The sequence below is a fragment of the Lepidochelys kempii genome, chromosome 1, assembly GCF_965140285.1.
Source record: "Lepidochelys kempii isolate rLepKem1 chromosome 1, rLepKem1.hap1, whole genome shotgun sequence".
NCBI classification, from domain to species: domain Eukaryota; kingdom Metazoa; phylum Chordata; order Testudines; family Cheloniidae; genus Lepidochelys; species Lepidochelys kempii.
In genome coordinates this window covers 71,906,417-71,978,505 of record NC_136380.1, presented here as the reverse complement: position 1 = coordinate 71,978,505, position 72,089 = coordinate 71,906,417, and the positions used below count along the sequence as shown (strand labels likewise).

The 72,089-nt window shown below is 41.1% G+C and overlaps 1 pseudogene; it reads right to left on the bottom strand.

Moving 5' to 3' along the window:
• Positions 1–18,581: 18,581 nt before the first annotated feature.
• On the bottom strand, positions 18,582–22,301 carry LOC140913641 (E3 SUMO-protein ligase ZBED1-like; annotated as a pseudogene).
• Positions 22,302–72,089: the final 49,788 nt, after the last annotated feature.

Sequence of the window (72,089 nt, the reverse complement as noted above, 5' to 3'; positions counted from 1 at the left end):
AACAAAAGGAAGATTTTTTTTTCACACAGTGCAGTCAATCTGTGGAATTCCTTGCCAGAGAATGTTATGAAGGCCAAGACTATAACAAGGTTCAAAAAAGAACTAGATACATTCATGGAGGATATGCCCATCAATTGCTATTAGCCAGATGGGCAGGGATGGTGTCCCTAGCCTCTGTTTGCCAGAAGCTGGGAATGGGCAACAGGGGATGGCTCACTTGAAGATTACCTGTTGTGTACATTCCCTCTGGAGAACCTGGCATTGGCCACTGTCAGAAGACAGGATGCTAGGCTAGATGGACTTTGTTCTCACCCAGTATGGCCATTCTTATGTTATTATTATTGAAGATTGCATCTGGGCAAAGTTATCAGTTCAATGAGAAATAGAAAAAGATGAAGCAACCATGAGAAATCTGAAAATCACAGGAAGGTGACTTTTGGGGCTACCTTAATCCTTCCTGTCCAAGTAATAGTAAAGTTCATAGAATCATAGAAGATTAGGGTTGGAAGAGACCTCAGGAGATCACCTAGACCAACCCTCTGCCCAAAGCAGGGCCAAACCCAACTAATCATCCCAGCCAGGGCTTTGTCAAGCCAGGCCATAAAAACCTCTAAGGATGGAGATTCCACCACCTCCCTAGGTAACCCATTCCAGTGCTTCACCACACTCCTAGTGAAATAGTTTTTCCTAATATCCAACCTAGAACTCCACTCTGCAACTTGAGACAATTGTTCCTTGTTCTGTCATCTGCCACCACTCAGAACAGCCTAGCTCCATAGAATCATAGAATATCAGGGTTGGAAGGGACCTCAGGAGGTCATCTAGTCCAACCCCCTGCTCAAAGCAGGACCAATCCCCAGTTTTTGCCCCAGATCCCTAAATGGCCCCCTCAAGGATTGAACTCACAACCCTGGGTTTAGCAGGCCAATGCTCAAACCACTGAGCTATCCCTCCCGGCCATCTTCTTTCAAACCCCCCTTCAGGTAGTTGAAGGCTGCTATCAAATCCCTCCAGCCCACTCTTCTTTTCTGCAGACTAAATAAGCCTAGTTCTGTCAGCCTCTTTGCATAAGTCATGTGCCCCAGCCCCCTAAACATTTTCACTGTCCTTCTCTGGACTCTCTCCAATTTGTCCACATCCCTTCTGTAGTGGGAGGCCCAAAACTAGATACAATACTCCAGTTGTGGCCTCGCCAGTGCCCAACAGAATGGAATAATCACTTCCCTTGATCTGCTGGCAATGCTCCTACTAATGCAGCCCAATATACCATTAGCCTTCTTGGCAATAAGAACACACTGTTCTCTCATATCTAGCTTCTCATCCACTGTAATACCCAGGTCCTTTTCTGCAGAACTGCCACTTAGGCAGTCGGTTCCCAACCTGTAGCAGTGCATGGTATTCTTCCCTAAGTTCAGGACTCTGCGCTTGTCGTTATTGAACCTCATCAGATTTCTTTTGGACCCTATCCCTACCTTCCAGCATATGTACCTCTACCCCCAGTTTAGTATCATCTGCAAATTTGCTGAGGGTGCAATCCATGCCATCATCCAGATCTTTAATGAAGATGCTGAACAATACCAGCCCCAGGACTGACCCCAGAGTTACTCCACTTGATACTGGCTGCCAACTAGACATCAAGCCGCTGATGATTCCCAGTTGAGCCTGACAATCTAGCCAGCTTTCTATCCACAGTATAGTCCATTCGTCCAATCCATACTTTTTTAGCTTGCTGGCAAGAATACTGTTGGAAACCGTATCAAAAGATTTGCTAAAGTTAAGGTATATCATGTTCACCGCTTTCCCCATTTCCATAGAGCCAGTTATCTCATCATAGATGGCAATCGGGTTGGTCAGGTATGTCTTGCCCTTGGTGATTCCATGTTGACTATTCCTGATCACCTTGTCCTAGTCTCATGTGTTTTTCAATATATTTTATTCATAGTTAAATAAAATAAATCAAAATAAATAAAATAATAAAGCAAATATATATAGTGACAAAGGTCTGTCCTTACCTCCGTGGGTCCCACATTTCCTGGCGAATTTTGCTAGCCTCAGAGGCTCACTGTGACCCTCCACGTAACCCTTCTCTCTTTAGAGACAAGGGTCACAGTCTACTGAGCCATTTTCATCATATGCCAGCGAGGGAGGTGAGAAGAAGCTATCCTTCCTTGCACAGTCTCTGTTGTCTCCCAGTCTCAGTGATTAATCAGGGGGCAAAGCGGGGAGAGCCCGGGCCCACCCTCTACTCCGGGCTCCAGCCCATGGACCCTAATAGTACCAGCTATGATAGCTGACCTTTTAGAAACATGACATGTTCAATTCCCTGGGCTACTTCCCCCACAGCAGCCCTCACTTCCTCAAGCTCCACTTCACCCTTACCTCATGGCCTCCTTCCTTGTGCCTGATATGGTGTGTACTACTCAGCCTCTCCAACAGCACAACTTCCTCCTACAGCTCCTGACATGTGCGCCCACCTCACTAACTGGGAGGCTTTTAACTAATTTCAGTCAGCCCCTGATTGGCTCCAATTAACCTAGCATTCTCCGTGCCTTCTGGAAAGTTCTTAATTGGCCCCAGGTGTCTTAATTGACCTAGAGCAGCTGCCATTTCACTTATCCTGGTACCAGGGATTTGTTTAGCCTGGAGCTAATATATCTATCTCCCTCTACTCTTCTATAGCCATCTGGCCTTGCCCTATCACTATATATATATATAGGCCAGGCAACATAAAAGTTGTTCGTCTTTATTTTGTTACTTCATATCATTAGCTAAAAGTGCACACCTCTAAAATTGTACATTGTACTTTACTGTTGGCATGGATATGCATTTGTCTATTTTGATCTTCAAGACAATCAGGCTTCCCACTGAATGTCCCATTCTGACTATTACAGTAACTGACTTTGTCACCCATGACAGCAGCTATGGTCTGTATATAACATGTGATACCACTCACTCCCTCCATCCTGACAGGTTTCAGAGGGGTAGTTTATTTTAGAGTAGCCTTCATCATTTCTCTCATGGAAAAATATATATCAATATCTTATATCGTATATCAATCAAGAGAGGTGACAGTAAAAGCCCTGTATCATAACTGTGCTGTAAAATAAGACTTTCTAATTTTTATTCATTGACTATGACTTTAATTTGACTATTACTGTAATTTGCACCTAGTTTTTAAGATTGTTCCTTGTTTAAAATGTACAATACTTGTTCAAATCAACCATCTGACCATAGGATGTATTGATCTATTCACTACTGGGATTTTACCTCAGATATCAGTTTCTGTTATTTGGCCAAATACAATGATTATACATGCAGACAAACTCTACTGCATACTAGGGGACTTCACTGTTCACCAGCATCTGTGATGTGATATGTTTGTTACCACCGCTGCATAGATAGATCTGGATTAAGTTAATTCTATCTAGCCAATTTTCTTCCTTTCTCCTGACAACAATAAACTCTATAAATATTAATTAATTAAGTTCCCAGAATGATTCTAGAAATATAACAGAACTTTATGTCCTTCTGTGTACCTCCGATGTCAGTTTATTATTATTTAAATAAAATGAAGGTAGAGACAGTCCCAAGCCACAATCTCATCTCCTGTTTTTATGGTATCCATAATCTAAAACCAGATCAGAATCTCAATTTGCAAATAGGCTCCAAATGTATGATGGTCCAACTCAAACAATTATCAACCTAGAAGTGTATGAAGTTAGGATCCAAATCTGGCAACCCATCTCTTATACATAGCAACACAAAGGTGGAATTCACAAGGTCAGCTTTTTGTTTAAATTATGCTCCCTTGTGGAACCAAATGATTTCTTGTAGATCACAACACAAATTTTGTATCTGAACTTTATCAGCTACAGCTAGTGCTAATGGTGTTAGGCTACCTCCCAGTAAGTCACAATGTGCACAGTTCTTCTTTCTAATAAGGCAACCTGCTCCATTTGATTGTACTAGTGTATGCAAATATTGTTACCCTAGAGGGTATCTGCTGGATTAGCTATAGAATTACCAGCAGAGGCAGTATGAAGAGAAGAGAAATGCAGATTTTTTTCTCTAATGCTTAGAGCTTGAGGGAACATGTAGATGCCTTTTGATGTTTAAATCTTAGTGTTATGTTTATCAAACATGGACAATCTATTCATATGAGAATTTGAAACAACTGATTATTTATTTGAAGCTGTTCATCATTAACATGCAATGTTAATGACTAATAAGAAGGTTCACTTTTAAAAGTATATACGTTTTATACGTTTAGCAGCTTTTGGGATTTCTGAAAACAATATTATACTAATAAATGCTGTAATTCTCTTCCAGTTCATGTAGGAGGTGACATTTCAATAGACTAAAATCAAAGCACTTGTTTAAAGTTAAGTATTGTTCTTAGTCTTAGATCAAATACAAACTGCAGTGCATTAACATATGGCTTCATTTAAAATTTGAAAACTGAACACTGCACAAAATTAGAATAGTATTTCAGCCAAGATCATTTTATGTCAATCCAAAATGCAAGCAGAAGGATATATCTGGCTACATTTGTTACCCATTCTAAAACTGTGAAGTTAAAAAATTAGAGATGGAGCCACACTGTTTAAAAAATTGGCTGTTTTAAGGTTCATTTTATAACCAAGTTCTGCAAGTCATTTGGAAGTGCTGATATTGTTTTTTTTTTTTTTAATCACCAAAGCACTGGATTAACACTGAAATCAAATGGTTCCCTTCCTAAGCAAATCAAGCAAGGTCTGGACTGCAAATGGAAAACGTGGGAGCCAAAAGTGTCTGCTGGGGTGGGGATGGAAAAGGAATCAAAGAAAGAGAGACCTGGGGACAGAAAGTGAAGGAGAGAAGAGGACAGGAGAACAGATGCAAGAATATGGAAAAGTGGGGAAGAGCCTTAGAAAAGAGAATAACAGGTGACTGGTAGGAGAGTCCTGTTGCAGCTGAGGTAGGGTTTCTCGTGCAGAGAGGTGCTTAACTTAGGTTTGATTAGGTCTTAATTTTTAATCAAACTGAATTGTCGTTTCATATATTCACACCACTTGTTGAGGTAAAAAGAGGACATTAGTTACTTGGCTGATTGATGGCACTTTGATTCATGTGATGCTGAGCAACTGAGGATTTTAGTCTACTCACACAAAATAAGATCTCAGAGGCATGGAAATGTTAAGGGAAATGCCACTTAACGATTTTCGAGTCTACAGTAAGAGTGTGTGTGGGGGTTGTGATGGGTTCGGTGACAGAGACTCCCTTGGGACTGTCACCTGATATGCTGAACTTACCTTTGAGTCTGTTTTCCCTGTCAGCTTGGGACTTCCAGAACCCTGCCTTGTTGAGCCAGACATGCTACCCTGATGCAACACAGACCCAGGGTCTGGGTCATGCCCCCAAAGCTGCAGGCTTTAAGTGAAAACAGCTCTGCAGGTTACCTGACTCCAGAACCCAGACATCCTGTTCCCAATGGGATCCAAACCCCAAATAAATCCATTTTACTCTGTATAAAGCTTATACAGGGTACACTCTTAAATTGTCCACCCTCTATAACACTGGTAGAGAGATATGCACAGCTGTTTGCTCCCCCAGGTATTAAGCACTTACTTTGGGTTTACTAATAAACAAAAGTGATTTTATTAAGTATAAAAGGTAGGAAAGTAAGTCACCAAGCAAAATAAAGCAAAAACAGACAAGTCTAAGCCAAATACATTAAGAAACTGATTACATGTAATATCTCACCCTCAGAGATGTTCCCATAAGCTTCTTTCACAGACTATACTTCTTCGTAGTCTGGGCCCAATCCTTTCCCCTGGTACAGTCCTTGTTAGTTCCAGCAGACATCTTAGGTGTTAAGCAGGGGCTTTCTCATGACTGTCCCTTTTATAGCTTTAGCACAAGGTGAGAATCTTTTGTCTGACCCTCCTTCTAAATGGAAAGTACCAGATTTAAGATGAATTTCATTATCAGGTGACATGCTCACATGTCGCTGTAAGACCCCAGCCTCCTTTCTTCCTGGGCTGGCCCACACATACACAGGAAGGTTGGCAAGTAAACAGAGCCATTTATAGTTCATTGATTTTGAAGCACCCTTAATGGCTTCCACTTAATATGTTTATGTCTGTAATACAAGTTTGTATCTTATTCTCCTAACTCCAGACATATAAATAATACATGCAAACAAATAGGGTGAACGCACTCAGTAGATTATAAACTTTGTAAAGATACCTTACAAGATACCCTTTGCATAAGCATATCCCAGTTACATTATATTCACATTTATAAGCATATTTTCATAAAGCATATGGAGTGCAACATCACAGGGGTGCTATATTAATATTGCAGATTTCAACAGGTTTTTAGCTTCCTTTTAGTGAAAGAATGTTTCTGATTCTAAATGACAGCATGATTTCTTGAACTCTCTTTCTACAAAGTCAGAATACCTAATATTGACATGGTTGTATGCTGTTGCGAGGTTAGAATTCTGTGGCAGCCTGTTTAAAATACAATTTGTCTCCTCTAGTTCAGAAACTGCAATTTGACTTCTAGCAGTGTAGTGTGTTACTGCCTCTATCTGAACCTTCCACTGTATAAATACAGAGCCAGACCCTCAGCTGCTATAAATCAGCACATTCAGTGGAGGTACACTAATTTGCACTTCCTGCAGATCTGGTCCAGGTAAAGTAACAACCTCTCTGGTAGAATACAGTCTTTGAGAGGTCTGAGCCATTCGAAGTCAGGAAGTATTCAACATCAGGAACCACTGTTATCACTGGCAATTTTCTGTTCAGCATAGCAAACTCCTGTTCAACACCAGCTACATCTCATTCTGAAGTATGTGATCTGTGAACATTATTGAAGGCTTCCCTGATTCTTCATTTTGCAGTGCTGTTCAACATTTACAATATCCCATCTTTACAGTAGTTTTTCTCCATCATTTTAATGACACACTAGTAGCCTTCATGAGTTGGTGGTGAGAGTGCTGTCTTCACAAAACACTACATTTGTCCTTTTCCTACTAGAAAATAGAGAACAAATTAGAGAATTGCCTGCTTTTTTTTTTTTGGTAGTGGTGATGGTAATGATGTGACCCCTCTGACGGATGTCTTTTCTCAACTCTGGTGGAAAATCAGACTTGGATACTCTCAGTATGTTTCCAGAAGAGAAGGTATTACACTAATGAAAAACAAAATAAACAAAAGTCAGATAAAATCCACTTTATGTACTGGTACAGAGTCCTCATATGGTCCTGCCCAGGTGGCAGAGTCACGGCTGCATTGATTGATGGAAGTGAAGAGTCTACTCCCCCATCTTGTAGATAGATCCCTGAACTAATGGAGCTGTGTGGAACACTGGATACTTGCCAACAATCTGTGTGGTTCCAGTGTCAAGTGCATGACTGAAGCAATTGGAATCTATTCTGTAATGGACCAAATGACTGCAGTATTTATCCATTTGAATGCCTCAGTGATGAAAAATTGCAAGGGCATAAGTATGGAAGATGATAAGGAAATTGGGATTGGCCAGCATGTAACATTTGACTGTAAGTCTCACATCTTTGATGGTTCTCCACAGCATGCAGGAGTACCCGGATTTTGGATAGAGTACTGCCACTTCTCAAAATAACTGGGGCTGCGGCACAGCTGTTTTCCCCAATAGAGAATAGGGAGTAACTGCTCTGGATCTTTTTATGTCCTTTGTGCTCCTGACCATCATTTTTTCCCCAATAGGCAGCAGCCCTATGGAGTGGATTTTGTTCCACTGAATAAGCTCTATGTGTGCTGGAAATGCAGTATTGTACATGTGGCCTGCTTCCACAGATAAGGAGTGCTTATTTCTGGTGAAACATGGACTAAATTTGCACCATTTTGAGCAATGAAATGTCATCTAGCACAGTGTCATTTTGAAAATGTAAAACTATATAAACAACAACATTGAGCTCCACCTGAGCCATTCAGTTATTATTTCCCCATAGATTATAAAGGGAAATTTATATTTCCAATCACACAGACCATTCTGGTAGGGAACACAAACCTAGTGCATGTGTAAATTGTCTAAAAAAAAAAAGCTATTTTTGAAATTGCATGTATATATCCAAGTGGAGCAATGGATTATATAATGTACGGTTGCATTTAACAAGGAGTTATAATGGAGCTTTTAAGAATTCTGAGGGAGCGTTCATATTTAACTGCTTGGGTGGTACTAAGTCTGAGGGGGAAAAAGGCACTGTGTTTCATGGGAAAATATACTACTGTACCTTCCACTAATGAAGATATTGGAATTTAGTTTTGTAAATATGCAGTAAAATAAACACCTCCCAAAGTAGATAACCTGATTGTGAGGAAAGATGGAGCGGTTTTCTCTCTCCCTTTCATTTTATGTATTATATACCTTGTGGAGACATCAGTAGCAACTCCATAGTAAGGCTGTATTTTGATTTCTACTTAATGGAGAATTATCTTCCTCCCTCAATTTATGTTATACTGAATTATTGTTGTCTGACAATATTCAAATATTATAGACAACAAACATCCTAAACATATATCCTTGATATAACCCATTTCCAGTTGGAAAGTCAACAGGTTTTCACTCATGGAACAGACAGGAGAATTAGGCCCTTAATCTCCTGTTCTAGGGCTAGTTGTCTTTCAGGTACGTTATTTTTTTTACTTTCATTTACAGCTATATGCCATCCCAGTCCTGGTGCTTCATCTTCTTTAAGTGCAACTACCTGTTTATATAGCCAATTCTGTTATCTGAAGATTAACATAGCACTTCCTGTCAGCCAAGTGTTTTAACATGCTTTGAAAACTAAAGCAAAAAGATTGGCAATCCCCTCCGCTCCCTCCCTGTACAGGGAGATTTTGATGGACTAGTAAAAGTCCAAGGACTACTACTGATTGATTATCATACTTGTTGCTGACAGCTGCCAAACTAGTAGATGTTTTTGCAGGCCTGTGACGTAGCTTTAGCCTTAACATGATTAAGCCAGGAAAGCATGGAGTTTGGGCAACCACAGGGATGGGAGCTTCTTGCTCAACCTTTGCCTGACCCTGCATCCCTCCCTGATTGCTCAACCTTTGCCTGACCCTGCATCCCTCCCTGATGAAGTCTCTTTTGATGCTGCAGTCTGTGTTTTTAGGAGAAAAAACAAGCTCATCTATATTTACCTTCTGTCGGGGCCTCAAGGCATGGAGACTCTGTAAGAACACATCTGGCTAATTAGAAATCTGAGGAAACCTCTTGCTTAGCTTTTGAAACTGCTTGCCTAACAAGTTTTTTTTTTTTTTGATTGACATGTCATTGTCTACTAAGAGGGATAAATAAGGTGGGAGGAGAATCTGGGCTAGTTGGATCTCTTCATGGATGCATCTTGGGGTCCCCACTGGTAGACAGAAGACTGGCAGAAGGCTGCCACTGTCCCACTCGAGAGCCACACCAAACTTCAGTAATTATTGAAGATTGGGGGTGTTTTACTAATCTGTTATGGACATGTGTAAGTGTATGAGATGAAATAAAGTATAGCTTTAAGGGAGTGCACTCTTGTATGGTACTGTTTGTGCCAGCCATCTATTGGGAGGATGGCCATGTCTCCATTGATTTATTTCCTGACACCACCTCACACAGAGTGAAGTTATCCCAGGTAACTTCCTCAGTACCCTAATTCCTGGCACTAGTGGTGGTGTGGTAACAAACAAAACCAAAATAAAACACCTTTCTGGCTGCACATTGAGCTGTCTCAATGTTAAAATAATAAGCTCATGCTTAAGCCCTTATTTATTATAATAGATTCTGACATGACACATGATTCTCAGTGTCAATGCATTTTACTTATAAATATTTTAATAAATACCATCTCCCTTCTTAATCATCTTGCTATAATTCATTTTGGTTTGACAACAGAAGTGATTAGTTCTCCCCAGTATTTCACAGTATGTAAATGATGCAATTATCACCTTAAACAGACATCACTCCTTTTTGCATTACAGTTTGCTGTTGTAAAAGGAGAAAATAGTAGACACTTCAGTGACTTTAATGGTTAACCATTTATGTGATGTGACTTCTATTACATGAACAGGAGACCAAAAAGATTTTTTTACAGGTAGCATGTCATCATGAGATAGCCACTGCATATTTCAAGCTGCGCTCCTCAAGCAAGGTGCTGAAGGCACTTGGCATGTTCTTTGTTAGTTCAGTGATTATAGGGGAAATCATTACAGAAGGGTGCATCCAGCTGCTTGCCTGTTTTATCAGTTTGTTTGTGAGAACAAGGACAAAGGCTAGTGTTCAATCTCCTAGTCAGCTTGGCTTAGTGTTTATCAGCTTCTGTCAGATTGTAAAGATTCAGTAGGGTAACTCAGTCTGACTTGAGAAATGGCCTGGTCTTGCAGCAGGATGAATATTTTAACCAAAGGTTTAAATTGCTTCCAAAAGAGCCCCTTAGCAAATATGACAAGGTGCAAATATAAAGGATTAGTCTTTGGTGGGGGGGTGAGGGGGCAAATCTTCAGCTGATGTAAATCAACATAGTTCTGTTGACTTCAGTGGGGTTTTACCCATTTACAGCACCTGAGTATATGTCTCAAATTATTAGTAATTTTATTTGTTTATTGTGTAAAAGGAACCTACACCTTTTTAGCCATGCAGGTTTCTTAGTCAATATTGTGACCATCTATCACATACATTTTAGGATTGCATTTTATATGATGTAATTCGTATTAATCATAGGAATCAATGTGCAGTATGGCATAGTAATCAATCCATATTACATTATCTACCAGCAATATGCAGGCACTTCTAGGCTGGAATGTGGCAGGAACTCATAAGATTTGAAGAGGGGAAGTGAATAATAGCTTACCCACAAGCATCCTAGAGCACCATGAAGCAGTCCACGCATTTCTTTAAAGACATCATGACAGCTGGTTAAGATTTTTGTTTTTTTCTGAATCAATAAAAATACAACTCTAATTGCTATTAAATACTTCTACATATTTAATTCTGCCTCCCCTTTCAAAGAAACATTCACGACCTTCCATATCTCTCAGTCAATATAATAGCAACGGTAATAAATGTATCAGTTATAACTTAGTGAAAATACATTGTTCAAATACAACTATTATACACCAACTGTTATAATTCCATGGTGGTACAAACATCATGGCCATACCATATTTTGCAGACAAAGGCAGTACTTCCAATAGTGGGGCCTGAAGCCAGAGTGGGAGAAAAGGGAGTTATGAAGGAAAAGTCAGGGGTGTAGAAAGTTTGGACAGACCACTCAATTGTTCTCCCCTCTCAGCTTTCATTTTTTTTTAAGAAGAGCCAGATCCACAAAGGCACTTAGGCATCTAACGGTCACTTTAGGCACATAAGTAAAAAAAAAAAATCAGACCTTCAAAACTCAGCTGCCCCCCTAGCCCTGTAAGCACTGACATGTCTTCTGGTGGTCATGCACAAAGCTGCTAAAGTACTGATGACATCTAAGACACTGCAGGACCCTCCAATTAGACAATCTCTAATTTATCTTGCCTGCAGGGCAGCAGCACCAGTGTTTGGAGCACTCAGGCAGGATGGGGAAAACCTAGGTTCAAATACCCACTCTGTCTCATCTGAAGCAGGGACTTGAACCTAGTTCTCTCACCACTCAGGGGAGATCCCAAACCATAGCTCTTAGGGCATTCTGGTACAGGGTGTCTCTCCCAACCTCTCCTGTTGAAAATTTTCAACGTTGTATACATACTTTAAATATTCTTTTCAGTAGGGACTGGAAACTGGGTTTCCCAGGTGAGTGCTCTAGCTACTGGGCTATTGGGGATAAGCGGGCAGGGCATTCCCACCACTACTACTCATTGTGAGAAATGTGCCTACCCATATCACCCCTAACTACTGGGGAGATTTTTTAGTTGTCAATCCCAAGTGAATGAAGAAAATTCCCTCTGGCTCCAAGTTAAGTGCTTAACTCCCTGGGAGGCATGGAGCAAGGTCACACCATTCTCCTGGACATTTCCTATTAGCTTATTTAGGCAGCTCTCCATTCAGCTTCCTGGCTTCTGTGAATCCCATTCTCAAGTGCCATGCATTGTATAGGGAGCCTGGGTGCCAAACTCAGGGTTGTGCATTCCCTTAGGCAGCCAGACACGTAAATATTAATGTTGCAATGATGAGTTTTAGTCTCCTTTGTGGATGTAACCCTAAGGCTATGTCTATACTATGAGCTAGGGGTGTGATTCCCCTGCTCATGTACACATACTTGTGCTACTTGTTACTGAGCTAACACAGATCTAAATAGGAGTGTAGTTACAACAGCATGGGTAGTGGCAGTGGAGGTGTGGCTGAGCCATGCAGAATACAAACCTGCCTGGAACCTGCATGTGTTGACTAAGAAAGAAGTTTAACGTAAGGTGTCAAAATAGATACCCACCCCCACACCTGAACACTAAGATATAATTCAGCCCAAAGATTTGGCTTATATCACAAAGATCAACAGTACAGTTCAAATGGTTTATGGAAGGCCAACCCCAACCCTCCCTTGACTTACAATGCAGACATTAAAGATTGCACTTTCATAGATTTTGTGCAGTTAATGCTAAAATGAATTATCTTGTATACAAGTATCCAAAAATGGGGACCATCAGAAAAGTTTATATAAGTTGAGAGAAATAGCAAAAAATATATTTATCTAGAGTTGTTTTGAAGACTTTACATGATCTGAGAACTAAGTGAAATCTAAAAAATGAAGCCCATAACTATATTACAAAAATAGGAAGTTTATAATATTATTGATATGAAAAAGCTTCTAGTTACTTACTATGAAAGGCATCCCTTTAAAGTAGTTAGTAATTATGATTGATAAATTAATGTGAGAAAACAATAATTTTTCTGACTTCACCAGAACTTGTATAACATTTGATGAGAAAAATTGAATTAAATTAAATAACATTTAAATACTCTTTTAATCATACTGATCTTTAACAAGCAAGTACTATTAAATCCTTCTATTTATTTTTCATCCAACAACTGATTTACAGTTTCACACATTATGAAATATCTGACTGACAGCAATGGAATGTGAGGTTTCTCATCTTGGTTCAAAGCCAAGCCACCATGCTATTGCCACCAAAGTAGTAACTCTGGTAGACAGTGACTCATGGAAAATAAGCTGTAGGTGGCAGTCCAGTTCCAGACTTTACAACACATAATAAGAAAAGACACCAACATAGTAACACTTATCTGGCACTTCTGAAGGCTATCTCTGCTGAAGTTGTTAACTGCGTTCTTGTGGAGACTGGCCGACTATTTTACCCTATACGAGCTGCCTCCATATTTTTTTCAGAACCCAAAGCAGTGGTAACTTAACTGTTTCACTCCAGGTTGGGGGTGTCAGGAATAAATCAATGGGAACACAGTAATTCTGTCTGATAAACTATTAATACAAGTAAGCGTGCTCTTATTTAAAATGATAATTTATTAGATTTAAGCACACAGAGAGATAAAAAATAGGTTTAGAACATCCCAATTCATTACCTAGAATCTGGGATGATATTGAGTAATTTACAGCAGTTCCACTATAGCTGGTTACTTCCTCACCAGGGAGTAAGCTGTCAGGAAAAAGGTCTCTCAGGGTAGCTTCAGAGGACTGCTCCAAAGTACACTCTATTATCTAAAAAGAAAAGGAGTACTTGTGGCACCTTAGAGACTAACCAATTTATTTGAGCATAAGCTTTCGTGAGCTACAGCTCACTTCATCGGATGCATACTGTGGAAAGTGTAGAAGATCTTTTTATACACACAAAGCATGAAAAAATACCTCCTCCCACCCCACTCTCCTGCTGGTAATAGCTTATCTAAAGTGATCACTCTCCTTACAATGTGTATGATAATCAAGGTGTGCCATTTCCAGCACAAATCCAGGGTTTAACAAGAACGTCTGATGGGGGGGTAGGAAAAAAAAAGGGGAAATAGGAAAACCTATGTCCCCTTGTTTTTTCCTACACACACCCCCCCCCCCCCGACGTTATTATTACCAGAAGAATATTATTGGTAGTGTGGTATGGACAAGTGTCAAGGCTGATTCCCCATTCTGGCACTTTGAGTGCAGAAGATGGGGGCCCGCAAGGATTTTAAAAATTAATATTTGCCACTCCAGGCTTGTATTAAACCCCCAAGTTACAGCTTTTCTCTGACCTTGGCTTGGTAAACGCTGCCACCACCCAAGTGAAAAACTGCCTCTTGCAAATCCTGCAAAAAATCACTTGGGAAGTTTTCCCTGAGGCCCCTCAGCTTTTCCACCCCTCCCTTGGGGAAGCCGAAAAGAAAACAAATAAAAGGGAAACCCAGCTGTTGCCACCAGCTAATTGAAAATTGTATGTAGAGACCTTTTAAGACACAAATGCCAATCAGGTTCTTAAAAGAGGTAAATTTTATTAAACAACAAAAAGAAAGAAAATACATCTGGAATTTAGGATTTTGCTAGATTTCAAAAGAGCAATTACAAAAGCACCCAAAATAGCTTTCTTGGGGGTTGAGCTTAAAGGTTACAAGCAAACAAAAGCATCTGGGATTAGCACAGAGGAATCCACAAGCCTTACAAAAACTAAAAGAAATAACCCTGATCGTGTCTATCTAAACATTCACTGTCCCAATGAGTTCTTCTAGGTATGGACGATGAATTTTCATACCTGGTCCAAACTTTACACAGCATTCCAGCTGCCCCTGTCTCTTCAGCCCAGAGAGAACAACAGAGAGACAAAGGGAAAGCATTTTCCCCATTTTTTTAAAAGTTCTAGCCTTCCCATTGGCTCTTTTGGTCAGGTGCCCACTCCCTTTTCTTTACCTGGGGACTTTTTAACCCTTTACAGGTAAAGCAAGCAGCCACCAAGAGGGACTTTATAGCTATCTGGCTGGCTGGGTGTCTATCAAAGGGAGATATCCCCTCATTCATTTATCACAACAAGCTTGTACAGCCTCAGATTATTAAGCTTCAGTCACAAAAGCTGTAGCAAGCTCTAAATCCTTTTAACATTTCAAGAGAATGAAAATGCGACAAAAGTACTGAAGTCTCCATTGAAAGAGCACTTATCTTCTGAGGTACATACAAATCCAGGGTTCTAAAAGTCATAGAAGTTAGAGATTGAAAATACCTGTGATGTCATCTTGTCCTTCCCCAGTCCATTAGGTTTGTTCTCGACACAGTCCACTTCTAGTGCTTTGTGCTGTTTGAGTAGCTGTGTGTTATTTTAAACTAGTGCTCAAATATCATGGTGATTATTACTGTGTAAGAACCTGCCTAGAATAATACGACTGAGAATAGCTTTATCCTGTCGAGCCAGATGCTCATTTTTGATAATGTTTCAATCACCCTTTTTTGCTGTAGTTTTGATTCATATATATTTTTTGTGAAAACTAGAAAAGTTTGTGAAACAAAATGTGGGTATGTTTTAGCCAGAAAATTGCTACAGTTACTGATCAGTGCAACCACTGTTCTGCTTTCTTTTCCAATAGTGGTTTTCCATCACTTAAGCCTAAATTCAAGGGTAATGAGGTGCCGAAACTCCTCCCTTGGGGGAGTTAGTTGCCTACGTCTCAGTTTTATGCTCCACTATGATACACAAAACTCCTGCTGACCCATGAAGGTGTCTAAACTCTCTTGGTACCTAAGTTTTTTATAATTAAATGTTCCCTCAGAACAGATATTTCTGCCTCTGGGCATTCACACTGCTGCCTCATTCTAGGTGTCTGGATGACAATATCCTTCCTAAGCCCCAGAGCAACTCATGAACTGGGGAAGACAGGTAGGTATTCGGACACCTAACTCACGTGCAGGGCCCAGTCTGGTAGATGTGCTTGGGAGAGGAGTGGGAGTTGTTATGGGGGATCTGCCTCCTCTCATATGAGTGCTCTAAACATTGGGTTATAGGACATTCTGATATGGAGCTCCTTCAGCAGAGCTTTTTGAAGTAGTTGCATGGTAAAGTCATTGGGCCAGACACAGAACAGGAATGAACAAGCACAAGCATGAGAAAGACTCTGGAGCCTGGTGTTAGAGCACTCACCCAGGATGTGGAAAAGCCAATGTCTAGTCCATCTACCCCAATGATTCTTAAATTATCCCCAGTGCAACAGCTTCAACCGGAGAGACAGAAACACCCACATCAAAATATTCCACAGATCAATGGTTAGAGTAATCATTGAGAGGTGGTACACCCCTGTTCAAGTCCTTTCTCCTCACCTGGCAGAGGGGCAACTTAAACCAGTGGTCTCCAATATCTCAGGTGAGTATCTTAGTTACTGGGCTGAAAGTTAGGAGGCAGGTCCTCCTCCTCCTTCTTCTCTCTTTCCATTTCTTGGGGAAAAAAAACACCTTAGGCTGCTAACTCCAATAGAAGATTTACAACTGAGAATCACTAACAGATATATTGCCACCTGCAAACAGGACCTAGACACTTATCTCAGTGAGAGTGGTGGGCTTAGTGAACACCCCTCTTGTCAGCATCTCCCATTGACTAGCTTAGGCAGCTCCCTGTTTAGCATGCATGCTTTCCTGAATAGCATTTTAAGGCACCTAACTCTCCTCATTCATGGTATAGTTAGTTGTTTCAGGCTTTGTGAATCACTCTGTTGTTCCTGTGATTTTCTAGGAGCCTAAAAGTTAAGTGTTAAAGTTAAGCACTCAATATCAAAATGCCTAAGTACTTTTGTGAACTTAGGCCTTACACCTTTTATTTTATTGCTGTGAGCTGTTCAGTGGGAAAACTGAAATTTAGTCTATTTAACAAGATATTTTGTAGGCAAGCATTGTAAAGTGAAAAGAAAAGGAGTACTTGTGGCACCTTAGAGACTAACCAGTGCCACAAGTACTCCTTTTCTTTTTGCGAATACAGACTAACACGGCTGTTCCTCTGAAACCTGTCATTGTAAAGTGGACACCCTTTGAGAGCCTAAACATTTTCTACTCTACATTTGATACTATGTTATCTCTGGTCCTAAACAGAAGAGGATATTCAGGTTTCTGAAAGCATCTAAAAGAATAATTATTGCTTAATGTTTAAGAAGCGGCACTATATAGGATCTCATTCTCCCTTGTCCTATGTGTTTGGCAGCCTTACGTTGATTTTGAAGTGAGCAGCATGTCATGCTGTCTGGAGTAGATGACAACTCTGAGTGCCAGTCTCAGAGCAGACTGTTAAAAACAGGGCAGACACCCCAAACTGGTGGTGTTGATAGTACAGATTGCTGAGCTGCTCTATTCTGTTTCCTAAGCACAGAACTTGAAAACATTGCTTTGCCACTATTAATATGATTTTCAATATGGGAAGAACTAAAATAAAATTAACTAAATTGATAAGAAATAGGGTGGTAACAGTAGACCATAACATTAATATGCATAAATTAATAATTGGATACATATTAAAATAGGAAGTAATTGTTTACAGTTTAATTATTTGGTAATTTCGTATGTGTGAAATGTTGGCACACAGCCAAGAAAAATTAATTAGCAGTTTCAGTTCAACATATAACTTGTGTGTTGACAAACAGACAAATGTAAAATAGAGTAAAGTAAAGGTCACCCCAACACTGCAGGGAGAGGTCAGTCGGGCATGTTCAGTCCAAAATGAGGTGAGGGTCTCCAGACCATAATAGTAAAGAGACCACAATACTAAGACTTTATATGTAAGAGCTTTGATTGACCGCCAGATTTAGCAGTTGTGATTGGACTATAAGAATGGACCAATCAGAAAGGGTCTAAATTTGTTTGGCGGATAAGGAAGGACTTAAAGAATAGCTAATCAGAACAGGTCAAAAATCGTATAAAAAACAAAGAGTCAACTTGCAAAATTTAGGAAGGGCAGGAGCAGGAGAAAAAGGCAGCTGGGAGAAGAAGCAAAAGAATCAGAAACAGAGAAGATTGAGGCCAGAACTCTGCATTGGGTTTTTGCAGTGGAGCAAGGAATCACCACAAGCAGTAGCTGTAACAGTAACCACAGGGTGACAGCAGCAGCAACAGTGCTGCTGGGACAGAGCAGAAAAGGACCCTGATAGAACAGATGGAGAGAAGACTATGGAGAGTAAGCATGCTAAGTATAATGTAAAATATAGATAGAAATAGGATTAATGTGTATGTGACTGTATGTTTGGGTTAATAAAGGTGTGTGTTTGGATTGTGAATGTTACATTGTTTTTAGGGCTGTCAAACAATTTAAAAAAAATAATCACGATTAATTGTGTGATTAAAAATTAATCATGATTAATAGCATGATTAAAATTAATCACAATCATGTGATTAATTGCACTGTTAAACAATAATAGAATACCATTTATTTAAATATTTTGAATGTTTTCTACATTTTCAAATATTTTATTTCAATTACAAGACAAAATACAAAGTGTACAGTGCTCACTTTATTTTTATGACGAAAATTTGCACTATAAAATTGAAACATCAATTCACCTCATTGAAATACAGTAGTGCAATCTCTTTATCAAGAAAGCTGAACTTACAACTGTAGAATTATGTAAAAAAGAATAACTGCACTTAACAATAAAACAATGTAAAACTTTAGAGCCTACAAGTCCACTCAGTCCTACTTCTTTTTCAGCCAATCACTCAGACAAACAGTCTTGTTTACGGTTTTAGGAGATAATGCTGCCTGCTTCTTGTTTCCAATGTCACTTGAAATTGAAAACAAGCGTTTGCATGACACTGTTGTAGCTGGCATCAAAAGATATTTACGTGCTAGATGTGCTAAAGATATATATGCTCCTTCATGCTTCAACTGCCATTACAGTTGAAAGAAGAAAGCCAAGGAAAGTGTGGGCCCCTTACTGAATGAGGGAGGCAACCTAGTGACAGAGGATGTGGAAAAAGCTAATGTACTCAATGCTTTTTTTGCCTCTGTTTTCACGAACAAGGTCAGCTCCCAGACTGCTGCGCTGGGCATCACAAAATGGGGAAGAGATGGCCAGCCCTCTGTGGAGATAGAGGTGGTTAGGGACTATTTAGAAAAGCTGGATGTGCACAAGTCCATGGGGCCGGATGAGTTGCATCCGAGAGTGCTGAAGGAATTGGCGGCTGTGATTGCAGAGCCATTGGCCATTATCTTTGAAAACTCGTGGCGAACCGGGGAAGTCCCGGATGACTGGAAAAAGGCTAATGTAGTGCCAATCTTTAAAAAAGGGAAGAAGGAGGATCCTGGGAACTACAGGCCAGTCAGCCTCACCTCAGTCCCTGGAAAAATCATGGAGCAGGTCCTCAAAGAATCAATTCTGAAGCACTTGCATGAGAGGAAAGTGATCAGGAACAGCTAGCATGGATTCAACAAGGGAAGGTCATGCCTGACTAATCTAATCGCCTTTTATGATGAGATTACTGGTTCTGTGGATGAAGGGAAAGCAGTGGATGTATTGTTTCTTGACTTTAGCAAAGCTTTTGACACAGTCTCCCACAGTATTCTTGTCAGCAAGTTAAGGAAGTATGGGCTGGATGAATGCACTATAAGGTGGGTAGAAAGCTGGCTAGATTGTCGGGCTCAACGGGTAGTGTTCAATGACTCCATGTCTAGTTGGCAGCCGGTATCAAGTGGAGTGCCCCAAGGGTCGGTCCTGGGGCCGGTTTTGTTCAATATCTTCATAAATGATCTGGAGGATGGTGTGGATTGCACTCTCAGCAAATTTGCGGATGATACTAAACTGGGAGGAGTGGTAGATATGCTGGAGGGGAGGGATAGGATACAGAAGGACCTAGACAAATTGGAGGATTGGGCCAAAAGAAATCTGATGAGGTTCAATAAGGATAAGTGCAGGGTCCTGCACTTAGGACGGAAGAACCCAATGCACAGCTACAGACTAGGGACCGAATGGCTAGGCAGCAGTTCTGCGGAAAAGGACCTAGGGGTGACAGTGGACGAGAAGCTGGATATGAGTCAGCAGTGTGCCCTTGTTGCCAAGAAGGCCAATGGCATTTTGGGATGTATAAGTAGGGGCATAATGAGCAGATGGAGGGACGTGATCGTTCCCCTCTATTCGACATTGGTGAGGCTTCATCTGGAGTACTGTGTCCAGTTTTGGGCCCCACACTACAAGAAGGATGTGGATAAATTGGAGAGAGTCCAGCGAAGGGCAACAAACATGATTAGGGGTCTGGAACACATGACTTATGAGGAGAGGCTGAGGGAGCTGGGATTGTTTAGCCTGCAGAAGAGAAGAATAAGGGGGGATTTGATAGCTGCTTTCAACTACCTGAAAGGGGGTTCCAAAGAGGATGGCTCTAGACTGTTCTCAATGGTAGCAGATGACAGAACGAGGAGTAATGGTCTCAAGTTGCAGTGGGGGAGGTTTAGATTGGATATTAGGAAAAACTTTTTCACTAAGAGGGTGGTGAAACACTGGAATGTGTTACCTAGGGAGGTGGTAGAATCTCCTTCCTTAGAGGTTTTTAAGGTCAGGCTTGACAAAGCCCTGGCTGGGATGATTTAACTGGGAATTGGTCCTGCTTCGAGCAGGGGGTTGGACTAGATGATCTTCTGGGGTCCCTTCTAACCCTGATATTCTATGATTCTATGATTCTATGATACAGACCACATATATCTATTCTGATGGCGGGTTTTGCTCGATAACAATCCAAAGCAGTAGGGACCGATGCATGTTCATTTTCATCATCTAAGTCAGATGCCACCAGCAGAAGGTTGATTTTCATTTTTTGGTAGTTCAGATTCTGTAGTTTCCGCATTAGAGTGTTGCTCTTTTAAGACTTCTGACAGCATGCTCCACACCTCATCCCTCTCAGATTTCGGAAAGCACTTCAGATTCTTAAATCTTGGGTCTAGTGCTGTAGCTATTTTTAGAAAGCTCAGATTGGGACTTTCTTTGCATTTTGTAAAATCTGTTATGAAAATGTTCCTAAATCGAACAACATATGCTGGATCTTCATCAGAGACTGACATAACATGGAATATATGGTAAAATGCAGGTAAAACCATGAAACAGGAGACATGCAATTCCCTCCCCAAGGAGTTCAGTCACAAACCTTCAGGGCTCAAGCAGTGTTTCTAGCTTTTGCAGTTTTTCAAAATCCTTATCTGTCGGCACTGATAGATAGTGCTTTTGAAGAATAAATGTAGATGTGATAGTGGCTTTATTGAAAAGCAGGCACTGAATCATGGCCAATGTGGAGTTCCATCTGATTGAAATATCATGTACAAGAGGTTCTTGTTTCTGTCCGTTTGCAGCTTGTCGTATTCCTAGCTCTGTCCTGTTAGCTGGACTGTGTTTGAAATGGCCCACAAGTTTTCTACATTTTGCCAGCACGTTTTCAAAACTACCATCATTGAGCGCTACTGTAATGGATCATGGAATATCAGCACTGGAAGGGACCTCAGGAGGTCATCGAGTGCAACCCCCTGCTCAAAGCAGGACCAACCCCCAGTTTTTGCCCCAGATCCCTAAATGCCCCCCTTAAGGATTGAACTTACATCCCTGGGTTTAACAGACCAATGCTCATACCACTGAGCTATCCCTCATTATAAGAAATGTGCGTCATGTATTCAAAAGGCAAGCGACTGGCTGCTGCTACCATATTATGTGCATTGTCAGTACTAACTGTTGTTACCATTTCTTAAATATTCCATTCTTTTGCAACATCCATGAAATGCTCTGCACATGCTTCAGCATAATATCTCTCTTCAGTATGTGTTACTGTTACAGTAGATGACTGCTGTGTCCATGCAAGCATCAGTAAGGTGTGCCATTACGTGAAGATAGCTATGATTGCTCAAGGATGTCCAGTGATTGCCAGTCAAAGCAACAGCCAGTGCATTTTCAGAAGTAGTCTTTTTTTGTAGTCTTCTTGTTGTCATATAGGTCAGTTATTCATTATTAAATGCTTCCTCAGGAGGGCAAGATATATGACTGATTAGAAGATGCAATTTCAATACTATCACTTAGCTCTCTGTCATTTACAATGTTGAGTGGTCTGCAGTCCATAGCTATCCACTTTGCAATAGCATTAGTTAAGGTGTTGTACTTTGATCCATGGGCTTGTAGCGATCCTGAAACTCTGAAGTTGTACTCTGTCGAGGCTGGCTGTATTCATTTGCTTGTGGTGGGTTATCTCTAGCACAAGATCTGGAGGCAAAAGCATGCTTAGAACATAGCTGGTACTCCAGACTTAGAGTGCTTCTTGGGAATTTGAACTCAGCCTTGCAATAGCTACAGATAACAGTCTTTTTAGCCAAAGAACCATCTGGAAGTATTTTAAACATAAATTTCCCATTCAAAAGACCTGAACTGTTGCTGCTTTGCTCCATTAGCTTTTTCTGATATTTAATCACTCCAGATCATAAAAACACAGTACAACTGTGACAATGTCTGGAATAACTCAATAAATTCTTTTATATAACCAAAATATATTTGTCTCCTGTTCAAAAGAGTCCTTGCCATGGATACTGAAAGAGTTTACCTCAGGATCAACATTCAGTAGGGGAATGAATGGTGCAGGAAGCTTTTTTTCTCAGCTGCTGCTGGGTTAGCCTTTTGTATATGATTTTGTACATGTCCTTTAGAGGAGTCTTGGCTTATTAAAGGGTAAGATTTTTTTATCTCAGAAAGTCAGTACTCTGGAGATGAGAGCGGTGTGAGTTGTGCAGGAGAAAGGTGAATATTTGATGTTGCTCCTGTTGGGTTGGGTTTCTGAGCTCACCAGGTTGACCTCCTGTCCAAAGAGAGTTTCTTCTTAGAAATCTGCATTCAGTGTTGGGGGAGGACAGGGGAGGGGGGAAAGTAAGCAATGACTTGTGCAGGAGAAGGGTCTGGGAGGACGTGGGGTGTCAACAGGGAGGAGCAAGCAATATCTTATGCAGAAGGAGGGTGAGGAAGGTGTCTTGCTGCTGCTTCTGGAAGGGTGGTTTCTGGTACTGGGCTCACCAGGCCCACCTCCTTTTACTGAGCTAGGTGGGCTTTCTTCAGCTGAGTGAGACCTTGTTTGCAAGGGAGGGTGGATTTTACCTCAGGGACTCATCATACTGCAGGGGAGGAGAGGCTGTTGCAGGGAGGCTGAGCTCGCCAGGCTTCATGTTCTCTATGGGGTTCCCCTGGACCAAGTGGCTGGCTTGGGGCAATGGGCATGATGCAGGGGGGTTGGTCTCGGGAGTGAGGGGCTGGCAGCCGGGACAGAGCTGAGGACTACCCTGGCCATGCAAGGTGCAGACTGGCTAGGGTGACAATATGTCCCATTTTGGCCAGGACAGTCCCCTTTTTCAGCTTTGTCCCAGGTGTCCCTACTTTTTCACCAAAACTGAGCATTTGTTCTGTCTGTGGGTGACACAGAGAGGGTTGTGGGGCAGGGGTCAGCCCCGGCCACAGCCTCGGCCCCAGCCCCAGCTGTGGGCGGCACAGGACTGGGGGGGGGGGGTAAACCCCAACTTCAGACAGCATGGTGCTCAGCAGGCACAGGGCTCGGCGTGGGGGTGAGCTCCAGGCAGCACAAGGCTCATGAGGGGTCAGTTCCCAAGCTCGCGTGGGGGGGGTTAGCCCCTGGCAGCATGGGGCTCGGAAGTGGGGGGTCAGCCCCAGCCTCAGCTGTGGATGGCTCAGGGCTGGGGTAAAGAGACCCCACTGGGGGCAGTGCAGAGCTCATGGGGAGCAGGGCTCAGCCCCAGCTGCAGGTGTCCTGGGGCTCAGGGGTGGGGGTCAGTACCTGAGCTCGGTGGGAGGGTCAGCCCCAGCTGGCATGAGGCTCGGGGGGGGGGATCAGCCCCAGCCCCAGCTGCAGGCAGCACAGGGCTCAGGGGTGGGGGTGAGCTCCCAAACTCAGGGTGGTGGTGTGAACTCCAGCCCCAGAAGTCACGGGGCTCGGGAAGGGGAGGTCAGCACCACCTGCGGGTGGCACGGGTCTCAGGGTCAGCTCCAGCCCCAGCTGTGGGTGGCACCAGGCTGGGGGGAAAGACCTAGCTGTGGGCAGTGGGGAGCTTGGGGTGGGGGGCTTAGCCCCAGATGCGGGTGGCAGGGCGTGGGATGTGGGTCAGTGCTTCATAGAATAATCCCCTCTATCCTTCCAGGTTAAAGCTTTACTGTCCACTGGGTCACTGGGCTAGATTGCAAGTTACTTTTCCTCATTGCTGCCATCCACTTGTCATTTTCCCAGCCAAATCCAGACCCTTCTAGGACTCTACAGCTGAAGAGCTTCCCAGAAGTTCCTTTCATATCTCTCACTGGTTCCCTTTTCCCTGGTAGTCTCCTGAACCATGAAACATTTCTCCAGCTTGACTGTACCACAAACAGCCTTCCTGCTCCTGGCAAGTATCTCTTACTGACTGAATGGAACCACAGGTTTCTCTTTATGTACTGCGGCCCTGTCACATGGCTCTCATTGACCCGTGGACTCCAAGTTCTATAACCAGGCTACCAGATTAAGCCACCCACAAGTGAAGAGGGGAGAAGTGTGAAGCCACGATCAGGATGGTAATAATGAGAACATGTGGATAACAATGTGTAAAACATAAAAGTTATTTGTTTTTTTTAAAGGTTTTGCCTATTTTTCATTTTTTAATACAAAACTATGTCTAAGTAGGTAAATTATTTATCAGCAATCCCCACTAGCCTGCAACCTAAGATTGACTCTTTTTTTCTCTGTCACTCTTAACACAGACTCTCATTGACTTTAATCCTTGAGTAGAGGCTGATTCAAAAGAGAGTAAATCTCTCAGGATATTATTAGCATTGCTAACAGCGGTAATGGGCAATATTATTAATATTACATTGCTTTTTTGGAGTTCCTGTGTCACATTTTCAACACTAATATTTCTACTACTTCTAAGCTGTGTCCCATAAACATTTTTAAGTTTTGACTTTAATGATTAGATAATCTTACAGCTATATTTTCAGAATTCCTCTTTTGGGAAAAATACAGAATGTGGACATTATTTCGTCATTAGCATCAGCTGGTAAATTTCTAAGTGTACATCAACATCTGAGCATGGAGGTGTGGTGCCCAGATCTTCTAGGCATACCTGCACTAACTCTGCTTGAGCTACCTTGCTAAAAATAGCAATGTAGCTGGGTTAGCATGGGAGGCAGCTTGGGCTAGCCACCCAAGTTTTCACCCAGGGTGCTTTAGTGGAGGTGTATGTGGATGGCTAACCTAAGCCACACCTTATGCTGTCATAGGTACCCTGCTATTTTAGCATGCAACCTCAAGCAGAGCTACAATGGGTGCACCTACAAACTTCTATATGTAGATGTGCCTTAACTGTACTCCTCTTTTACATAATCCATCCCATTTATCAATAATGATCACCACCAGATGAGACTTGTTTATCCTACATTATTTGCTGGGGTTTGTCCCTGTCCCAGCTGGAGTTTGCTCATCAGATAGTTTAAAGGTTTGCTAAGCTCTGCATAAACTTTATCTCTTCAAAGATTTTTTTAACTAAAATTTCATTTTATATATAAAAACCAGGAAGGATGATGAGTCAGCTTGACATGATGGATGAGTTTATACCATGCTGTCACTTAAATCTCAAGGAATAAAATGAAAGATGGATACTATAATTAAGTTTCATAATTAGCAAGCCTATCTGGTGTGCCTACCAGCATAATTTTAAGAAATTTGTGTCTTCCTTAAGTCTAACTTGTAAAATATTTTATTTAATCCTAGAGAGCTGAACAATTATGAGCTATAGGAGTGAATACTGAAGAAAAACAGTCTTGTTCCAGTGTCATTAATGATGCTGTCCTTTCTAAAGGAAACTACAAAAGATTTCATTTCTGAATTGTCAGTCAGACAAAGAAATCATTTTATGAGTCCAGAAGGATGTCAGTACCTTTTCGTTTCCCTTACTTCAAAGTGCCCTACATATACTGATGAACAATTAGGTAATAAATAGGCAAGCTTTCTGTAAAGATGAACCAGGTCAGCTCAAAGAAATGTCAGTACCTGTATAGGCTGTCATCAGAATATATATTTTGTATAACCAGTTGAAAATTTTCATCAAAACTGTTTTTGACAGAAAATTGGGATTTCAACTAAACACAATATTTTGTGATAAATTTTCCATTGAAAATTTAGATTTTGTATTGAAAAACTGCATGCCTGAAAACCCAACATTATCAGCCAAAAAGCACAACTATTTAGGCAAAACATTATATATTTACAATTGGAAATACTGCTACTATGCCTTATGGGAATGGTAGTTTAGTTGCCTCATGTTCCCATTTTCCCCAGTGGGCCAGGTTCCCCAGCCATACTTCATCTCACATTCACAGTGTCCATGGAATACCAAAAATGTACTGCCTTCCCTCACCAAAAATCACTGTGCATCCTGGGAGAACCATAAAGCATGTCACTCCCAGTCCCTACTACTCTGGACGAATTCAGTCAGGATTGGTGTATATTTATTTTCTTGCTCAGGTCTGCATTTGTGTTACCTACAGGTTGTATTTCATTTCACAATTGCAAGGGAGCCCATCTGAAAGTACTGAGTAGACATATGCAGTTGGAACTTCTTGCTTTCTGCAATGTTCCCCATGATCCTGTGGAAGATTTTGTTTATAACAGATTAATCAGTGGCTATTGGCCTTGTCATGTGACAGTTGTATAATTATTTGCAACCCTAACTTATGTCACGTTAAAAGGCCAGGCAACAAAGCAGTGTCTCACTAGTACTCCCGTGTCTCCCCTTTATTATACTCCATGCTGAGACTTTGATTAGATTCAGAAGATGGGCTGGGAATAGGGGAGGAAGGAGTCAGTGAGCAACTGTTCTCCATAGCATGCTCCCCTGTGAATCCCACAGATATCTAATCAGGCATATATCTGAGAAGTAATGCTACTCCAAACTGCATTAACTCCTCCTTGGCTGTCTCTATGGATGCTGCGGCATAGCTGAAGTGGAAGGCTGAATGTTATACATCATCCCTGGATGCAGGTTGCTGTGGAGCTGGCCTCCAAAACTATAGCAGAAAGGGTCTGGGATGTGCTGGTTGTAAAGCTGCATCCTATCTAGATCCTGGGATCCACAGATTTAGTGACTCAAGTCCTATATGCTTCCCATACTTCATAAAGTTTTTCACAATAACTCATTCTGTTGTGCCTTAAATTAGGGCCTGAGCCAAAGCCCATAGAAGTCAATGGACTTCAGTGGGTTTGGGATCAGATCCTAAGATTGCAAACACTTGATGGAAGGGGCCAGGACATCCTATGTGTTTATAACATGCCTTGCACAATGACAGCCCAATCCTGTTGGTCAGCTAACTAATGCCAGAATGTAAATAAATAAACAACAACAACAATAATAATAATTAATAATTAATAATTGGTACTTGGTATGTAGGGTAAAATCCTGAGCCAACTGAAGTCACTGAAAATTTTGCCATTTACTCCAATGGGGGCTAACATTTCACCAGTAACAACTTTAATCATAGACATATAGGACTGGAAGGGACCTCAAGGATCATCTACACACTGAGGCAGGATTACTTATACAGGTGTTTGTCTAACTGTTCTTAAAAGAAAAAAAAATCCAGTAACAGGGATTGCACTGATGAATCATGACTAGACACTTCCATGATATACCACAGTAGCTCAAGAGATGCATTGTGGGAGATTTAGTGCACCCAGGGAGCCCAGCCTGTAATGAGAATGGGGGCATCAGATGCCCATAATACAACTCCCTCAAGGTACTGCATCAGCATTTCCAAACAGAAATTTTATATTTTAAACTGAAGGGGAAAAAATAATTTTTTAGACTTTTTTTTGTATTGTCCAAAACTGTGTTTTCAATTAAAAGTCATAGAGCTCTGTGGAAAATGTGAATGAAAATGAAACACTTTTATTGAAATATTCCATGGGTAAAAAAAAAAAAAAAGCATTTTTGATCAGCTGTATTCAAAGTCTTTTTATGTGTTGTCAGAAAATCTGTAGTCAGGTTGGTTTAGGGCACTTTTTCTTAGTCCCGACAGATATAATCTTTCAGTTTTTACAAATTAAGTAATAAAAAACTACCCACACAGCCCAAAATGTTTTAGATTACCATATTGTTTGTCATAATGAATGTTAATGAAACAAGATTTTTGAATGTGGAACAATTCTACAGTTTCAGAAAAGTACATATAGAGCTTTTTCTAATATGATATTCTAAAGATTTGGAGTTTATATAATGGTTCAATAGATCTGTGTTTTTCCAGCTACACTATTTGGTATGTCTCATAGTATCCTTTTGCAAGCAGGATGAGCATTTTTTTGATACATCAATAGCATGCTTCATTTGGAAGAGGTCAACTATTTGTATGTTGTATCTACTTATTACTCTTAGCATTTAAATTCACATCATAGCTATTCTAGGACTGCACAAATCTTTGGCAATAAACTCTGAAACCATTTTCATGTTAGCTTGTTTCAAGTAAGTTTTTGTTTCTTCACAAAAGGTATAATTGTTTGTCACACTGAAGTAGAAATGGACTAAAACTATTAAGTTGAGGTGAAGGTGTAACTTATCCAGGATCTAGAATTTCAGATCTAGGATTTGATACGGTTTACACAATACGCATTTGATTCAAAAAGAAAAGGAGGACTTGTGGCACCTTTGAGACTAACAAATTTATTTGTTTGATTCAAGCAAACCCTGATTCCTGCAGCATGTGTAAAGTGTATGAAACTCACTAGTTTTGTTCAGGGTTTTTCCTTCACCATGTGCAGTTTGAAAACAAAATATAAAGAAAAAGTCAAAGGGTGCATCTACTCTAGAAAAAAGTTGTATTCTTAGTTCAAATTAATGTAAGATAAGTTAGAGTATAATGTGGCGACAGAGAATGGGTGACAGGGAATGGATCACTTGATTACCTGTTCTGTTCATTCTCTCTGGGGCATCTGGAATTGGCCACTGTGGGAAGACAGGATACTGGGCTAGATAGACCTTTGGCCTGACCCAGTATGGCCATTCTTAAGTTCTTATGATTCTGTGGTACAACAACTGGCGCTGGCTTCAGGCCAGTTCTGAGTAAAATCAGTAGATGATGTTTCTACTGACTTCAGTGGGAGCAGGATTAGATCACTGGTAGCTAGCTACTAATATCTTATTATTAAATTAGGGCTGTCAAGCGATTAAAAAAATAACTGTGATTTATCATGCAATTAAAATATTATCATGATGAATCATGTGATTAATCGCCCTGTTAAACCATAATAGAATATCATTTATTTGATTTTTTTTTGGATGCAGTCTATGTTTTCAAATATATTGATTTCAATTACTACACGGACTACAAAGTATACAGTGCTCACTTTATATTTATTTTTGATTACAAGTATTTACACAGTAAAAAAAAACAAAGAAATATTATTTTTCAATTCACCTAATAAAAGTACTGTAGTGTAATCTCTTTTTCATGAAAGTTGAACTTACAAATATAGAATTATGTACAAAATAATTGCATTAAAAATAAAACAATGTAAAATGTTAGAGCCTGGAAGTCCACTCAGTCCTTCTTCATGTTCAGCCAATCGTTCAGACAAAGAAGTTTGTTTGCATTTGCAGGAGATAATGCTGCCCACTTCTTGTTTACATTGTCACCTGAAAGTAAGAGCAGACATTATCATGGCACTGTTGTAGCTGGCATCGCAAGATATTTATGTGCCAGATGCAATAAAGTTTAATATGTCCCATCATGATTCAACCACCATTCCAGGGGTGATGCTGATGATGGGCTCTGCTCAAAGCAGTGTGGACTGATGCATATTCATTTTCATTATCTGAGTCAGATGCACCAGCAGAAGATTGATTTTCTTTTTTTGGTGGTTCAGGTTCTGTAGTTTCTGCATCAGAGTGTTCCTCTTTTAAGACTTCTGAAAGCATCCTCCAAACCTAGTCCCTCTCAGATTTTGGAAGGCACTTACAGATTCTTAAGCCTAGGGCCGAGTGCAGTAGCTATCTTTAGAAATCTCACATTGGTACCTTCTTTGCATAGTGTCAAATCTGCAGTGAAAGTGTTCTTATAATGAACAACAAGTGCTGGGTCATCATCTGAGACTGCTATAACATGAAATATATGACAGAATGAAAATAAAATGCCTGTTCTCACTTTCTGGTGACATTGTAAATAAGAAGAGGACAGTATTACCTCCTGTAAATTTAAACCAACTTGTTTGTTTTTGAGATTGGCTGCACAAGAAGTAGGACTGAGTGGACTTGTAGTCTCTCAAGTTTTACATTGTTTTGTTTTTGAGTGCAGTTATGTAACAAAAAGAAATCTACATTTGTAAGTTGCACTTTGATGACAAAGAGATTGCACTGCACTTCTTATCTGAGGTGAATTGAAAAATTCTATTTATTTTGTTAATAATTGTTACAGTGCAAATATTTGTAATAAAAAATAATATGCACTTTGATTTTAATTACAACACAGAGTACAATATGTATGACAATGTAGAAAAAAATCCAAAATATTCAATAAATATCAATTGGTATTCTATTGTTTAACAATGAAATTAAACTGCAATTACTCATGATTATTTTTTTAAATCGGGATTAAGTTTTTGAGTTGATCACATGAGTTAACTGCAATTAATTGACAGCCCTAAATTAAATAATGTATGTAATGTGAATTAATTCATATAAACTTAGGATCATTATTATGATTTCATGTATTTTCAGTCCCATTACATCTTATGTTTGTGTTTTATTTTTCTGTTTTCAAACAAACAAACCCCACATCTCTTCCATCCTACATTTGTGTGAACTTTAAGTCATTTTGGGTGTACTCCATTTCCATTTGTCTCATTTGTTATTAATGCAGAAAACAATAGCCTCTGGATTTGTTGCGCAGTTTCAAATTTACCGAATAACTTACTTAGTGCCACCAACAGTTCTGGTTGACTTAACATAGCGGAGTGATAGGGAAAACCAAAATATTTGTGCTGTCACAATGCAGAACACAAGAATAATGTGGAATATAAAGAAAATGTGGTTTAAATGCATGGTTTAAAAAGGAAGTGAAGTGATTGATTGATTGCCTTTTTTAACTCTAGAAGGCAGTTGAACAGTTGGGATTTTCCCAGCAATTCATTAGCATATACATATTATTATTTGCCTATGTATATTATACAGGACAGCCTGATATATAAAGCATTCCACCTAACAGTGCATGGTCTTTACAAGATATGACAAATGACTTTAAAATGTTCTTTCTATTGGTCCTATAGTAATGCACCAGTCTGACAATGTGTTTCACATGGTGTAACTTTTCAATCAGATGCCCTAAGTTTGATATATTAATAGTTTAATATTCACTTGATTTAGGGCTCAGTCTCAGAAGTTGCTCAGTGCTGTCAACTTCCACTAATGTCAGAGGGGGTTGGGGATGCTTAGCACCCTGAAGGACCAGTCCCTTTGGAAGTGTACCTATTGAATATTTAATTACCATGTTTATAGGGAACAACTCATCATCTAGGCATATTAAAGGTATTTATGATGATGTGCCTCAAAGGATCTAGTATCTTCAAATTGCCACTACTACTACTATCTCCTATGGCTAGGCCCAGGCCTGAACGCCTTTGTTATTCCTGTATGTTTCACTCCTGGGAATGAGAAGGAGACAGATATATGGCAACAGGAGAATACTACCAAAGTATGGGTTAAAAAAATAAATAAATGAAGGCTCCCACCCTGCAAACAGAAATGCGCTTAACTTCAATTACATCAGAAGTGTCATTGCAGCCAATGGGGCTGTTTGACCACTTAAAAGTTAAGGATATATATGTTTGCAGGATTTGGTCTTAAAATAATTGCATTCAAATCTTCAGAATCCTTCCACCTTTCTCCTTCTGGATGTTATAGAAAGATGGATATATATGAAGAATTCTTATCATGTATTGAGGACTGTGTTAGAATTGCAATCTATCACTTAAAGAGGATGTCTTGGGGCAGAATTCCTAGGTCAGGGTAGAGGGCTAGGGGGAATCCGTAGTAGTAAAGCATGCAATCAGAGTCAGTTATAGAAAGAGTCAGTTTAGAGCAAGGTATGCTGAGTTATTTCCCTCTGCCTTAGAATGTAGCCTGCCTCCTCTTTCTCTGTTTTTGTGTTCCTGTGTGTAATTGTTCTGAATTCTAAGAAATAAAATCACTTTAGGCTGCGATCTTCCCGAAAGGCTACTTTATGTTTTTATCTAACTTCTCTTTGTGTTTGCCGTGAAACTTGAGTTATCACCAGAGAGGTAAGTTTTACTGCTACAAAGATTTGTGGTGTAAGTGTTCTCCCCCCAAAATGCTTCTTTGAGAAAAATATAAGTACAGCTCACCTGGGCTTGATCTTGCTCCATTTAAAGTGAATGGGAATTTTGCCAGGGGAGGGATTTTCAGAGATACAAACTTGAAATAACAGACTATTTACAGAAAAATAATTATCTCTGGACATCCTTTTTTTCTGGGTTGCAGTTCCTATTTGTATCTGTATCAGAGCTCTCCCTCACAAAACTGATTTTTCTTCAGTGTCAGAAAACTTATTATCTCTAAAGGTCTTTCCAGAACTAAACAAAGAGTGAAACAAAATCAACATTTCCTGATTTTTTTAAAGGAAGTAAGCTTGGATAGATCCACATTGTTCATAAAATACAGGGTGTATGGGGATTACTTTTATAACTTGCCTATTGCTTTCAGTCTGATCTACACACAAGATTGCCGCAATGTAGCTAAAACGGTAATGTTGCACCTCTGCATCTTAGTGTGTGGACCCTATTCCATTAATTTATAGTCGGCCTATATCAGTTTAGCTTGCCTCTGATATTTAACATGTATCTTTTAAAGCTGTTATTTGACAGGGACAAGCTAAACCGATATAAAGCAGCTTTAAATTGAGTCATTGTCCACACACAAAGTTACACCAGTTTAACTAAATTGGTGCAGCATCACACTTTTAGTCAAGCTGGTACAACTTCTCAGTGTCAGCAACCCCTTAGATAATTAAATAAAGTTGCCTCAGGGTTTGCCTTTTTCCTTATAGTAAATAAGATGAAGTAACCGAGTCCATGACAAGAATAGCAAGCTTTAAGGGCAATCAATGTAAAGTTCAATATATGCATATTTAACAATAATTTATATACACGTAATAGCACAGTGTATATAGTGGAGTAGAAATATATCTCCAAAGAAGACAAATCTCAGTTTTGCTGCAACTGAAGTCAATTGCAAAATTCTCATTCACATCCCTGAGATCTGGATGTGTCCTTTCCTGTGCAATTTATCTTCTTATCAGAGCTTTGAAAATCATTTGGGGAGCTTTAAATTTTTGAAGGACAGAAACAAAGGTAGAAGTCCAAAAATAAAAGATTAAAAAGATGATGTCAGCCTGTCAATTGATTAACTGTTCTGCATACCGAAAGAACATAATTCATTTCCACAGTGTAAAGAAGGATCGGGGGAGATAGAGTTGAGGTTTACAAAAGGCTTAATGGAAAGAATAATATGAATACAGATACATGTTTTAAGTGGAAGGAAACTACCAAATTAAAAAAAGTAAGATTGTTAGGGCTAACAAAGTAAGCAGGAAATTATTTATTTTTCCTCTGGACTTTCAAAGTAACAATTAATATACATTAACAGCAGTTTTTGAAGCATCATACTTAGCTTTTGTTAGCTCAGTTCTGATAAAGATGTAGCTTCCAATTATTCTTAATTTAACTAATTGTTGAAGAAAGTGAGGCTTTATGTGAAAGTAACGGTTAATGAAAAAAATTATTCAAATTACTGCAGTAGACCAGAGGTTTATAAAGTCCCAGTCTACTATCTGTCAGTGATACAATGAGCTCTCCATGGAAGGACCTCTGAACCTGCACAGAGTCCCATTGAGATCAGTGGAGCTTCTTGTGAACAAAAGGGTTTGCTTTCCTAGAGCTCCTTGCAAGATTGGAGCTTATCATCCCTAAAAGTCTTTGAAGGACTGAACAATGAGAAAAACACAAACCACACTTCCTGATTTGTTGAGGAAACTAAGCTTGGATGGATCCATTTTGTTCAGCATACACTGCCTGAAATACTTGCCTATTACTTTCAGTATGGTGATGGCTTTCAAGTTCCCTCAGTGCGCTGTGGAATTGAAGTCTTCAATCTCAACTCAGTCTTCAGATATGTATATGTGCATCATTAAAATAAGGGTAGAAGTTAAAGGAAAACTGGTCATTGAACAAATATAACTGGCTATGCCCTCATTTATTATAATTAATAATTATTACCATAGTGTGACTAGAACCTCATTATGCTAGGCATAACACAGAACAAAAGACAGTTCCTGCCCCAACGAGCTTACATTCTAAGTATAAGAGGAGAGACAACAGATGGTTTCAGACATCTGGGTGAGTACAAGAAAAGAATAAGACAGTACTGGTCACCATGACAGATAGTGGTCTCAGCACACCAGCAGCCTAACTGTTCTTATTTTTTTTGTAGACATCACAGAAAAGGAGCTTTAAGGCTGAGATTTGAAGGTGGATAATGAGACTGAGAATGTTTACAAGGAGCTCCTCCCAAGTGTGAGGAGCAGCATGGGAGAAAGCACAAAGGTGTTTGTTTAAAAAATTAACAAGAGGGCGATGGAGGCTAGCATTATGGACAAATCAGAGGCAGGAGCTGACATCTCAGTAGTGAACGAGTTTACGGGGGAAAAGCAGTTTGAAAAATTCTGGGCAACTTGAGTGCAGTGCCCTGGGGTGGAGGGAGAAGGGAACCAGGCTCCAGCAGTAGGAGGATCTGGATGAATGGAACACCAGGACAGAAGTGTCTTTGGTGTGCTTGCAATAGGACCCCAGTTAGGCAACTAGAGTGTGTTGCCCTAGGGTTGCACTGGGAGGATCTTGGGGCGGGAGACACCAGGACACCAGAGACTCTCTGATGTTTACATCAGGACCCCTGCTAGGTAGCTGGAGTGCATTGCTCCAAGGAGGGGGAAGAAGGCAGAGGGGTGTCTGGATTCAGTTCTGGATGCAACCAAATCTATAATTCAGCATCTCGATTTTTATGAGAACCATGAAAGAAGCCTAGATTGAGATAGAAACCAAAATGGCAGAGAGAACATTTGTTCTTGCAACATTTCCACAACTCCTTCCCTCCTTCACTCGAGCAGCCCCCAAATTCCCTTTACCTTCTTATGAAGGGTTCTGTTCAGGCTAGTCCAATTCAGGGTGCCAGAACCCTGGTTGGATTGGCGACTGGTCTACTCCCACTACAAATCCCAGAAGCCCTTAACTCTAGCAGGCAGCTGCAGTAGTAGGGAGCAGAGAAGAGTACTCCCAAATGCAACTCCATCTTTGACTCAAACGTCCCACTTGTCTTGTGTTCAATAAACTTGGTGGCATCCTGACAGTGAACTATTGTCCCCTGCACCAAGCCTGGTAGTGGCCTGGGTGTGGTTTCTTTTAGGAACAAGGTGGCTTCCAGCTGGCAGCTAATTAACCACAGTTCAATCTATTTAGTTACAGCACCTTAAAGAGGAGTTGGGGTACGTGCATCAGAGACAGACAAAGATAGGGGTTTTGCTGATCAGAAACAGAACTGGTGGGGGGATAACAATTGCATTTTGTGGAAACTTCTGAAGTTTTAAAATTTATTTTCATTCCAATTTGGAATGAAAATAAAACCTTTTGAATATTTTTGGGAAAACAGTATTCTGTCAAAATGTCCATTTTGGGATCAAATCCAGAGATTTTTGATTCAGGGAAGGGTGTGTGAAAGTGAATTTTTCATCCCTGATTATTGCGAATCAGGCAGACCAGGGACTTGAAACTCGGTCCCCTACACCCCAGGCTGGTGTCCTAAACACAAGGCTATAAAGTGTGTGTGTGAGAGACCCATAGAAACCTTATGTACCCCAATATGTATTCACTACATGTTTTGGCTTTGATGACGTTTCATTTCAGTGAAAATGTTCCAACAAGCTCTAAACAGAAAAGAAAGCAGGGAGCTTTGGTGAAGAATAACTCTGTCTGCCTATTTATTTTGTCATATACTGACCGTAAAGCTATGTGGCAGGAACACCCTATCTTTTGCCAAATTTTTTGCTATGTTGGTTAAACCAGAACTCCTGCAATAAACCGCAAACCTCAGACTGGGTATTTGTTATGTTAAAATTCGGGGCTGTTGTTAACTGTCTCTGCTGTTTGACCCCCTCTGTAGCCACCACTGACATACACCATCATCCAACTAGTGCTCTGATCTATCAGCACTATGGCCACCTGGCACATTATTTTAAGATGACTTTTTTCCCAACATGTAGCACACAGTGCTATTCTGCAAACACACATTATAAAATTTGGATCTAGTTATATTCAGTAAGCACTATATTATAGTATATGTTCTGTAAGTGGGTTCAGCTCCCTAATATTCTGTCTCTAGATGACACAACAATTCTCCTTTATATATCAATGGAGATTACAGAATATAATCAGAGATGCCACACTTCTATTTCTTAATGGAGCTATGTGTTGGTATTTTTAACAGCCTTGAATAAATGAGGGCTTTTTGCCACTCCCACAAAAAATAAGTGGTTTAAAATTCATTTGTGAAGGGGGGTTTACCATATAAAAGAGCACTAGGTCTGAATAAAATTCATAATATCACCATAATTAATTCTATTCATTAAATCATTCACAAATAACATCTAAAATTTCAAGAAATTGGGTGGATTTTGCAAACAGCTTCACAGTAGTTTTCAAAATAAAAGTTAATTTCAGTGCAAAGATCAAATATTTTGAACAATTCAGCTTACTCATTTCTGTCTTTCACAAATATCTTATTTACTTCCAGATAAAGATGATTGAAGTTTCATTAATATGGATCAACAGTGACATCCAGTGGGAAAGGAAACTAATCCAGTTTCTGATACACTCCCCCAAAATATCATCTGTTCTAGACATTGCATATGGGTATATAGACCATTAGTTGTCTTTTAGTTTTACTTGTTAAAAATCAAGTGGGCATTAGCTAGTGATGTCCTGAACTATATGATATTATTAAAATTAACTCATGTTCATTACTTATTTCATAGATCCTGAACAACATTAAATACTTCAGAACTAGCATTGCCATATGTTATTGGCCTATAGATAATTGCTATTCACTCTCAAAATTAGGCAAAGTGATTTAATACTGCTGAAACCTACATTGCTAATAAACAGATCACTTTATGATAAGATGATATGTCAAGCAGATAAGTTCATGTTTACTGAGCACATGGCAGCAGGAATTCTTGAATGAGTTTGCATTTGATCTGACTTTGAAAATCCCAATTTAGCATTGGTTGACATTTTCCCCCAGATTCTTTAGTACAGTACATTGACATGTATATTCTAAATTGTTGTGGCATGTCTTGCAATAGTCTATTTGAAGTCTCCCACAAAACAGTCTCTTGAAATATTAATGAATAACCTCTAATGTATACATTTTAACGTGTATATGCTCTCAATCTTTAGGAATATGATAAATACATTATTAAAAGTTATGGGACAAGATTTCTTCAAATAAGAGTTTAAAGTTGAGCTCTTTACTCCATATGTAGGTACCATCTGGATTTTCAAAAATGCTAAACACCCAGCAGATCCCAACTGAAGACAATGAACACAATTTTTAATACAGCCATTCAAATAGATACAGTGTCCTGGGTCACTTATCAGAGTAGCAGCCGTGTTAGTCTGTATCCGCAAAAAGAAAAGGAGGACTTGTGGCACCTTATAGACGAACAAATTTATTTGAGCATAAGCTTTCATGGCTACATCTCACTTCATCGGATGCATTCAGTGGAAAATACAATGGGGAGATTTATATACACAGAGAACATGAAACAATGGGTGTTACCATACACACTGTAACGAGATTGATCAGGTAAGGTGAGCTATTACCAGCAGGAGAGCAGAGGAGAAAAAAATCTTTTGTAGTGATAATCAAGGTGGGCCATTTCCAGCAGTTGACAATACCCACCTGTTGAAGTGAAGAAACCGGTTGACAGAGCCAGAAGAGTATCATCACTCTTGTTACAGTGTGTATGGTAACACCTATTATTTCATGTTCTCTGTGTATATAAATCTCCCCACTGTATTTTCCCTGAATGCATCCGATGAAGTGAGCTGTAGCCATGAAAGCTTATGCTCAAATAAATTTGTTCGTCTCCAAGGTGCCACAAGTCCTCCTAGGACACTTAGAGACTTTTGAAAATGTTACCCAACTGTGCAACAGTTAAGATATGCCATCACATTCATTTGAGGTCAGTGAGAACTTGTTGGTGCTGATTAATTGTGAAATTCAGGCAAGGGACTAATTATGGATTTAAGAGCCTATTTTTTTTTTCTTATTTTTGAAAAAATTGGCCCTGTCTCTGTTTAATAGAACTGATGCTGCGTAGCTTTCTTCATATCTGTAATCCTTTGTCACACACATAATCCCATTGACTTCAGTTACAATTACTCAAGTGACTAATAATGGCAGGATCAGCACTACATTACAGACTATTTTGACAGAAAGTGCATAATATTGCTTGCACATGTGTGGTGGGATGGCTGTCCCACACATGCAGAAGGAGGGTTAAAGCAGCCTGGGGGAGACTGCACAGAACCCAGCCAATTAGAAGAGGGAATATTGAGCCAGCCAATAGGGAGAAGACTTAGTGGAGCAGCCAATCAGGGCCAGGCTGGCCCATATAAGAATGGCTGCTGAGCAGAATGGGGGTAGTCTCTTCTTGGAAGCCAAGAGAGGAGGATGGGCTGTCCTGTAGGAGGGTTGAGAGAGATAGAAGCATGAACAAAGCAGTGCTGGGCAGGCTCAGGGGAGCAAGAGAGAGCTTCAGCCTCATGGCTGCCAGACTGAGGCCCTGATACAAGGACAGAGAAGGTGCTAGAGCTGTGTGAAAGTGGCCCAGGGAAACAGATGACAGAGTAGGAGGAGGGACAGTATGTGGCTGCTGGCTATAGGATTTCTGGGATGGGACCCAAAGTAGTGGGTGGGCCTGGGTCCCCCACCCCTTTTTGCCCTCTTCCCCATTTGCCACTGAGGGGAGTGGCCATTGCATGGGCTGAAGTCTGCTACTGAGGTGAGTGTGGAGACTGGAGTTTGCCACAAAGGCAAGTGATTGGACTGAGGACTGTTGGGTCTCCTGGAAGCGGGGAGAGAACTGAGTGGGACACAGCAGAGGGCTGTGTCCAGAAGAGGATGCTGCAGTCTGGGGAGCGATGTGCCTTCTAGAGGTGGAGGCAAGAGTGATGATGTGCAAGACACCACTAGATAAGGGTGCTCTGGTAAAATGAGAGCTAATTCCCAGGACAGACAGAAGGAGGTGCCATGGTGGTGAGTTCAGCCCTGTTACATGTAGTGGAGAATGCAAGCATGCAGTCACCCTGATACAAGGGGAAGCTAGGAGACTGTGGAAACTATTGTGTGGTTCAGAGACTGATAAACAATGGAGGTGGAGAAATGGATTTGGACTACTTGAGAGACTGTGTGGCATAGCTAGCCAACCAGCAGATTTATATGATAGAGGGTCCATAGATGCTACAGAGAGCAAGTAGAGAAGCAAGGCCCCAAGTGTGGGAGGCCAGAAGCCCAAGTAGGACAATGGTATGCATGTAGACAGAAGGGCCACTTTAAGAGGGAGTGCCCATACTAGAAAGCGGGACTGTGGAGGAGAGAATACCCCTACCAGGATGGGGAAAGAGACCCCACTTGGAAAATGAGAAGAAGATGGAGCCCACAGGAGTCCCCCCTGTGAAGCAAACAGGGAGGCTATGGGCATGTTGGACCTGTGAGCAAATGGGACACCTGAAGAGGTAGTGCCCAAATGGGACTTGCAGGGCCCAGGCTAGCCCAAAGAGTGGGGCTGAGCCAGAAAAGGACCAGGGGAGGTCTATGGCCTAGGAAGGACACAAAATGTGCTTCCAGTGCCATAAACACGATCACATAAAGAGGCATTCCCCCCAGAAGAGAAAGTGGGTGGGGATGTCTGAGAAACAGGCTCAGATGGAGACTAACCAGAGCAAAGAGACAGTGACAACTGAGGTCTAGGCAGAAAGCCATCTCCCACATCCAGTAGTGGGAAGTAGCGAGATGGTAGAGCAATTGGGTGGGGGCAGACAGGACCCAGAGAAACAGGGGAACCCTCTTGGGAGCAGGCCAGGCTTCTGTGGGAACCCATACCCTAGAGGAGGGAGGAAGGTTGCTTCTCTTAGTGGAGAGCCTGTGGCAGGAGAGAGACCCTGCAAACCCAGCTGTGAGGGAAGATAGAGAATCTCCCCTGGTGTGTGGTCTTGAGGAGGATATATGGTGGGCAGCTGCCCCACACAGGCAGAAGAATGGATAAAGCAGCCTGGGGTAGGCTGCACAGAACCCAGCCAATTAGAACCCAGCCAATAGGGAGAAGGCTTAGTGGAGCAGCCAATCAGGGCCAGGCTGGCCCATATAAGAATGGCTGCTGAGCAGAATGGGGGTAGTTTCTCCTTGGAAGCCAAGAGAGGAGGACTGGCTGTCCTGTAGGAGGGTTGAGAGAGACAGAACCATGGACAAAGCAGTGCTGGGCAGGGTCCGGGGAGCAAGAGAGAGCTCCAGCCTCATGGCTGCCAGACTGAGGCCATGATACAAGGGCAGAGAAGGTGCTAGAGCTGTGGGGAAGCCAGGCTGCTGAACAGAACAAAGGCAGTCTCTCCCTAGAAGCCAAGGGAGGAGGACTGGCTGCCCTGAAGGAGGGGTGAGAGAGATACAAAGGTGGAGAAGGTGCTAGGGCTGCAGGGAAGTGGCCCACGAAGGAGATAGCAGAGTAGGAGGAGGGACCGTATGTGGCTGCCAGCTATAGGGTCCCTGGGCTGGGACCCAGAGTGGTGGGTGGGCCTGGGTCCCTCCCACCCTCTCTTCATGCCTCTCCCCACTTGCTACCGAGGGGAGAGGCCAGTGCATGGACTGCAGTTTGTCAGTGGGGTAAGTGGCTGTACTGAGGACTGTTCGGGAGAGAACCGAGTGGGACCCTTTGGTTATGTCCAGAAGAGGATGCTGCGGTCCAGGGAGCAATGTGGGTTCTAGAGGAAGAGACAAGAGTGAAGACGGGCGAGACACCACTAGACTAGGGGGCTCTGGCAAAACAAGAGCTAATTCCCAGGATGACCAGCAGGAGGCGCCATGGTGGTGTTTTCTGCCCTGTTACAAGACAGTACCTATTGTCCCTCAAATAATGGATTTTTATATTATAATACCTAAGTATAAATAGGTAAAGTAAATATATAAACAACTGAGCATTTTTAATAATTTTTAAAGCAAACACTGTTTATATAAGCAAGAGTCACTGCATGCTGTTTCTAAATGTCATAAAATGAACTGGTAATACAGGAAGTAATGATGGGGGTTCTGTGTGGACATGTGACTAAATTACTGTAACTGTAAATTAGTATAAGGTTTTGCAAATGTCAGAGAAGGATCTGGGGATACAGGAATTATTGAATGAGGTCAGGGTGGAAATGAGTAAATAAATTAGTGCAAGCTTCTAAAAATGAAATGTAAAAAAAATGCTATTCACCTGCCTCAATGGGTGGGGAAACATAACAGGGCTAGAGGTGAAGGGAGACAGTCCCAGCAGCAAGGGTAAGACAGAAATTCCCAGGGAAGGAGAAGCTGGCACCCATTGGCCAGCTAATTGGCCACCACTCCCCTGCTCCCAGAATTTAACCTACATTGGGGTTCATGTGGAGCCTCTTTTGACTCCATGCCAGCAGCCTTGAACTAGGAATGGGAACTCAGCCTGACAGATGTTGCAGGTCTAGCTGATCACCTGTTTAGGAAGGATTTTTTTCTCCCTGGACCTCTGACAATTGGTGCATGGGAGTTGTTTGCCTTCCTCGCAGCAACTTCAAACCACAGTGGGTTGAACAGGAACACGCTTAATACCTAACTGAAGTACTTGGGTTGAGTAGTTAAGTCATCACAACTTGCAGATGGTATCCAGTGTAATTAAAAGGATAAAGTGAATGGTTTCCACAGATAAAAGACCTGGAATTGGTGTTGGGCCTTGGGCTCATGGGATAGAGTGAGACACTGTGGCCTTTTGCAGCCCCAAGGTCAGACCTTCTGGCCCTTGCAGGCTGAGGTTTTCATCCCACTGTACTGTCTGTTTCCCTTGTGAGAGAGGGAGACTGCTAGGGCATAAACTGAGCTGAGTCCTGGAGGGTGAGCTAAAGAAAGCCGACTCCGCTTTATGAGTTATATGGTAAGGAGCTCTGTAACCCTCACACTGGCAGCAATTAAATGCCTGGTATGGGAGAGTGTGGGCAGGTAGAGCCCCTCCCCCTTCTGAATTTCAATAAAAGTTGCTTAATTCTATGCATGCATCTGTCCTCATTTTGCTATTGTGTCCACATAAAATGATTGAAACTAAAAGATTCATATGCTTTGTATTATCTACATTTGAAAGCAAACAAGACAATTACTGCATGCTAAAACTACTTACAGTTACTACCATTGGATGGGTCTTTGGGAAGAACACATATGAATTGAGCTTGGTCATCTTATTCCAGTTCCCGGTGAAAAGAAACACACTGCACTTGGGACTGGTTTGCATAAATGTTAGCAATCTCTATATAAGCCCCAGGGTGGATAGGATTGGAAACTGAACTCTCACTCTGAGTCATATTATGGGGTGGTTCCTCTAGGCACTCCTACTCATGGTATGTCTGTGCAATATACAGAGGAAAGCAGCCTCCAGGGCTATTAATCCAGCAAATGGACCAGGGCTACATTTATTTTAAAAATATAAACATTAAGAAGCACTCAACTGCTGAGTTTCATCAGTTTTCTTCCATTAATATCATGGAACATGCATTCAAGTAATTTTAACAAATGAAACAATAAAACTAATCTTTATTCTTTTATTCTTATGAAAAGGATTGCATGTGTGTCCACTAGAAAAAAAATGTAGGACATGGGGATAGACCTTTAATTTTTCTAACTTTATGGAAGTGGCCGTATGAGATATGTCCCTGAGTCCTTGAAATATTTATTCACATGAGATGACAGTTATTGGCAAATACTGATTTCTTTTTTCTGGCAACCAACAGATGTTAATTAGTTCATAGACTAGTTCCTTCTCCCATTGAACTCAATGGCAAAACTTTCATTGACTTTAATAGATGTAGGAATGGGCCTGGAAGAAGTAAAGGATTATGTAAGTGCTAAGTGTTAATATTTTAAAAAGAGGGAATGCTGCCACTTCTTAAAAAAAAAAAAAAACCACCAAAAAACAACAACAACAACAACCCAGTATAATACCTTAATGGGAAAACTCACTGTCTCCATTTCATAGGTATGAAGGTGTCTTTTCTAGTTTAAGATATTCTTATGGGAATAGCTAATGGAATATATATGTATACAGTATTTTAATGTTGAACCTTTCATAACAAAACCCAGAACTACGAGGGAGAAGAAGCTTGTTAGCCTCTGAAGTCTCTACTGACATATCCAAGCCCCTTTCATAAGAACGGCCCTACTCGGTCACTCCAAAGGTCCATTTAGCCTAGTATTCTCTCTTCCAACTACGGCCAGTGTCAGGTGTCCCAGAGGGAATGAACAGAACAGATAATCATCAAGTGATCCATCGCCTGTCGCTCATTCCCAGCTTCTGGCAAACAGAGGCTAGGGACACTATTCCTGACCATCCTGGCTAAGACCCATTGATGGACATATCCTCCATGAATTTATCTAGTTCTTTTTGGAACCCTGTTATGGTCTTGACCTTCACAACATCCTCTGGCAAGGAATTCCACAGGTTGACCATGTGCTGTGTGAAGAAATACTTCCTTTTATTTGTTTTAAACCTTCTACCTATTAATTTCATTTGGTGACCCCTAGTTCTTGTGTTATGTGAAGGAGTAAAGAACATATCCTTATGTACTTGCTCTATACCAGTCATGATTTTATAGCTCTAAATGGTATCTCCCTTTAGCCATCTCTTTTCCAAGCTAAAAAGGCCCAGTCTTATTAATCTCTCCTCATTAGCCATTCCATATTCCTAATCGCTTTTGTTGCCCTTTTCTAAACCTTTTCCAATTCCAGTATATCTTTTTTGAGATGGGGCGACCACATCAGCACACAGTATTCGAGATGTGGGCATATTATGGATTTATATAGAGGCAACATGATATTTTCTGTCCTATTATCTACCCCTTTCTTAATTATTCCCAGCATTCTGTTCACTTTTTTGACTGCTGCTGCACATTGAGTGGATGTTTCCAGAGAACTATCCATAATGACTACAAGATCTCTTTCTTGAGTGGTAACAGCTAATTTAGACCCCATCATTTTATATGTATAGTTGGGGTTATGCTTTCCAATATGCATTACTTTGCCTTTATCAACATTAAATTTCATTTGCCATTTTGTTACCCAGTCACCCAGTTTTGAGAGATCCTTTTGTAGCTCTCTGCAGTCTGCCTGGGTCTTAACTACCTTTGGTAATTTTGTATCATCTGCAAATTTTACCACCTCACTGTTTACCCTTTTTTTCAGATCATTTATGAATATGTTGAATTGGACTGGTCCTAGAACAGACCACTGTTTACCTCGCTCCATTCTGAAAACTGACCATTTATACCTACCCTTTGTTTCCGATCTTTTAACCAGTTACAATCCATGAGGGCACCTTCCCTCTTATCCCGTGGCAGCTTACTTTGCGTAAGAGCCTTTAGTGAGGGACCTTGTCAAAGGTTTTCTGAAAATCTAAGTACACTATATCCACTGGATCCCCTTGGTCCACATGCTAGCTGAACCCCACAAAGAATTCTAGTATATTGGTGAGTTATGATTTCCCTTTACTAAAACTATGTTGACTCTTCCTCAACAAATTATGTTCATCTATATGTCTGACAATATTGTTCTTTATTATAGTTTCAACCAGTTTGCCCGGTACTGAAGTCAGGCTTACTGGCCTGTAATTGCTGGGATAGCATCTGGAGCCCTTTTAAAAAATTGGTATCATAATAACTGTCCTCCAGTCATTTGGTACAGAAGCTGATTTAAATGATAGGTTGCAGACCACAGTTTGTAGTTCTTCAATTTCACATTTCAGTTCCTTCAGAACTCTTGGGTGAATACCATCTGGTCCTGGTGACTTACTGCTGTTCATTTTATCAATTTGTTCCAAAATCTCCTCTAATGATACCTCAATCTGGGACAGTTCCTCAGATCTGTCACCTAAAAAGAATGGCTCAGGTTTAGGAATCTCCCTCACATCCTCAGCCATGAAGAAGGATGCAAAGAATGCATTTAGTTTCTCTGCAATGGCCTTATCATCCTTAAATGTTCCCTTAGCAACTTGATCGTCCAGTGGACCTACTGGTTGTTCAGCAGGCTTCCTGCTTCTGATGTACCGAAAAAAAAATTACTATTACTTTTTATTTTTGGTGTCTCAGCACAGAGCAAGGACAAATGGGTAAGGAGAGGGAACTAATCTCACACCCTTAGATGTGGTTGCTTCAGGTAAGGACTGAGACTGTGTGGGAGAAGCTTACTCTGATGTTGCCTGTACTGTGTCTCTTCTGCACCTGTATGTAAGAGACTTTCTCTCCCCAGGGATATCAAATTTGTACCTAACACTGCAACATTTTTTTCCCTTTCTTTTAAATAGATTTCCACAATTTCCCCCCACTATTTACATTGACCTAAGGCAACTCTTAATTATACAAAATACTTAAGGAAAAATATGTTTCACAGACCCTCAACTGTGATCTGACTTTAATCTAGCCTGAGACTGTCTCACCAGAGACAGTGACAGGGTGGCCAGTGACCAGCTGTATTTCACAAAGCACAGTACATTTACTTTGGGATAAAAGCATCACGGAAAAAAAACCATATAATAAAAAACATTCACATGCTAAGCTTACCAGGAGTTACCTATCTTCCACAGACCCTGGCAGGTTCCAGTCCTTCAAACTTTCCAGCAGGGCTTTGCCCTTTTTGTTACAATCTCATGTCAGGTTTTGGACCAAAATGAGGGATCCTCCATCTGTTTATGCTGACCCTTTATACCAAAAGTGCTTTTGTATGTTCTGAGTCTCTTGGATGAGGTCTGAGTCAGTGTATGCAACTCTCTCTAGGGGATAGTATTTTTTCTGGAGATGTTTATCTGTCTCAGGATTTGCAGTAATTACTCCCTACTGAGTTTAATTCCTAGGAAAAGCTCAGCAACCCTCTGTCATGTAGGCTAGAATACAATCCCTAGCTCACAAAGAAAGGAATGCAGTGTAGTCATGTTGGTTCCAGATCCCTTGTCTCTCTAAAGATACATATAACATTTATAGATACAAGAGAGGCAAGGTGGGTGAGGTAATTTCTTTTCTTTTTTCTTTTTCTTTTTTTTTTTTTTTTGGATCAACTTCTGTTGGTGAAAGAGAGAGCTTCACAGAGCTCTTCTTCAAGTCTGGGAAAATTATTCAGAGTGTCATAGTTAAATACAAAGTGGAGCAGACTGTTAAGCATGACTTAACACATGTTGCAGGGTACCATGCAAAATTAAGTGCTGAGAAAGCAGCACCAGACTCTGCCATAACAATAGACGCAAACCCTTCAGCCATAACTCCATGCTGTGATGTTCAATAATTCCCACAACTCATCTTCAAGATCCAGGGGTCCTACACTGGATGAGGTACACCGCATACTGTGATAGCATGTGTATCAAATACCCCAACAACGACTATGTAGGTGAAACAAAATAATCAATATGCTTTCAACCGAATTCACACAGAAAGATGATAAAAGACAATCACCCATCACTTTTCATAAAAAGATCACTTCATACCTGACTTCTCAGTCCCTGTCCTCAAAGGAAACCTGCACCACATCTTCAAAAGATGAGCCTGTGATCTTAAACTCATAACTTTGCTAGACACCAAAAATCATGGCCTCAATAGAGATACTGGTTTTATTGATCAGAACAAACAGTAACCCACTCACTCTCCATTGTCCTGTGACTAGAGAGGTACTAATTGTCCACTTCATTTTGAATGATTTCTTGCAATGGAAATTGTCATAAATATAAAGGGAAGGGTAAACCCCTTTGAAATCCCTCCTGGCCAGGGGAAAGCTCCTCTCACCTGTAAAGGGTTAAGAAGCTAAAGGTAACCTCGCTGGCACCTGACCAAAATGACCAATGAGGAGACAAGATACTTTCAAAAGCTGGGAGGAGGGAGAGAAACAAAGGGTCTGTGTGTCTGTCTATATGCTGGTTTCTGCCAGGGATAGACCAGGAATGGAGTCTTAGAACTTTTAGTAAGTAATCTAGCTAGGTATGTGTTAGATTATGATTTCTTTAAATGGCTGAGAAAAGAATTGTGCTGAATAGAATAACTATTTCTGTCTGTGTATCTTTTTTGTAACTTAAGGTTTTGCCTAGAGGGGTTCTCTATGTTTTTTAATCTAATTACCCTGTAAGATATCTACCATCCTGATTTTACAGGGGGGATTTCTTCATTTCTATTTACTTCTATTTTTATTAAAAGTCTTCTTGTAAGAAACTGAATGCTTTTTCATTGTTCTCAGATCCAAGGGTTTGAGTCTGTGGTCACCTATGCAAATTGGTGAGGCTTTTTATCCAACATTTCCCAGGAAAGGGGGGGGTGCAAGTGTTGGGAGGATTGTTCATTGTTCTTAAGATCCAAGGGTCTGGGTCTGTAGTCACCTAGGCAAATTGGTGAGGCTTTTTACCAAACCTTGTCCAGGAAGTGGGGTGCAAGGTTTTGGGAAGTATTTTGGGGGGAAGGACGCGTCCAAACAGCTCTTCCCCAGTAACCAGTATTAGTTTGGTGGTGGTAGAGGCCAGTCCAAGGACAACGGGTGTAATATTTTGTACCTTGGGGAAGTTTTGACCTAAGCTGGTAAAGATAAGCTTAGGAGGTTTTTCATGCAGGTCCCCACATCTGTACCCTAGAGTTCAGAGTGAGGGAGGAACCTTGACAGAAGTTGTTCCAATAAAAGATATTACCACACCCATCTTGTCTCATTCATATCCTGGGACCAACACACACAATAAGACTGCAAAGATGTATAGATACAAACATTTATGAGAATGCTACTGTCCATAGCATCCAGCACACTTTAATATAGTAGTCATTTGAAGTTTCCACACTTCCAAGGTCTCAAATCTATCCCAGCCACTGTGAAAATTCTTCTTCTGCCTATCCTGGAGATCGATAGGCAGCTGAAGTAAAAATCATGGCAACATTTCTTCTGTGGCTGCTGCTAACTAGAGATAGCTCTTGGGAAACAAATTCTGAAGTGTTGCACCTGTCGTATGGCAGGCTAGCACCAAAGATGAAGACATTCATGTGAGATCTGTCCCAGTGCATTATTATTGGCAGCACAGGTAGCAACACCTATATAGAAGGTTGCCTGACATTTTTCATTAAAGAACCCTGTTTTCCGCTGCTGCTAAGTTTACCAAACTTAACTGTTTAGTCTGAAATTTTCTATGCTGGGTTTATGCCTCAGTCTGAAGTTTCTTGGAAAGTTTCAGCTAAAACATTTCAAGAATGAGATTAAGAAAAAAAATATTGTTTTGTCCAAGTTGCCAAAAAATTAATCATCCAACTGTTTTGTTAAGAAGAACTAATGCCTTCATATGTTGAAGCAAAGATATAAAATGTGTCAGGGGGTGCTATAGTATCAGAGAGGAGCCTTTTGCCTTTTCCATGAAAATCCATCCAAATTTGGGCAAATTATAAACTTCTGAAAAATCTCTATTCTCACATTCTCAGTACTGACTTGTTAGCGATTGGTAGTTAAATCCTTTGAAGACTCTGTGTACCACTGAGCATACCTCCAGCTCATGGATGTAGGGACTGAACAGGACTTTCCCTGAAATTGTTCCAACCATTTCTGAGGACTACTCTGCTTCCCAGAACACAGTTGTGTGAAATATTATCATTTTGCATATGTGCAAGGGGACTAAAATTCAGGCATTTCCTAACTTTGGTATGTTTGATTTTTCAACCTTTTTTTTTAATGTAGGGTTGTTTTTTTTGTTTTGTTTTAAAAATCTATTTTTAAAAAAAGGCACTGGGCTGAAGACGACTGAACGTGTAAAATATAGGCACTTAGCATTATACTGCTACTGGAATCTGCACCTAAAGTCAGTGTCATCTGCCACAGGAGGATCGTATGTCACAATATATCTGTCCCCCTCACTCTCCATGGGGTCCCCTGGGTAAGTGGATCAGCATTGTATATTGCTAACTCTTTTATGTGCATTGGAATGTATTTTGGGAAGGGCTGAAGGTGTAAGTGTGGAGTGAAATGTTCCTTTGCACGTTGTAAGAGACTGAAGGGGGAGGAAGGGCGAAAAGAATGGGTTAACTCAATGATCCAGCTAGGCCTGAAGATAAGAAATTAAACTGTCGTCAGCCCAAAGCCAGTGCACGCAAACAAACTCTCTCCTGCCAAAAAGCCAGAGGTCTGTATCTCAACCAGGCCAGCCATGAGAAAAGAAAGTTGAGCCAGACAGAACTGAAAGAGTGGCAAAACTAGCAAGACTGTGAAGGTCAGCTAGTGGGAACATAACTGTCTTGTGACCCTGAAGCCAGTGTGTTTTGGGGAAGCTAAGGAAGCCACAGAAAGCCAGTTTGTACTGGTACCGAGAGCACGGGGGACAGAGGTCTCTGTATGAAATGCCCCCAGAAGAACCCAGGGCTTAAAACCCTCCTGAGAGCTAAAGCAAGTCAGAGATCAACAGCGGACCCTAGACGACCTGTGCACAGGACAGAATTCTCGTCTACCCATCCCCCTCTTCTTCTTATGTTACACCCAGGCTTGGCCAGCCTTGGGTTGTGCATGTGTGAGTATGAAAGTGGGTTAGGGCTTGGGCACTAATGCTTTCTTCCTTCCTTTGAGTGACATGTGGCGCACCCAGCACTCACCCGCTGTTATTTAATTAATAAAGCTTTAAACTTAGTCACTTGGTGTGCTCTTTCATCTACTCCCTTAATGATCCTGCAGCCTCAGCCTGATCACCAGAAGACCCAGGCATATTGGTAACATAAATCTGTCAGACTTCCCAACGTAGGAAGATCCTGTGGTGGCGTACAGTGAGCATAGTGGATATTTCCCCACATCTGCCTGATAGCGGAGAGGACATGGCCAAGACTTCTTTATCCTACACATTTTTGGTTACAGTATCAGCCCCTTAGAACTACTGTCAACCTTCTGGCTACTGTTAGTATTCCAGGGCTCTAGCCTAATACACTAACAACCCAGGATCAGGGAAGCATAAAAGTCAGCTTCACAACTCCCACTTGAGCTGTGCTGTGTGCACCTCAGTCATAGCTGAGGTGCTGGTCTGAACCATGATATTTATCTTAAATTTTCCTTATTACAGTATAATTAAATGGAAACTTATAGAAGCACATCAACAAAAGTACGAGTTACTATATCACCACTCTGATCTGACACTGCTGCAATATGAATGCATAACTGATAGTCCAGATGTTAATTATCATCAACAGCTAAAATTATCCTGCTTATTAAAATATCATTGCCCTTTGCTTTGGAGCATGCTAATTTTTCTTGTAACAAATTGGACATTTTTGAAAATTATAATCATCCTACATCAAAAAATGATTTGGAAACCCCATATATAAACTGTAATTTCAAAAAGTATTAGAATAGATGGGTACAATGGTTAATAATGGAATTCTAATTTTAAAAGTCCATTTGTGGTAAGTATATCATTATTACTTCACAATCTAAAAAATAAAATGTATTTTTATGTTATCTCTTACTAATTTGCATTTAAAATTAGATAACACACTATGCATAGTTAATATAGATGAACATATTTAACCTTTATATACTCAATGTGTTTTGCAGCTGCCTAATCAAAACATGTTCCAGATATATAATTAAATACAGCTATTTAATTATTTTATAATTGTATTTATTATATATATTGATAACAACAGAAGCCTGTGTGGCCTATCAACAACTACAAAACATATCCATACCTAAATGAGACTCTGATGTTTATTACTCTCTGAAATGGCAATTATTGAAGAAGATTAACTTAATAGAAAAGCATCTGCTCAGCATATTAATAAATAAAAATAATCAGCTAACACTGCAATAGGATATTCCTTTTTCTAAATAGATGCCCTTTAGAAATTTCCTATTCTCCAGACATATACAGGAGGCTCAAAATTACTTATGTAAATGTGATGAAATTCAAAGCGCAAGAGTGCCCAGTTATTCTGGAAAAAAATATCATGTTTAGTTTCATAGAAACCTTTCAAGGCTGGACTGTTTTTAACACATAGTATAAAAAAGGAATTAAAGGGACAAACTTTGCATATGATTCATATATGTATATGGTACAAACATAGGGTTAACTTCAACTCTCATATAATCCCATTAAAGTCAAAGGGATTTCATTGAGAATGAATTTGACCTCCCAGAATTTACAGAAGATAACAAGATTGTCAGTGCACTTGATGGGAAGGGTCAAGCCAAATATCATTTTACACAAATCTACATTATGGGTAAAAGGTCCCTTGTTAAGATCCACATCTACCATGATATCAGCAAGAAATTAGTAACATTTTATGGCATGCAGGATAGACAATTTAGGGTCAGAAGGTATTTGCTATTTGAAGAAAAGGCATACATTCTGAATATATTTATACATCCCTAACTCTTATCTATTTCTTGCAGTTCATCCTGCAATCAGATCCGTGCATCCTTTGCTCCTTCAAAAAGCCCCATTGACTTTATAATTTGGGACTTCCTCCTTTCTGTGACGGGAAGCAAATTACTTCCACCTACTTGGTACAGGCCGGCCCACCTGAGTGTTAGAGGGCCCAATAGCAGCTGCTCTTCTTTCTCTCCCCCCCCCCCACCCATATAGCCTACACAGGAGAGTATGCATGGGCACGTAATAAGGCTCACAATTGAGCGCTATATGTGTTTGTACATTGCCTAGCACAATGGAGGCCCAATCTCAGTTTGGGCCTCTAAGTGTTACTGTAATGCATGCAAAATAACTAATAATATTTGTATTTCAGTAGCTAACAGAGGGTCCAAGCAGATTGGAATAGTAGTCACTGCCCTTCCATATCTCCTACATGTAGTTTTGTATCCTCTGGCTGGTACAGAGCCACTCCGAGGATGTACAGCACACTGTTATGCAGGTGATCTGTCCACCCACTAGGCACAAGGATAAAGTGGCACTTTACAGTAGGACCTCTTCTGATGGATTCCTTTTCTTCTCCTTCTGTAACTCATAGAATGTATTAATCACGGGATTTACCTATGCATTTACTCTCTATGTACACTTTTACCTTTATATTAAACACTCTGCTGAAGCCCCCCATTGTTAAATAAAAGTTAGTTAGCTTCACATCACTGCTTAAACTGATCAAATATGCAAAATGGATTGGGGTAGCACTGTATAGATTAGGGGTTTAGGCCATACCCTTTAAGGGGTCTTGTCAAGCTTAGGAACAACCAAAATGCATTTCAGTTTTTTCTGAAGCCCTTTCTGTAGTCCTTACCCATTCCCTAGAGCACTATCTTCTGCCATTATAAAAACAGCTACATAGGGAACCTTGTTTGCAGTCCCTATAGATGGGAATACGGAGCTAACCTCTCACCCCACTATTGGTTGTTCCTCCAATTCAGCTTTGGGCAAGCTTTTCCTGTCCTTGTCCAAGCTCTGTCTACTGAGTTGGCAGAGGACTGCAGTGTGTAGAGAAGCCAATGTGGCACTTTTTCAGAAGCAATACAGTTAATTTAAAAAGGAAAAGAAACACAAACAGTGTCCTGATCCTTTGAAGTCAATGGGAAATTTTCCATTGATTTCAGTGTGCTTTGGATCAGTTCTCTGGGCCAGTTGGAAATGCTGGATGTCCAAGTGTGAATAAACTTATATGAGTAACACAAGATTTCTTTTTTTCCTAATACCATGATCCATTTATGTGGGAGTGGGGGGAGGGAGGAAAGGGTGGTAACAGGGGAAAGCAGAGAACAGGAGGGAGTGCATTCTATTTTTGATCATTTTCATTGCTTCTGCTAGTTTTATATGTAAAACAGATTGCATCCCTCCAAGTTTGCTTCAGAGTTTTTGTGTTTAAGAAGGGGATCACATGGGTTTGCATCTTCTGAAGACAGAAGGACTTGCACATGTTGGAATACAGTTGAAAGGTGACAGGTTTAAACAGTCCTTGCTGCCAGTGACCAATTTGACCTAAATAGAAAAAGCTAAAGAAATTACATAATAAACTGGAGAGGGTGAGGCATGAGAATGAAAGCAGCTGGGGATTTGCTCTTCTTATTTTAATAGATATATTGCTAAAATGGGATTTATTAAGTGTGTCTGTTTAAATGTAAGTGGTTTGAATTTCTCCCCTCACTGACTCTGGTGTAAATCAAGAGTAACTCCACTGAAGTTGCTGGAGTTATGTTAGTGTAAAACCTGTGGAAGTGAGCATAGAATAAAACTGGGTGTCTTTGATTTGCCTGTCACCATTTTTTAAACAATCCCATGAGTAGGATTCCAGCTGAGATGAAACTAGTCATTCCCTTGGGGCAAATAAAAATTGGTACTAGTGAACAGAGGGTGGGTGTTTTATTTATATCAAACAGGAAGAGAAACCTGTGTAACGAGAAGTTTCTAAAAATAATTCCACTTTCTCATGTTCTCTCCAGCGGCTGAAAAAAAAAAAGCCTTAGCCTTTGTGCAATCCTCTAGCTACCAAGATTTCCCTGAGCTTGGCAAAAGTGACTGTTAAATCCAGGGATATGTGGAAGTTACTATGTCCTAGAGACAAAATCCAATCAACTGCAATCAATCCTTTCAATTGTATAATAAAGTGTTGAGAAGATGATGCTTTGCCATCTGAAAGTGACATTGTTTTCCATTAAATAATGAAGCCGTCATTGTCACAGTAAACCAATGTCAAATAACTGAGTAAGGACAATGCTTCATCTATCATTATTTTTAGTTACTGCATTTTACAGTTTTGAAGGGCTCAGTACGGTGGACAACATTATACATAAACCACAGCACTTGTAATGTTGCAACGAATTTACTTTTGCGATGAGAAAATGATTTACTCTGCTCTCATGTTCATTTGCATTTTCATATTTCATAAGTGATTAAATGGTTACAAAAATTCCCTTTTTTTTTTTTTTTGCTTTAAAAGCTGTCTTAAAGAGACAGGTGAAAACTTCAGAATATACAGTGAGGCACACAAGGGAGCAATTACAAGTTAAATGAGGCTGAAAAGCTCTGAAGGTATGAGTGATACCAGTACTTTGGTGATTTCCCTGGGAGCCCATAAGAAGCCTTGTGGAATCAACTCCATCTATCTGTTGTAGGTAAATGTCTGCTATTGCTGTAGTCTCTGAGCTCCTCACAATATTTAATGGATTTCTCCTCACAACATGCCTGTGAGGTAGGAAAATATTATCCCCATTTTACAGGTGGGGTATAAGGCAGTGAGACTAATTCTTCAAAGTCACAAAGGCAGTTTGTGGTTGAGCAGGGAATTGAACCAGTCTCCTTATTCCTAGAGGCTTAATGACTCTGAAGTTACAGATGCACTTGGAGGTTGAGTGTGTGATTCCCAGCTCAATTAGACATCATCACTCTAGCTCGATTAGAGCTACCGCACAAAAATACGTGTGTAGGTGTGGTAGCACAGGCAGTGGTGAGTGGAAGAATGGGCTGGCATCCTTGAGTACGTACATATTGGGTCCAGGAGGATTTGTACTTAGGATGGTTAGCTTGGCCTCAATCGATGCTGCCCATGCTTCTGCAAGTACACTACTATTTTTTGCAAGGTAGCATGAATGTGTCTACTCAGGCTGAGAATCACATCCTCAGCTCCAGGAGTACAGATAGCCTGAGAGGGAATATGTTTGGGGCAGGAGGGGTGAGGCCATACCATAGCTTCCTGTCATGAGACTCTCCCTTGCTAGATATGTTGATATCCACACAGGAGTTAATGAGACTCCAAGCACTGTTGACATCTAATTGCTATTTAAACCTGTCACGGTTCCTCCCCCACTCTGAACTCTAGGGTACAGATGTGGGGACCTGCATGAAAAAAACCTCCTAAGCTTATCTTTACCAGCTTAGGTCAAAACTTCCCCAAGGTACAAAATATTCCCCCTATTGTCCTTGGACTGGCCGCTACCACCACCAAACTAATACTGGTTACTGGGGAAGAGCTGTTTGGACGCGTCTTTCCCCCCAAAATACTTCCCAAAACCCTGCACCCCATTTCCTGGACAAGGTTTGGTAAAAAGCCTCACCAATTTGCCTAGGTGACTACAGACCCAGACCCTTGGATCTTAAGAACAATGAACAATCCTCCCAACACTTGCACCCCCCCTTTCCTGGGAAATGTTGGATAAAAAGCCTCACCAATTTGCATAGGTGACCACAGACCCAAACCCTTGGATCTGAGAACAATGAAAAAGCATTCAGTGTTTTACAAGAAGACTTTTAATAAAAAATAGAAGTAAATAGAAATAAAGAAATCCCCCCTGTAAAATCAGGATGGTAGATATCTTACAGGGTAATTAGATTCAAAAACATAGAGAACCCCTCTAGGCAAAACCTTAAGTTACAAAAAAGATACACAGACAGAAATAGTTATTCTATTCAGCACAATTCTTTTCTCAGCCATTTAAAGAAATCATAATCTAACACATACCTAGCTAGATTACGTACTAAAAGTTCTAAGACTCCATTCCTGTTCTGTCCCCGGCCAAGACGACTACAGACAGACACAGACCCTTTGTTTCTCTCCCTCCTCCCAGCTTTTGAAAGTATCTTGTCTCCTCATTGGTCATTTTGGTCAGGTGCCAGCGAGGTTACCTTTAGCTTCTTAACCCTTTACAGGTGAGAGGAGCTTTCCCCTGGCCAGGAGGGATTTCAAAGGGGTTTACCCTTCCCTTTATATTTATGACACGCCCCCCAAATCTCAGCTAGGGTGAAAAACTGGCTGGGATTTCTTCCTGGAGCTCTAGGAAAACAGAGTTAATAAGACACATGCATCTCTAAATATACTACCAAGTACATAAAGACTAACAATATTTTCCACATCTCAAGGACGATTTTAACCAGTTGATTCTGGGAAACTTTCACGGGAGAGTGCATCAGCCACTTTGTTAGAAGCTCCTAAGATGTGTTGGATGTCGAAATCAAAATCTTGGAGAGCTAAACTCCACCGAAGAAGTTTTTTGTTAGTTTCTTTGACGGTGTGAAGCCACTTTAGTGCAGCATGGTCGGTTTGCAGGTGGAAACGCCGTCCCCAAACATATGGGTGTAGCTTTTCCAGAGCGTAGACAATGGCATAACATTCTTTTTCAGTGACTGACCAGTTGCTTTCCCTCTCAGACAGTTTTTTGCTGAGAAACACTACAGGGTGGAATTCTTGATCAGGTCCTTTCTGCATTAAAACTGCTCCCACACCACGCTCGGATGCATCTGTGGTTACTAGGAACGGTTTGTCAAAGTCTGGGGCCCTTAGTACAGGGTCAGACATGAGTGTCGCTTTAAGCTTGTTAAAGGCCTTCTGACACTTTCCGGTCCACTGAACAGCATTTGGCTGTTTCTTTTTGGTTAGGTCTGTCAGTGGGGCAGCGATTTGGCTGTAGTGCGGTACAAATCGTCTGTAATAACCGGCCAAGCCTAAGAAGGATTGAACCTGTTTCTTTGACTTTGGGACAGGCCACTTTTGGATAGCATCCACTTTGGCCTGTAGGGGGCTGATAGTTCCTTGACCCACCTGGTGTCCAAGGTAAGTCACTCTGTTTAGGCCTATTTGACACTTCTTAGCCTTAACAGTTAGTCCTGCCTCCCTTATGCGCCCAAGGACTTTTTGTAGATGTTCCAGATGGTCTGCCCAGGAATCCGAAAATATGGCCACATCGTCAAGGTAGGCGACTGCATATTCTCCTAATCCCGCTAGGAGACCATCTACAAGTCTTTGGAAAGTGGCGGGTGCATTTCGCAGCCCGAAAGGGAGTACATTAAATTCATACAGCCTGAGATGTGTGATGAAGGCTGACCTTTCCTTGGCAGATTCATCTAGCGGTACCTGCCAGTACCCCTTGGTTAAGTCCAAGGTAGAGATGAACTGGGCCCGTCCCAGTTTCTCTAATAGTTCATCAGTGCGTGGCATTGGATAGTTGTCTGGGCGAGTTACAGCATTTAGCTTACGGTAGTCCACGCAAAAACGTATTTCCCCATCTGGTTTGGGAACTAGAACCACTGGAGATGCCCATGCACTTTCAGAGGGGCGGATTACACCCATCTGTAACATATCCTGGATCTCCCGTTCTATAGCAGTTTTAGCTTGAGGAGACACCCTGTAAGGGTGGACCCTAATTGGGTGAGCATTACCTGTGTCAATGGAGTGGTATGCCCGTTCAGTCAGTCCTGGGGTGGCTGAGAATGTTGTCGCGTAGCTAGTGCACAGCTCCTGGATCTGCTGTCGCTGCATACGCCCAAGGGTCATGGAGAGGTTCACCTCTTCCACACCACCAGCACATTTCCCTTCGTAATAGACACCTTCAGGCCACTCAGCGTCGTCTCCTCCCTGGGCTGTAAACTGACAAACCTTTAATTCTCTGGAATAAAAGGGCTTTAGAGAATTAATATGATACACCTTAGGCTTTCGGTTGGAGGTGGGGAATGCTATGAGATAATTAACAGCTCCCAGGCGCTCCTGGACCACGAATGGCCCTTCCCACGATGCTTCCATTTTATGGGCCTGGAGCGCCTTTAAGACCATGACCTGGTCTCCTACTTTGAAGGGACGCTCTCTGGCATGTTTATCATACCAGGCTTTTTGCTCTTTTTGAGCATCCTGTAAGTTTTCTCTAGCAAGGGCTAAAGAGGTTCGGAGGGTGTTTTGTAGGTTGGTTACAAAGTCCAGAATGTTAGTTCCTGGAGAAGGTGTAAATCCCTCCCATTGCTGCTTCACCAACTGCAATGGCCCCTTAACCTCACGGCCATACACAAGTTCAAATGGGGAAAACCCTAAACTGGGATGTGGTACAGCTCTGTAGGCAAAGAGCAACTGCTGCAATACTAGGTCCCAATCATTGGAGTGCTCATTTACGAATTTACGTATCATGGCCCCCAAAGTTCCATTAAACTTCTCCACCATGCCATTTGTTTGATGATGGTAAGGAGTGGCAACCAAGTGATTTACCCCATGAGCTTCCCAAAGGTTTTTCATAGTTCCTGCCAGGAAATTAGTCCCTGCATCTGTGAGGATGTCGGAGGGCCAACCTACCCTGGCAAAAATGTCTGCTAGTGCCTGGCACACACTTTTAGCCCTGGTGTTGCTTAGAGCTACTGCTTCCGGCCATCGGATGGCAAAATCCATGAACGTCAGTATGTACTGCTTTCCTCTGGGTGTCTTTTTCGGAAAAGGACCCAGAATATCCACAGCTACTCGCTGAAATGGAACTTCAGTGATGGGGAGTGGCTGGAGAGGGGCTTTGACCTGGTCTTGGGGTTTTCCCACTCTTTGGCACACCTCACAAGACTGGACATAGGTAGAAACATCCTTGCCCATTCCCTCCCAGTGGAATGACCCCCCCAAACGGTCTTTGGTCCTGTTAACCCCAGCATGGCCACTAGGGTGATCGTGGGCTAAGCTCAAGAGCTTGGCCCGGTATTTAGTTGGAACTACCAACTGTCTCTGAGGATGCCAGTCTTCCTGGTGTCCACCAGAAAGAGTTTCCTTGTATAAAAGTCCTCTTTCTACAACAAACCTGGATCGATTAGAAGAGCTGAGAGGCGGTGGGTTGCTCCGTGCCGCCGTCCAAGCTCTCTGGAGGCTTTCATCTGCTTCCTGTTCGGTCTGGAACTGTTCCCTTGATGCTGGAGACATCAGTTCCTCATTGGATTGGGGACATAGGCTTGGTCCCTCTGGAAGCGATATAGGGGATGGAGCTGTTTCTGTTGACTGTGAACCGCTCTCCGCTGGTGCACTATGTTGGGATTCAGGCTCCGGCTGAGCCTCTTGTGTAGGGTTATCGGCTGCTGCCAGTTCAGGTTCGGTGGGGCCCTCTGGTGTTGAGGTTGCAAGTACTGGATTCAGTGCTGGCACGGGGTCTGGTGTTGGTTGTTTGGCTGGTTCCGGTTCTGGGACTGGTTCCGTCTGGGTCTCTGGGACTGGATCCACTACTGCTGTTGCAGACATTGGCCTGGGGTCCGGGTCCATCACCTCTGACCGGGCCCTGATAGAAGTTTCCGGAACAGAGCTAGGCCTCACGGCTTGTTTAGCCTGGCTGCCGGTGACCGTTCCCACCCTCTTGGCCTTCTTCACGTGATTGGCCAAGTCTTCCCCCAACAGCATGGGGATGGGATAATCATCATAGGCTGCAAAATTCCACATTCCTGACCAGCCCTTGTACTGGACAGGCAACTTGGCTGTAGGCAAATTGAAAGAGTTGGACTTGAAGGGTTGAATCGTCACTTGGATCTCTGGGTTGATTAAATTGGGGTCCACTAAGGAAGCATGGATAGCTGACACTTGTGCTCCGGTGTCCCTCCACGCGGTGACCTTCTTCCCGCCCACACTCACAGTTTCCCTCCGCTCCAAGGGTATCTGGGAGGTATCTGGGCCTGTGGACCTCTGGTGTGATTCCGGTGCAATGAACTGTAATCTGTTGGGGTTCTTGGGGCAGTTGGCCTTTACATGCCCCAGCTCGTTACATTTAAAACTTCGTCCAGCTGACGGGTCACCGGGGCGAGGTGGGTTGCTGGAGAACGGGGTGGTGGGACAATAAGGGGTCTGGAGGGTTCTTTGGGAGGTAGGTGGGGCTTTGGGCGGCCCCCGGTAATAGGGTGTGGTCTGGGGTGGTCCCTTCTGGTCTCCGCTCCAACTGCGACCAGTTTTCTTCTTCTCTGCCACCTCCACCCATCTGGCTCCAATCTCTCCTGCCTCGATTACAGTTTTGGGTTTCCCATCTAGGATGTATCTTTCTATTTCCTCAGGAACACCCTCTAAGAATTGTTCCATTTGCATTAGGAAGGGTAAATTTACTGGAGATTCAACACTTGCTCCTGATATCCAGGCATCCCAATGTTTCACAGTGTGGTAGGCATGTCGGGTAAATGACATGTCTGGTTTCCACCTTAGGGCTCGGAACCTCCGACGAGACCGCTCGGGTGTTATCCTCATTCTGACTCTCGCCTTGGATTTAAACAGTTCATACTTGTTCATATGTTCTTTAGGCATTTCAGCTGCCACCTCAGCTAAGGGTCCACTGAGCTGCGGCCTCAGCTCTACCATGTATTGGTCAGTAGAGATGTTGTACCCAAGGCAGGCCCTTTCGAAGTTTTCTAAGAAGGCCTCAGTATCATCACCTGCCTTGTAGGTGGGGAACTTTCTGGGATGGGAAGTGGTACCTGGAGAAGGATAGCTAGGGTTTGTTGGTATATTCTGCTGGGCCTTTATCCTCTCCATCTCCTCCACATGCTTCCTTGCCTCCATTTCCCTCTTGTGGGCAGCCTCCTGTACCTCCTTCTCCAGCCGCATGAATTCTATCTGTCTTTCATGTTCCCTTTGTTTTTCCTCAGCCTGAAATTTGGCTAATTCCAGCTGTAGTCGAGCCGAGGATTTGGCCATTCTAACCTCTCTGTTTTTAACTAACTTTACACCCGAGGTTTAGAAATAAACAAACAAAACTTGGCTGTAAAATTTTGCTGTGCTGGAATAGAATACCTATTCTCTGATAGTGATTGTCAGCCTACAGAAAAAGACAATTCCCTTGTCTCTGCTCTGGGCCCAAATTAAAGCAAAAAACCTCCAACTACTTGGAAACCTGCTTACCCAGCCCAAAGGAAAAAAAAATTTCTTTTCAAACTTGTGCTCCTTGTAAAGCAAAAAAAAATCAAAATCCTAAAAAAAAAACCCTGCCACTTTTGTCTCCAGGCAAATGGGTAGAGCACACACCCCCTATTTACTTTTAGGAAGAAAAGAAAAAAAAAAAACCTCTGGGTTGGAAGACTGTGAATTTCCCTGCAGGAGTTAAGTACCCTGCCTCCAGGCAAAGAAAACCTGCAATTCACAAGATAATCCCCTTTTGTCTCTGCTTGGCCACAAAGCAGAGAGAAACCAAGCTGCTTTCAGTTTCAAAGCTGCTTTCTGGACTTCCTAAAAATTCCTTTTTAAAATCTGTATTTCTAGTTCAAAAAATCTCAACTGGATCTCAAAATGATTTCAGGTTAATCCCACCCCTGCCACCATGTCACGGTTCCTCCCCCACTCTGAACTCTAGGGTACAGATGTGGGGACCTGCATGAAAAAAAACCTCCTAAGCTTATCTTTACCAGCTTAGGTCAAAACTTCCCCAAGGTACAAAATATTCCCCCTATTGTCCTTGGACTGGCCGCTACCACCACCAAACTAATACTGGTTACTGGGGAAGAGCTGTTTGGACGCGTCTTTCCCCCAAAAATACTTCCCAAAACCCTGCACCCCACTTCCTGGACAAGGTTTGGTAAAAAGCCTCACCAATTTGCCTAGGTGACTACAGACCCAGACCCTTGGATCTTAAGAACAATGAACAATCCTCCCAACACTTGCACCCCCCCTTTCCTGGGAAATGTTGGATAAAAAGCCTCACCAATTTGCATAGGTGACCACAGACCCAAACCCTTGGATCTGAGAACAATGAAAAAGCATTCAGTGTTTTACAAGAAGACTTTTAATAAAAAATAGAAGTAAATAGAAATAAAGAAATCCCCCCTGTAAAATCAGGATGGTAGATATCTTACAGGGTAATTAGATTCAAAAACATAGAGAACCCCTCTAGGCAAAACCTTAAGTTACAAAAAAGATACACAGACAGAAATAGTTATTCTATTCAGCACAGTTCTTTTCTCAGCCATTTAAAGAAATCATAATCTAACACATACCTAGCTAGATTACGTATTAAAAGTTCTAAGACTCCATTCCTGTTCTGTCCCCGGCCAAGACGACTACAGACAGACACAGACCCTTTGTTTCTCTCCCTCCTCCCAGCTTTTGAAAGTATCTTGTCTCCTCATTGGTCATTTTGGTCAGGTGCCAGCGAGGTTACCTTTAGCTTCTTAACCCTTTACAGGTGAGAGGAGCTTTCCCCTGGCCAGGAGGGATTTCAAAGGGGTTTACCCTTCCCTTTATATTTATGACAAAACCCATTTTAGAGAAAAGGGAATTGCACAGGAAAAATGGAGTAGTCATGGTGGCTTGGAGGTTGTCCACTATTTCAATAGCACCAATTAGGGGATGGTGGAGGGGAAGAACAAATGACCCACCCCTCCAAAGTTTTTGCACTTGCTCAAAGTTCCACAGGCTGCAGAATTATGAAGAGAGGGGAATGGCCCTGTCAAGGTTCCTTCCCCACTCTGAACTCTAGGGTACAGATGTGGGGACCTCCATGAAAGATCCCCAAGCTTATTCTTACCAGCTTAGGTTAAAAACGTCCCCAAAGTACAAACTTTGCCTTGTCCTTGAACCCTATGCTGCCACCACCAAGCGTGTTAAACAAAGAACAGGGAAAGAGACCACTTGGAGACATCATCCCTCAAAATATCCCCCCAAGCCCTACACCCACTTTCCTGGGGAAGGCTTGATAAAAATCTTCACCAAATTGTAAAGGTGAACACAGACCCAAACCCATAGATCTTAAGAACAATGAAAAATCAATCAGGTTCTTAAAAGAAGAATTTTAATTAAAGAAAAGGTAAAAGAATCACCTCTGTAAAATCAGGATGGTAAATACCTTACAGGGTAATCAGATTCAAAACATAGAGAATCCCTCTAGGCAAAACCTTAAGTTACAAAAAGACACAAAAACAGGAATATACATTCCATTCAGCACAGCTTGTTTTACCAGCCATTTAACAAAAGGAAATCTAACGCATTTCTAGCTAGATTACTTACTAACAGAAGTTCTGAGACTGCATTCCTGATCTGTTCCCCGCAAAAGCATCACACAGACAGACAGAACCTTTGTCCCCCCCGCGTCCCCCTCCCGATTTGAAAGTATCTTGTCTCCTCATTGGTCCTTTTGGTCAGGTGCCAGCGAGGTTATCTTAGCTTCTTAACCCTTTACACGTGAAAGGGTTTTTTGCCTCTGGCCAGGAGGGATTTTATAGCACTGTATACAGAAAAGTGGTTACCCTTCCCTTTATTTTTATGACAGGCCCAATCACTTTTAAGCAGTGGTCCAGTTACAAAATCACTATGCCTGCTGCCCTACTGATGGAAGGGTGTTTCTGTGGGTGGTGTTAGGACCTGGAGCATGGGTGTGCTGTTCTTGTGTAACAGAGGGCAGGGGAGTCTGCTGAGAACTCGACCTCTGGCAGCACTGGCTCATGAACTGTGTGGGTGTGACATTCCCCTCTGGTGTTGTCTGGACCAATGATCTGCTAGGCCACTTGAATCCTTGACTCTGCTTCGCAGTGAGAACCCCCCTCCTGGGCTGTTCACACACAGCCTCTGGCATGTAAGCTGCTCCCAGCTACTTGCAAGCAAATGGCATTCGCCAATATCTCCAGTCCCAGACAAAACCCTGGGTTTGTCTTGCAGTACCCATTTATGCCTGCTGGATGCTGCAAGCTTATGTGAGTTTGTCAATTTAACAAAGAAATTGAAATGTACCAGGCTTGTTCTCCCAAGGGGAGTCTCTGACACGCTGCAAACCAAACACACTGCTTCAGGCAGAATAAACAAACAGATGTATTAATTATAAAGGTAGATTTAAGTGATTATAAGTCAAAGCATAACAAGTCAGATTTGGTCAAATGAAATAAAAGCAAAACACATTCTAAGCTGATCTGAACACTTTCAATACCCTTACAAACTTAGATGCTTCTCACCACAGACTGACTGGTTACTTTTCAGTCACGATCTCCCCTTTGATCAGCGTTTCAGTCGCCTGATGGTGGTGGTGTCTGTAGATGTAGGTGGAAGAGAGAGAGCATGGCAAAATGTCTCTCCCTTTTATCATGTTCTTTCTTTCCTCCTGGCTTCCCGCCCCTCCCCCCACCACCTTCAGAGTCAGGTGAGCACTACCTCATCACAGTCCCAAACTGCCCAAAGGAAGGAGGTGACCCCCTCGAGGGTCCAACAGATTATTTTGTTGCTGCCGAAGCCACTGTCCATTCTTCCTTGAGGCTGGGCTGGGTTTGTCCCATACCTGCCCTGATGAGGTGTGAACTGCCTCTCTGTTCTTGGAGAGTTTTTGCATGGGCTTGCTTTAAGCCATGAGGATACATTTTAAGCCTCATAACTATATACATGAAATTATAACCTATAACATTACTATAACATTACTGTAACAATTACCATAACAACCATGCTCAGTACATTATGAGCCTTCTGAAAGCACCCAACAATTGGATACCACACAATCATTTTATAAAGATGAACATGGGGTATAAGTTGTTCCCCGAGCGTCACAGTGGGTAAGAGAGTGGAGACTCCCTTGCCCAGAGGAATGAGTGGAAAGCAGAACGTAGTCACTCCTGGAGACTGGGGGCAGGGACTGTATTTTCCGTCTTCCCAGAAATATCTGAATTAGTGCCATGGCTCTACTCCCTCTGGGATTAACCCATATCCCTAAAAGGAGCATGTAACAGATCCTTTTTGAAGCAAACCTTGAAGAGTTTTCTGATTTCCCCACCCTGTAGGCATCACCTCAGAAAAAGATATGATCTGATCCTAGAGGGATTAATTTTTGTCATATTGGGCTCAATTACAGTTTTGTCACTAACTTTAATGGGAAAAGGACTGAGCCATAAATACTTCTAATATAGTAATAATATTGAATTAAATTATAGAAATACATCATGGAATCAATATGATGCAGAAGTAAGGGCTTCATGGTTAAGCATGCACAAGTCAAAAATGACAAAGTTAAAATTGCATGTGCTAGGTAATAGCCAGGCCTCATTCATTACCAGTCTTGCAAGACAGGCTGTGAATATGGCAGGAGATCTTTTGGAGGCCTTGTCTCATTCACTGTATGCCTTTAATGTATTTTTCACTGCATAGCTAAGGCACACACACACAAGAATCTTCCTTAGCTGCATATGTTATGGATGGTATTTTCTAAAATACCTAAGTATGTTTCAATGGAAGTAGGGTGCCTAACTCCCTTAGGTGCTTTGGAAAATTTTGCCTTCAAGTTTAGCAAGAAAAGAAAGATATAGAACATACAGCGGTCAAAGGGCCAGATTTTTAAAAAGTATTTAGGTGCTGAACTGCCTTAGGCACCTAAATACCTTTAAAACTTTGGCCCAACAGGATCAAATCAGTTTTCATCAATAAAGGATCAAAGTTTATTCTAATTAATGAGAGCTTTACCCCTGCTATATTTCAGTTTCCTTTCCTTAGCCATTTCAGCACTAGAGTTATGGTCAAAGTAAATAAATAAATTAAATAAATCATAATTCCTCTTTTTTGTAGTAATAGTAGTAATGGCTTAGCCATTTGTACTGAATTTTTCCTGAAATAAATCACCTTTGATCAGAGAGCAAGACTGAATAATTTCAGCCCACAAAGGAATGGTTCAGAAATTATGAACTTTATATTTCATATATAAATGAAAGATATTATGCAACCTTAACTTCAGCAATTACGCGTGATCACAGTGTTAAAGCAATATATGAGAGAGGAGAATCTGGTCTTATATAGCTATTATTTGTGCTTTAATATTTTTCATCTATGTGATTGTCCAACATTTTATGAATATATTAATGACTGTAGTCTTTGTTAATGGCTTTAGTAGATTCAAACACAAAATTGGCTGAAACTTGTCCTTAATGCCTGGTAAAGATAGAGCATTATTAACAACAGTAAGAAATTACATGAAAGGAAAACTGGCTTTTCCACCATAAATGCTGCCAACTATGACAAACAAACAAAAACTGGTCTCCAAGATAATAAATATTGATAGCTTCCAAACTCGATTTCCAACATCATTACACAGGTGTATGTGAAAAGATTTATGAGAAAAAAAGGAAGAAAAAGGCCTGTCTTTTAGCCACACAAACAAAATCAGAGAGAAACTCCGCAAATGGCAATAAGCATCCTGGAGAAAATGAAACAGAAAATACTATAACAATTTCTGTCTCTTTCTCTTTGTGTCCATCTCTCTACCTGTCAGTCTGTATATAGACCAAGACATCAGCATTATATCTGAACATGATTTCCAATCAAATGATGACTGAGTGTGTTAAAGACCACAGGTTTTATCCCATTTATTACCAATTTAGTAATGGCATAAAGAAATATATAGAAATTGCAATTTGGCAATAATATAAAAGCTGCAAAGGAATCAAGGATTTTTGTTTTAGATTTCATTTTTATATTTATGAGACTACAGAAATATCTGTAGCTTGGGGGCAGGGGAAGTAAACAGAATGTCTATTTGTTACTGACAGATTCCGGTTAATCCATAGCCCCAAAGGTTGATAATTAAAGGATTTTAGATGTGTTTCCAGTGAATTCAATTTGACACATTAGAGTTTATAATCCCTGTGACCTCAATTATTGAGTATGAATGATGGCAAACACTACTAATCCAAATGACCAGAGTCTTAATTTCTCAATAAAATCCAATACTTAGTTAACTAGCTATGAATGACCGTTATCTGAATTGCAAAATACCCCATCCTTCATCTTTCAAAATGGAAAAAAAAATGGTCTGTCTATGAAGGTCATTTCTTTTAACAATTTGCACTGCCAGTATTCTGAATTGCAGAGAAGATAAGGCATCAAGATTTTCTTTCTAATCTGCCTGTAAAGAAAAGCGGTAATAAAAAAATGTTTTCAGGAAAAAGGATACCAATTCCATACACTTAGAAATATAAACCTAAAAAAAAAACAATCTGCAGTGGGCATCGGCAGCTACCCCATATACTTATCTGCTATCATACCTTACATCAGATAGTTATGGAGGAATTTTCAAAGAAATGAGGGAGTTGGTTCAATTAACCACTCAAACACTGGGGACCATATCATCCTTAGATGGTACGTGATGGCATTGTTCCAATTTAATTAACTATGCCATTGTATATAATTTGAAGATCTAGCCCTGGTTGTTTAACCAAACTTCTTATCTTGCAAAACTAGTCTGGACATTTCACAATAACAGGTCCTCTTGACAGATTTTTAGTATCCCATTTGTCCAGTGTGCCTGAAAGTACCTGAGAATATATAATAGAGTATGGGTCCTCTGTGAGGTCCAGGAAGGGGGGCAGGAAATGAAGGGAGAACAGTGGGGTTGCCCCCTACTTTGTGTGGAAGAATAGATATTTGCATACCGGGGAAGCCCTCTGCTTCTGGATCATGGGGGTGGAGTCAGGATATTCCTCCTATGTATTTACTGTGTAATCACAGTATATGGCACTTATTACAAGTATATACTGCTGATTAGATGGTTCTTACTATGAGATCAATAACTACCATATAAATTATGAATACTGGCATTAAATCCATGCCTACTATCAGGGTAGAGGCTCTGATGTGACTACTAACTTCATGGCTCCTGCCGTGCATGCTCCCTACCGCTGTCCATTAGTGCTGATGAGAGTTGTTGAAGGCATCCTATTCACTGACTTCTATTGCCCTTGTGCATGGGGAGATGAACCACATACTTCCTTGTTGCTACTAGTCTACACATAATGAGAATATTCAGTGCCCCGATGGCTGCAGCTCACTACTTCAATGATAATCCACCTTTTCCCATTCAACTTTCCCCTACTTGTCATAGCTCAATATATGGTGAGTCCTCTCATCAGTCCAGATTGGTTGTGACTGGATGTACACTTGACAGGAATGCCTGTGATCCTAGACTGGATCTTCATGGCTCCTTTATGAAAAGAACTGACCTCTGTGCACACATACACACATACATTGGCTTTACTCCTACTACTACTTCTAACTCTTTGCATGACCCCTCACCCTTTCAAATTGTCATCCACTGGCTCTGCATGTAGTGGGACCCCAAAACCTTCCTTTTGGATCTGTGTCTGGGAGATACCCTTCTCCCCAATTCTCTCATATCATCTTCTGATGGCTCTGCTGATGGCAAGATCACCCTGAGCTCCAACCCAGCTCCTGTTCACTCCACGTACCAAAGGTTTCTTCAGGCTGTTTTGTCTGTGCCCGGTCATTGTTATCAGCAAAAGTGGAAAATAAAAGGGGGAAATGCTAACTAAATAAATTGTTTTAAAGTGCGTGGGAATCCACCCCCTTGCCTATCACTTGGGCATTGCTATTTATCACCACAGCTATTGTTCCATACTGCTGAAGTTCACAGCAAGGGTAAGGAGCAGGAGCATAAGGAGCAGGCTATATTCCAAAGCCCATTGAATCAATGGAAGTCTTTATATTGACTTCGGTAAAATTTGGATCAGACCAAAAGAACACAATGTTGACATTGACTTAAGTAAATAATATTGATAATAATAAATAATAGTAATGGTTTCTCTGTTCTGTCATTATATTTACTTCCTGCAGTATACTCATTTAGTAATAAAGCATTGTCTTCCCTGTTATGAAAAACATATTGAAAAATTGCTTTTGCTTAGATTTGCTTAGATAAAAGCAAAATGGCTTTTGCTTAGATATTGTTGTTTAGAATATAAGGCTAAATCATTTAATATAATTTATTTAGTTTTCTCTCCATGATCTCATTCTGTATATCATTTGAATCTTGCAATTTGTGTGTCTTTTGTTTGTAAATTATTTTTAGAGGCAAGAGCCCTCAGGCACCCAAAAATGGTTTCTCCCTCTCCCTGCCATGCCCAGGCTGAGTGACAATCAAATAACAGAAAGAACAAGCAACACAAACACTTTGGAGTGGCGTGAGTATGGATGGAAAGGTTTGTACCCACCTTTTAATGCAGTCTGCTGTTCTGCTTCTCTCTCCAGTGTGATCCACAGCTAGTAATAGAAGTGTGCCTCAGGAGGGGAGGGTGCAAAATATGCTTAGTGCTTTCATAATCATGGGCTGCTTCCACACCAGACCATACCCAGGATAAATTAGAGCAGACAGAGAAGTCATCTGCCAACAGCCCCAAGTTGCTGTTACAGTAACCAGAGATCACCAGAGCACAGGGATGTGTCAGTATTTGGCTTCTTTCCCTTAGCTGTGTACTCTATGCCAGCAGAAGAAATGGGTACACAGAGCTACTTTTTTAGGTCCACATCACCCATAGATTCTCATATGCAGGGCTGCTTTGCACTGATGGAGAAGCATAAAGTTGCCCCACAGGGCTGATGACTGGGGGGTGGCACGCACACATACTACTCATGAAGACTTAATGAAGTCACTTATTTGCTGTGAGATGACTCAAAGATTGCAAAATAGTTCCACAAACAGGGACAAGAGCTATATGGATTTCTCTCCACTGAGAGAGAGAGTATCTTACCTCAGGCATAAGGTTCACACACATGCACACACGCACGCATGCACACACAGACACACACACTTGTCGCCTGCAAGGGCTGTCAGCCCATACCTCTTTAGGGAATGATAGTACCATCCAATATAATAAATATGAATCCTTTGTATTGATTTTTATCAGTTGACACAAGCTATTGACTTTGCTCTTTGTTTTTCTATTAGTTTTACTTTAAATTAACGGCACATGTTTACTACAGAGAATCTATATCTGTTTCAGAGCTTTCTCTGATTTAATACCAAAAACTGAAGAACCAAATACTAGCACAAAGTGTGTAATCTCTATCTTTGATTTTGAACATTTTAGTAAGTGTGGTTGGATAATTAACTTGACATCCAGATAAAACTGCCTTTTAATCAGCAAGAAAGGCTTGTTTAAGATTTGTTAGGGCCAACATTCTGTGTTCAAGATTGGGTTGCAGTTTTGTTATACTGGGTGAAATATATCAAATATCTATGATACTCTGTTAGTGCCTGTTCAAACTAGCATTTAAGTATATGTTTAATGGCCTATATTCATTAGTTCTGGATCTGCAGTGTTCAGGGGATATGTACAACACACCTTAAGTATTGTAGCTTCATACATGTTTCCCATCCATACTACAGAGTTTGGAGGGGATTATCCCTTTCTGAGGAAGATTTCCTCTGTGAATTCCTTCAGGGGCAGACTATGGCCCTTTTTTAAAGGCTGTGAAGAATTTGCACAATCAGTGAGCAGAGCATTGATGAATATATTAGTGTAGTTATACTTGGCTATTTTCTTTAAGATTAAAATTGGCCCTTTGGCCAAAATTCAGTCCCTTGCGCTGTAGGTGGGAAGAGCTGCTTGCCTCTGTAACTGGTGTAGTTTTACTGTATTAGAAAGAGCAGGACACAGGGGGAGATAATATAGTAGGGGACACACTCCAGTGCAGATTTGAGCTCTGTGAAACAGGGAGCTTCTGTCAAGCAATGAGCAGAAGGTGGAAGAGTCTGGAGCATGTGTCAGCTTGGGGGAAGTGGAAGAGTCTGGAGCATGTGTCAGCTTGGGGGAAAGACTAGACTAGAGAAACCACTGCTTTGAGATCTTCTCCTTTCCAATGGGGGATGGGTAAGGGACTGTGGAACCTGCTCCAGCTGTTGGGCTGAAGTAGTCTCTGCAATGTGGCTCCATAACCGTACATGATATATAGAGAAAGAATCTTCCTACTTCTTCCCTTTGCATATGCACAAATGTAGGCTTGGCTACTTGGGCACTGGGCTGTGGATTTTGGTCTTTAGAATATTGTTATGTACAAAGTATGTGTGTGTATGCCACATTTTAATACCTATTCATATTTGATGCTACTGAACAGTTAGTAAATATACAGGTTCAGGTCCTCAGCAAGTGCAAATCAGAACAGCTCTTTTGAAGTAAGTTACTAATATGGTACACGCTCACTGACTTCAACATGGGTGTACTGGTTGTGAATCAGAGCTGAATTTGACCCATATGATACATGCATAGCAGCACAACAATTTCCAACCATAACTATTATATCTTTTAGGTAAACAGATAGGGATGGAATATAAGAACCACCTAAGAGTAGTAGAGAAAAGTGTTGAACTCTTTTGGAAAACTGCTTAAAGATCATTTGAGGTAGAAATAAAAAGCAGTCTGAAAGAAGCAAATGCTGATGTTGGACTCTTATTCCCTTTGTTTGAGCAGCTGCACATTGCAAATAAGAAAGGTATATTGATTTTTTTGAAATACATTTGTTTTTTGAAAATAATATTGAAGATTGTAAATATATGCAATTTACAAATATTTACATTCCATAATTTCTTTCACAAAACACTGGAAAGGTTGAATTACACTAATTCATTTTTTCTTCTGCAAAGAGCAGCAGAATTTTACCTATTGTCTTTTCGCACTATTCAGCAGCATATATGTGATCTCTGATCACACCTCCAGCTAAAAAAAAGACTCAAGTGTGAAACAAGCAAATGAACTAAAGCATAATAAAGTAAATAAATAACCACAAACTTTAGATAATAGGAATTCCTGAAAATACTCTGAGCCATTAAAAAGGTGCATGCCATAATGGATTGTTAAGCAGTGCTCGATTTATCATATTTGAATATCTGATTTAGATTTGTAATATAGTAGTTATGAATATATTTTGATGGCATTTAACACAAATTACACATAGCTAGGAAAATAGAAATTTAGCCCTTTTGTTTTTATTAGACAAAGTATAACTACATGCACAATAAATATTTATTAGTTTTAAAAATTGATGTCATTAGTGACTAAAAAGTGCTTCCTTATGCACAATGATGTATGATTCATTTGGAATGAACATCTCTTGAAAGCATCATTATTTCAAAAAGCATGGCTAAAGTTGAATAAGAAAAATTCATATGATTGGTTTCGCAGCATATTCTATATTGATTTATGAAGGAATTAATTTACCATTTAGCTTTTAAAATTAACTATTAATAATTCTTGACATTCAAAAGAAAAATTCTCTTTTTTACAATTAAAACAAATCTTGTGACATTCTCAAAAAATCTGATTGTGTGTGTATGTGTATGGATCTTTTTTTAAGACAGAAATGTATTTTTTCAAACTTTATAATGAAAAAAAATTGCAATGAGTTTAGA